The sequence below is a fragment of the Zea mays genome, chromosome 2, assembly GCF_902167145.1.
Source record: "Zea mays cultivar B73 chromosome 2, Zm-B73-REFERENCE-NAM-5.0, whole genome shotgun sequence".
Lineage (NCBI taxonomy): Eukaryota > Viridiplantae > Streptophyta > Magnoliopsida > Poales > Poaceae > Zea > Zea mays.
Genome location: NC_050097.1, coordinates 241043099 through 241114407, shown reverse-complemented (window position 1 = coordinate 241114407; position 71309 = coordinate 241043099). Strand labels below are relative to the sequence as shown.

At 47.4% G+C, this 71309-nt stretch overlaps 3 protein-coding genes across 3 annotated transcripts; all 3 read right to left on the bottom strand.

The window, feature by feature from the left end:
* Positions 1 to 31860: 31860 nt before the first annotated feature.
* LOC100277738 (uncharacterized) lies at positions 31861 to 35160 on the bottom strand. Its single transcript, NM_001361298.1, has 6 exons — positions 34667 to 35160; positions 34427 to 34554; positions 33129 to 34330; positions 32477 to 32821; positions 32345 to 32375; positions 31861 to 32226 (listed from the first exon to the last, which is right to left on the bottom strand). The coding sequence occupies exons 3-6, from the start codon at positions 33187 to 33189 to the stop codon at positions 32130 to 32132; spliced, it is 534 nt and encodes a 177-aa protein (NP_001348227.1). The 5' UTR covers positions 33190 to 34330; positions 34427 to 34554; positions 34667 to 35160; the 3' UTR covers positions 31861 to 32129.
* Positions 34863 to 36819, bottom strand: LOC112163536 (pentatricopeptide repeat-containing protein). The gene has a single exon (NM_001398890.1). It carries the CDS (start codon positions 36778 to 36780, stop codon positions 34996 to 34998), a length of 1785 nt encoding a protein of 594 aa, NP_001385819.1. The 5' UTR covers positions 36781 to 36819; the 3' UTR covers positions 34863 to 34995.
* A 746-nt stretch (positions 36820 to 37565) lies between these two features.
* LOC100136879 (uncharacterized) lies at positions 37566 to 42174 on the bottom strand. The gene is made up of 6 exons (NM_001114650.2): positions 41654 to 42174; positions 40551 to 40714; positions 39841 to 40116; positions 38850 to 39694; positions 38463 to 38718; positions 37566 to 38204 (listed from the first exon to the last, which is right to left on the bottom strand). The coding sequence occupies exons 1-6, from the start codon at positions 41925 to 41927 to the stop codon at positions 37821 to 37823; spliced, it is 2199 nt and encodes a 732-aa protein (NP_001108122.2). The 5' UTR covers positions 41928 to 42174; the 3' UTR covers positions 37566 to 37820.
* Between the last annotated feature and the right edge of the window lie 29135 nt (positions 42175 to 71309).

Genomic DNA, 71309 nt, shown 5'->3' with positions numbered 1-71309 from the left:
AAGTGATCTTAGAATAACCTTAACCACTTCGTGGTCATCTCATTTTTTGCTCCCGAGGTTGTGCACTTGGTTCACCAAGGTTTTGAGCCGGTTGTACATGTCTTGTGGCTCCTCCCCTTGGCGAAGACGGAAGCGACCGAGCTCCCCCCCGATCGTTTCCCGTTTGGTGATCTTGGTCACCTCATCTCCTTCGTGTGCGGTCTTTAGCACGTCCCAAATCTCCTTGGCGCTCTTCAACCCTTGCACCTTGTTATACTCCTCTCGACTTAGAGAGGTGAGGAGTATAGTGGTGGCTTGGGAGTTGAAGTGCTCGATTTGGGCCACTTCGTCCTCATCATAATCTTCATCCCCTATGGATGGTACCTGTACACCAAACTCAACAACATCCCATATACTTTTGTGGAGTGAGGTTAGGTGATATCGCATCATATCACTCCACCTAGCATAATCTTCACCATCAAATGTTGGTGGTTTGCCTAATGGGACGGAAAGTAAAGGTGTATGTTTAGGAGTGCGAGGGTAGCGTAGGGGGATCTTACTATACTTCTTGCGCTCTTGGCGCTTAGAAGTGACGGACGACGCATCGGAGCCGGAGGTCGACGTTGATGAAGTGTCGGTCTCGTAGTAGACCACTTTCCTCATCCTCTTGTGCTTGTCGCCTCTCCGATGCGACTTGTGGGAAGAGGATTTCTTCTCCTTCCCCTTCCCTTTGTTGGAGTTCTTCTCCTTCCTCTTGTTGTGGGACTCTTCCAATGAATTCGACCCGTGGCTTGTAGTGGGCTTGTCGCCGGTCTCCATCTCCTTCTTGGCGTGATCTCTCGACATCACTTCGAGCGGTTAGGCTCTAATGAAGCACCGTGCTCTGATACCAATTGAAAGTCGCCTAGAGGGGGGGGTGAATAGGGCGAAACTGAAATTTACAAAATTAATCACAACTACAAGCCGGGTTAGCGTTAGAAATAATAAAGAGTCTGAGAGAGAGGGCACAAAACAAATCGCAAGCGAATGAAGAGTGTGACACGCGGATTTGTTTTACCGAGGTTCGGTTCTTGCAAACCTACTCCCCGTTGAGGTGGTCACAAAGACCGGGTCTCTTTCAACCCTTTCCCTCTCCCAAACGGTCCCTCGGACCGAGTGAGCTTCTCTTCTCAAATCAAACCGGCTTGCCTCGGTTACAATGGAGTTTTGATCACAAGAACAAGTGAGAAAGAAAAGAAGCAATCCAAGCGCAAGAGCTCAAAAGAACACGACAAATCTCTCTCGCTAATCACTAAAGCCTTGTGTGGAATTGGAGAGGATTTGATCACTTGGTGTGTCTAGAATTGAATGCCTAGCTCTTGTAAGTGGTTGAGAAGTGGAAAACTTGGATAACTTGAATGTGGGGTGGTTGGGGGTATATATAGCCCCAACCACCAAACTAGCCGTTTGGTGGAGGCTGTCTGCCGTATGGTGCACCAGACAGTCCGGTGCACACCGGACACGTCCGGTGCGACAGCCACGTCACCAAGCCGTTAGGGTTCCGACCGTTGGAGCTCTGACTGCTGGGCCCGCCTGGATGTCCGGTGGCGCATCGGACATGCACTATAGAGTGTCTGGTGCGGCTCTTCGCGCGTGCTTGACTTCTGCGTGCTCTGGCGCGCATTTAATGCGCCTGCAGGTAACCGTTGGCGCCGAAGTAGCCGTGGCTCTGCTATCACACCGGACAGTCCGGTGTACACCGGACATGTCCGGTGAATTATAGCGGAGTAGCCGTTGCGAATTCCCGAAGCTGGCGAGTTCAGAGTTGCTTCATTTCTGGAGCACCGGACACTATCCGGTGTACACCGGACAGTCCGGTGAATTATAGCACGGTGCCTCTGAAAATTCCTGAAGGTGAAGAGTTCAGCTTGGAGTCCCCTGGTGCACCGAACACTGTCCGGTGGTGCACCGAACACTGTCCGGTGGCACACCGGACAGTCCGGTGCGCCCGACCAGGGTGCCTTCGGTTATCCCTTTGCTCCTTTGTTTGAACCCTTTCTCTTGATCTTTTTTATTGGCTTATGGTGAACCTTTGGTACCTGTAGAACTTATAAACTTGGGCAAACTAGTTAGTCCAAATATTTGTGTTGGGCAATTCAACCACCAAAATAAATTAGGAATATAGGTGTAAGCCTAATTCCCTTTCACTTGGGCTCCCACACCTTGAAGTGGTCGGTTGGGGTGGTATTTATAGCCACCAACCAAATTGTAGCCGTTGGAGAAGGCTGCTGGCGATGGTCGCACCAGACAGTCCGGTGCGCCAACGGACAGTGTCCGGTACGCCACCAAGTCAGCCTGCCATTAGGGCTTGGAGCTGGTCGACCGTTGGAGGCTTTGTCCTCATGCAGCACCGGACAGTCCGGTGCCCCTCTGACCGTCTGCTCTAACATCTGAATTGCACTGTTTACTTTGCAGAGTCGACCGTTGCGCGCAGGTAGCCGTTGCTCCGCTGGCACACCGGACAGTCCGGTGAATTATAGCGGAGTTGCGCCCGAGAAACCCGAAGGTGAAGAGTTTGAAGTCGATCCTCCCTGGTGCACCGGACAGTTCGGTGCGCCAGACCAGGGCACACTTCGGTTTCCTTTTGCTCCTTTGTTTTGAACCCTTTCTTTTAACTTTGTATTGGTTTGTTGTGAACCTTTTGCACCTGTGGAACATATAATCTAAAGCAAACTAGTTAGTCCAATTATTTGTGTTGGGCAATTCAACCACCAAAATCATATAGGAAAAGGTTTGACCCTATTTGCCTTTCAAATACCGCTAGAAAAGTTCCATCCATTGGATGCAAAAATCTGCATCATAGTCGTTTCAAGCAGATGACATCGTAACTTTACTCGTGGTTCGTCTTCTCCCTTTAGCAATATTGCACATTGCCTCATCCAGTACATTTCCTGAAGACTGCCTACAATGGAGTAGACGTTTTTGGATTGTTAAAAATAACACCATTTCTACTTAACCAGATAGCCCAAGGAAAGGCATGGGTTCCCGAACCAAACCTTGTTCCTAAGGTTCCTATCTACCCCTTCCATCCACATTCCAAACATACGATGAATGCTTTTAGGTGGTAAGATTTTAAAGGACACTTGAACACACCGACATACACACCTAGCAATATAGCAAGCGAAGAAAAGGTTTTGGATGGATTCATCTAAAATACAAGCAACATACTTTAAACTTCCTTTTCATTACTTTTTTAGCTAGGTTGTGTTTGGTAAGAGCTATGTTATTGATAAAATTCCATATAAAAACTTTATCTTTAGAGGTGACATAGTATTGTTGTTGTTGTTCTAACCCCCTCCCATACTACCGTATGTTGCTGCGAATGTTAAATAGCTCGGTGTTAGAATTTGGGAGCTCACTTTCACGCATCTAACAGCGAATAAGAGAAGGATATACCTAGCGCCGTCGGCGAACCGCAGGGCAACAACGGGGCTGAAGCTAGAGGCGCTCGACTCTGGCCTGCAGACGGGCGACCCCACCGGGTTCACCCTCGCCGACACGCTAGCCTGCGACACCGTCGACCACATCCTCGGCGTCGGCATCGTGCTCAGCCTCAAGAACATCGGCACCTCCACCAGATCATCAGCTAGCTAGCTAGGTGCCTAGGTTCCTGTTGGCGCCGATTCAGGCGCCAATCCCTGTGATGATAATTAGTGGCGGTGTCCTCTGCAGAGTCGCGGACGGTCCGCAGCCAGGGGCCGGACGGTCCGCGACCTGGTGCAGGGTTCGGGTTCCTGTCTGACGGACCAGACGGTCCGCACTTGATGGCTAGACGGTCCGCGCGTGCGTAGGGGTGGCGAGGTTCGCCGGCGGCACCTGGATCTCGCTCCCGGGAGGGACCCCGTCGGGGAGGAGAGATCCTAGGTGTTGTCTAGGCTCAGCAGGCTGACCTAGACACCTCTAATCGACGTAGAGCTGAAGAGAAGCGGAGAATTTGGGGATTGGAAGACTAAACTAGAACTACTCCTAAATGTACAAAATAAAATGCGAATTGTATTGATTGTAGGTTTGATTGATGATCCTTAATCGGTCGTATTCCTCTATATTTATAGAGGAGGGGGGTCTGGACCCGTTACAAACCAATCTCCCGATTTAATCCCGCGAATTTAGCTAACAACCGTAGTAAGAAACTTAGAACCCTAATTGGCTCTGCGCGCGTGGACTCTCCGACGTTGTATGCGGACCATTCGACTGGGTAGTTTAGGGCTTGTGTGGCATGTAGCGGCTCGTACGCATGTCTCGATAATTCATAAAAAATGGGACCAGGCGCCGCCACTGGCCTGGACGGTCCGCGCTCACGAGCGGACGGTCCGGACATGTGTAGATCGACAAATTTGTCGTCGATATGCGTAAGAGGCTATGACTGCCTAAGGTACATGTCTATCAGCATTCTATAAAGGAGTTGTGGCTGGTTGTGACAACCTATAGCCAATGAATCATGCATGTTTTTCCCTAACTCAACTTTGTTTGCAATGTTTGTCGGTGTTTTGGGTCCGACCGCACACCTGGGGTTGCCCCTCGAGGTGTTTTTAGGAGTAGGACGGTGTCGCCGACTGTAGCAAAATGGTTCGTGCCAGATGCACGTGGGACAATGGACGGTATTTGCAGGTTCGGGCCGCTTAGAGATGCGTAACACCCTACGTCCTGGTGAGGATGCTTTGTGCAATGGGTTACAAGTCAGTTCTCTGAAGTGAGAACGTAGAGGGTTGAGGTGGATGGCTGAGTAGTGAGATCGATCGTTCTGAAGGGGTGCCTCCCGGGCCTTATATATTCGACCGTGGGGCAATACATGTGGATATGATAACAACGTACACCTAAAGGATAGTGAACTGTTTGAGTCTATCTTCCTATGATTCTGCCGACCTATCCTCGCCTGGTTCCGCTGCATGGGGCTCCATCGCGGGAAAGTCGAATCTTCTGTTGTGGTTTCTCGCTCAACGCTGTGGGGCCATCCGGGCTTGCACCGATCCGGCCTTACGTCGATCTGCTTTACTGATTGTCCCTCCCCAGGCCCATGAAGGAATGACCTTACGATTTATTGGGCCCTTGGGCCTTTCATGAGGTCTTTTACCCTTCCAGCGGACCTGGGGGATATCTGTCCCCCACAAGCCCCTGATCTTTGGGTTGATTTTGAGGTAATCGGCCCAAAGATCCTAGGCCTAGCTTGTAGGTAATTTGGAGAAAAATGATTTCTTACTGTCTCCTTCTGCTGTGATCACTCGTACACTGGAGCTTTGTTTCGTGCTTGTGCCTTAAGAGTCGGCATTTCATATTGTAGGACCCTGAACTTCATTGGGTGCACCAGAGGTGCACCCAATGGGTGTAGCCTCCGAGCTTCGAGTAGATTTTAGAAGATAATCTACTCGAAGGTCTTCATCAGAAATTATTTTTATTTTCTTCTCATACTTTGGTTGAGGGCTAGCCTTGTCTTTTAATCTTGTCTTATGCCTTAGAAGTCGGCACTATCTTGGCTTGAAATGGTGATCCATGGGGTGCACCGAAGGTGCACCCAATGGGTGTAGCCCCCGAGCTTTGAGTGGATTTTTGAAAACAATCCTCTCAAAGGTCTTTACTTCATGCCCTTTTGCCGAGAGTCATATTTTCTCTTCTTCTTTTTGAATGCCTTAGAGGTCGGCATTGTGTCATCCATATTATGCTTTAGAGGTCAGCATTATGTCATCAATATTATGCATCCGAGGTCAGCACGTATTTTGTCTTTTGCAGCCGAGTTCATGATCCGCCCATATCTTGCTAGGTGGTGCAATTTATTTGCTCTGCGATCGATTGGACATTTGATGGACGTTCCCTGGCTAGTCTTCACGTCGCTTCGGTCGGTCAGATTTTGTACTTCACCGGCTATATTTGGCTTTCCTTTGATCCTTACTGATATCTCATTTTTGTCTTAAGGTGTTCATTGCACGCTCTGCACGGATGTGACAGTTTTTGAAAAATATACTGATAATTCCTGGGCGTCCCCCCCAATGGGTGTGGGCAAGGGACGGCTTGGTACGCTGAGCGTTTTAGCCAGCTGCTTCTGAGTAGTAATGTGATGTGACGGTGGGCGTAATCATATCCTCCGCGCTGTTGACTGGAGTCCCAATGGGTGTTGCATTGCGTGAAACGGCGTCAGCCGCGCGTCTTCAGACGGGTTGAAGTGTGTATTGAATGCCTCGCGACTGTTCAGTGACCGCGGTTGGAGGTGAGCGGTTGCCTTCTTCTTCTATAAATAGTGCCTTTGCCTCTCTGGTTTTTTCACATCCCTTGTTGTTCTCCACTGCTTGCCTTCTTCCTCTCCTTGCATTTCCGCCATGGGCAAGAAACGCAAGCGCGAGCCGACTCCTCCGTCCGAGGACTTTGGTGACTCGGAATACTCAGAGGAGGAGTTCTCCTCTGAGTCCGAGGGGTCTCTGGCTCCCATCCCTCTGCGTGAGTCGTCTGATGATTCAGACGACTCCCAGGGGCTCGCCGCCGAGGTCTGGACTTACATCCGGGCTGTCGAGCGCTCCGGGCTCATGGGCTCGGATGAGTCGGAGTACTCCTTGAACGAGGAGGACTCGTCCGAGGAGGACGGTGGCGGCGATGGCGAAGGCGACGACGGCGACGACGGCGACGACGACGGAGGCGACGGCGGCGGCGACGACGGTGATGGCGGCAACAGTGGCAGCAGGGGCGGCAACGGCAGCAGCAGCAGGGGCGACAGCGGCGGCAGCAGGGGCGGCGGCGACAGGGGCGACAACAAGGCCAGTGGCTAAATGCCACTGGTTTTTAAATATTAGTATAGATTAGAAGTAGTATAGTGAAATAATGTAGTAGTATTAGTAATGTAGAGTAGTATAGTGTAGCGTAGGTAGTAGTAGTGGTAGTAGTAGTAGAATGTAGTAAAGTAGTATCAATAGGGAAGTTATCAACTCTTAATGAGTTGATTTGTAAGTACTGTTACTTCCCTTAATGAAGAATGGCTTTGTCTCCTCTGGTACTAATTATTGTGCTTCACAGTAAGTCGATCTCTTATTTGTGGAGTTGATTCATTCGGAATAGTAACTGAATAACTCGGGCATCGTATCGCCGCTTCAGGGGTGATGGCCGAGCTTGCTACTGTTGATATTTACGCATTTGAATTAGAGTCCGAGTGATGATGAAACCGTGCCAGCATCGGAATAACTGTTGACCACGTCGGCGCTCTTAGATGCGACAGCCGAGTGACCTGTAACAACGTCAGCGTTTTTTAGAGATAACCGCCGAGCGACTGAGGATATCGTCGGCGCTTTAGAGATAGCTGCCGAGCGACTGAAGATATCGTCGGCGCTTTAGAGATAGCTGCCGAGCGACTGAAGGTATCGTCGGCACTTTAGAGATAAATGCCGAGCGACTGGTGGTAACGTCAGCGTTTTAGAAATAACAGCCGAGTTAAAACGGGTCGTGTCGGCCACTTTGAGGATAGTAGCTGAGTGACGATGTGGCACACCGGGGTTTTAGAAGTAGTCGCCGGGTGATGACGTGGCACGCCGGTGTTTTAGAAGTAACCGTCGGGTGCTGACTGGGCGCTTTTGGAGACGGTATCCGACTCGGGAATATCCCGCGTATACTGCGCTTTCAGCCGCCTTTGCTTTCCGTGCCCTAGTTCTTGCTTTTCTGCCTCCAAATCCTTTCTGCAATTCGGCTCTCGCTCTGTTCGCTAGTAAAGTTGAGATGGCACCCAAGAGAAAGGCCTCGAGTTCATCCGCTGCAGTAATTCCCCCCATCGACCCCAACAGCCAGTTGCCTTTCGCAGGTAACCACACGTCTATTGTCTCCGAGCCTGATCTCCTCCACCTCGTGTCCATCGGGGTTCTTCCCCCGAGGGAGCTTTGTTCTTGGCGGATTTGTCATGGGGTCACTGTCCCGACAGAGGATACCCATGAATCCGTGGTTTATGTTCCTTTTCTTCTCCGCGGTCTCGCTCTCCCCATTTCTCCCTTTTTCCGCGGCCTCCTTGATTTTTATCGCCTTAACTTGACCCACCTGAATCCCAATTCTATTCTTCAAATTTCTATTTACGTTCATTTGTACGAAGCTTTTCTTGGTGTGCTGCCACATTTTGGGTTGTGGAAGTACTTGTATCACTGCCGCCCTGGAATGGCCGGGGGTCAGCATCAGCTGGTTGGGGGTGCTAGTCTGGAGATGCGTCGTGGGAGGAAGACTGAGTATCTTGAAATCCCTCTCAAAGACAGTATCAAGGGATGGCGCTTGGAATGGTTTATTATTGAGAACAATGGAAATTCTCTCCCCCCTCGGTCGGGAAGACAGCCGGATGTTCGCACTCTGAGTTGGACTGAGTCTCCCATGGATCAGGAGGTAGCTGAAGCAAGGGCTTTGCTAGCTGAAGTTGGACTGCTGAAAGAAAGGGGCCTAACTGCTGAGGCTGTGGTTGCTGATTTTGTTTTCAAGAATATTCAGCCGTTGAAGGACAGGGCATACCCGGCTTATCTGTACCGAGGTCTAGCTGACTCAACTCGGGTCACCAACAGGAAGATTCCCTCTGTAGACTTGGTGAACCGGCTTGAGATGATTCTTAGAGGCAAGGTATCAAATATTGGTGCCCCAGTGGCATACTCAGCATGGAACCTGCCTCCTCCCAAGGCCTTCACTTTTTATGTGTCGAATCCGCCTGTTGTTGATAGCGGCTTGGGCCTTAGAGTGCGACCCTCTACCGAAGAGGTTAGCACTTTGGTTGCCTCGCTCGGGGAAATTCCTGATGACGAACGGCAAGTCCACTTTGAGGTGCCTTTGGATCCCAGTGACGCGGAAATAAGCGCTATGCTTGATTTGCTGGCTGAGGACTCTCCTGATGCTGCTCCTGTTAGGACATTGGTGGTGGCGCCTCTCCCAGAAGCTAGTACGACTTTGGATATTCAGAAGCCTGCCAGTGCTCGCCCGAGACACCCTTGCCGAGTCAATCAACTTGATCCTTCTGCTGATGAGCAGAAAAAGAAAAAGAGACGTCTTCGGCAAGTATCTAGTTTGGATCAGGGCGCTGGTCCTTCGGTTCCTGCTGCTGAGGAGGTTCCCGTGCCTGATTTTACTGACGCCGACCCCAATGGGTGTGCTCCATCTGCTGCTGATCCCAATGGGTGTGCCCCACCCGATGCTGATCCCAATGGGTGTGTTGCTTATGTTGTTGATGAAAACGACAGGGAGGAAGAAGATGAGGTCCCTCTGACTCGGAAGAACAGTCGACAGTATATTGCTAGTGGGGAGAGTAGTGGAGTTCCTTCTCCTGCTCTGTCAGCTCTCGTTGGTCTACAGGAGTTATCTCTGGCAAACTTTGATCAGACTCTAGAGGATATGGTTCCAGAGGACCTTTTATCAGAGCCAGCGGATGATGGTGTGATGGAGGTTTGTGCTGATGTGTTTGATGCTGGGTTGAGGTCATCCCATGCCTCATCGACCTTAGAGCGCGGTCTTAAGGGTCAGGAGACTGACTTGGATCATCTCGGTCCCATGGAAGTAACTGAGGGGCTTTCAGCCTTAGAGGCGGCCACTGCGGAGAACCTGGCCTTCAAGGATGGTGTTGACGCTTACCCAGCCCCCAAGGGTGTTGCCGAGGGTGACTCGGCTCGGGTGGGAAGTGCAAGCCATTGCCCAGCCCCCGAGGGTACTGCCGGAGATGATCCGGCTCACGTGGGTAGCACAAACTATGACCCAGCCCTCGAGGGTGTCCGAGCGGGGTCTCCCTCTTGTACTTCCATGGACGTTCATGCGGGATCGCCTCCGCACTCCGGCTGCATGGTGGTAGCCCAAGCTTTGGACCAGGGAGTCGCTTTAGAGGGCAGCGTCCCCGCTGGCCAAGTTTTGAGCTCTGTTGATGGCACTGAGTTGGTCCCTGCTGGTTTGTTGCAAGCTGCTTCGGGTGGCGACCTTACGCCTGGTCGTTAATTGATCTCTAATGATTTGGGAGTCCCTTCGTTCTTCTCCAATCTCCAGGTACTGTGATATACTCTGTCCTGACTTTTGTACCGTATGAACTGCTGTCATTACATTCGTCTGTTCTCCTTATCAGGCTCTGGTGGACGGGATGGCTAGCCAGCTGAGGTTGCAGGGTTCTTCTGTTCTAGAAGGAGCTTTGTCTCTTGCACGTTGGAATCCGGTGTTATTTCAACAACGTGTCTCTGACTTGGAGGTGACCAATGCTGGTTAGTGCTTTTCTGCTTCTTTTTGTCTTCATTATTGAACTGCCTTATATTCTGACCCTTTTTTGTTTGATTGTCTCCTGCTAGATATGACTCGACAAATTTCCACTTTTGAAGAAAAACATTCTCGAGATCAGGCTGAGCTGGTCCAACGGTGCTCTGATTTTGAAGAAAAGTATTCTCAAAGCCAGACTGAACTAGCCCAGGTCTCTGCTGCCTTAGATGACGCCAATGCACTGAGCTCTTCTCTTCGCACTCAGCTTGATTCTGAAAAGGTGACCGATGAAACTGTGCCTTGCATTGCTGTGTTCCTATTGCTTGTTTGATGTTTGAAAGGAGTTGATTCTTGTTTGCAGGAAGAAAAACGTGTCCTTGCTGCGTCTTGCGACAATCTTGACAGACTGTATCGCGACTCTAGCAATTCGTTGACCATCCTGGAGAGGAGTCATTGCTTCTCCATGGAGGAGTTCGCTGTAGGCTGCAGGAATCCACGGACGACGTGATCTGTCTCAGGCAGTTGATATCGGCTAAGGATGCTACTATCAAAGAACTCCGTGCTTCCAAGAAATCCATCGCCCAGGAGCTAGAAACTGCTCAATTGGCTGCCAAGGTTGCTGAAGAAACTTCCATTACTCTGAGAGCCCAGCGCGACAGAGCCATGGACAAGGCCATTCGGGCGGGACGAATCTTGATGAGGAGACCCGGTGTAGTTGTTCCTGAAGATATAAGGGCTGACGTGAATGCTGCTCCTGATTCCTCAAGTCGCCCTTCCTCGTCGGTTGCTCCTGAGAAAGACATCACGAAATAGAGAAATATTTTGCGTGCTTTGAGCGCGCGGTTAGCACGGTCATATATTTGGTAGAGGACACCAATTTAGCATTTGAATGATATTGCTATTCTCCTTATTGTTTTAGATTTCAACAGTACATAAATTTGTAGTAGTAAAAGGCTGTGTGATGGTTTTGAAGCTTGTTTATGGGATATAGAAGTCATCCCTATATGAGTAGTCGTAAGCGCGTCAGATCACCTTAAATCGCTGCTGACTTAAGTCGATTGCTTCTGTTTATAGGGCATAGTGGTCACCCCGAGTTAAGTAAGTGCGAGCATGTTGCACCGTCTTAAGTCTTTGCCGACTTAAGCCGATTGCTCCGTTAGTAGGGCATAGTGGTCACCCTGAGTTAAGTAAGCGTGAGCATGTTGCACCGTCTTAAGTCTTTGCCGACTTAAGCCGATTGCTCCGTTAGTAGGGCATAGTGGTCACCCAGAGTTAAGTAAGCGTGAGCATGTTGCACCGTCTTAAGTCTTTGCCGACTTATGCCGATTGCTCCGTTAGCAGGGCATAGTGGTCACCCTGAGTTAAGTAAGCGTGAGCATGTTGCACCGTCTTAAGTCTTGGCCGACTTAAGCCGATTGCTTCGTTAACAGGGCATAGTGGTCACCCTGAGTTAAGTAAGCGCGAGCATGTTGCACCGTCTTAAGTCTTTACCGACTTAAGCCGATTGCTCCGTTAGCAGGGCATAGTGGTCACCCTGAGTTAAGTAAGCGCGAGCATGTTGCACCGTCTTAAGTCTTTGCCGACTTAAGCCGATTGCTCCGTTAGCAGGGCATAGTGGTCACCCTGAGTTAAGTAAGCGCGAGCATGTTGCACCGTCTTAAGTCTTTGCCGACTTAAGCCGATTGCTCCGTTAGCAGGGCATAATGGTCACCCTGAGTTAAGTAAGAGTGCTAGTCAATCATGAACAAATTGAGTATCTTTGAAGCCTTCTTTATTGATGACATATCTCCCGTTTTATAGAGTACATTGTCGTCCCGATAGCTTTTGAAATTCAGCTAGGGGTAAAACTTCCTGAGGTGTTCTATATTCCAGGAGTTCCCAATTTCTGTGCCGTCCATCTGAGTTAGACGATATGATCCCGGGCGAGTGACTTCTGCTACTATGAATAGTCCCTCCCATAAGGGTGATAACTTGTGCCGTCCCTCCCCCGTTAGAATTCGGCGGAGGACGAGATCTCCCGCTGAGAAGGATCGTTGTCGCACGGCCTTGTCATGATAGCGTCTCAGAGTCTGCTGGTATCGTGCTGATTGAATTACTGCATTCAGCCGTTCTTCTTCGAGTACATCAATGTCCTCTAGCCTAGTAGCTTCGGCTTCTGCTATGTTTTCGAAGACCAACCTCGGCGCCCTGAATTTGAGATCGGCGGGTAACACTGCCTCTGACCCACAGACCATGAAGAAAGGAGTATTTCCATGTAGAGCTCGGCTAGGTTGGGTTCTTAGGCTCCAAACGACGTAGGGCAATTCCCTTATCCATTTTCCTGCGAACTTTTCATTTTTTCGAAGACCCTTTTCCTGAGTGCCTCCAGTATCATCCCGTTAGCTCGCTCAACCTGCCCGTTGGCCCTCGGGTGTGCTACCGAAGCATACTTGATCTGGATGCTCTTTTGCTCGCAGAAATCAAAGAATTCTGAACTTGTAAAGTTGGATCCTAAGTCAGTTATGATATTGTTTGGTATTCCAAATCTGAATATTATGTCTTGTATGAATTCCATGGCCTTAGCCGAGGTTAAAGAAGCAATGGGTTTGAACTCTATCCATTTAGTGAATTTGTCAATTGCTACCAGTACATGAGTGTATCCTCCTTGAGCTTTCTTGAAAGGTCCAATCATATCCAGTCCCCAGCATGCGAAGGGCCAAGTTACTGGTATGGTCTGCAATTGTTGTGCTGGTAGGTGTTGTTGCTTTGACAAGTACTGGCAAGCTTCACATCTCTGAACTAACTCGGCTGCATCGCTTTTCGCTGTTGGCCAATAGAATCCTGACCTGAAGACCTTCCCGACTAATGTCTTGGATGCTGCGTGTATTCCACATTGCCCAGCATGGACCTCATCCAGAAGTTGCTTCCCAGTAGATGAGAGAATGCACTTCATGAGGACGCCTGATGCACCTCTTCTGTATAATGTTTCCTCAATGAGTGTGTAGTGGGCTGACTGTCTGGTGATGCGCTCGGCTACATTTTTGTCATCTGGTTCCTCTTCATTCTTTATATATCTGATAATCGGCCTTCTCTAGTCATCAGAGTCTGACTCTGGTTGATTTACGATGTTACACTCTTCTGCCTGATCCATTGAGATGCTTGGTTATGGTATGTCTTGTACAAAGACTCCGGGTGGGACCTGAGTTCGACTGGATCCTAGCTTGGACAATACATCAGCCGTCGTGTTTCGATCTCTTTCTACATGATGAAATTCTAGGCCTTCAAACTTATCTTCTAGTTTCCGGACGACAGCGCAGTATTTTCCCATTGAATCTTTCGAACAGTCCCATTCTTTGTTTATCTGGCTTATGACCACCAGAGAATCTCCGTATACCATTAGTCTCTTGATGCCTAATGATATGGCGATGTTTAGTCCATGGATCAGAGCTTCATACTCGGCTGCATTGTTGGAGGCTGGAAATAACAACTGGAGGGCATATTTGAGGTGTTCGCCTCCAGGTGCGATGAAGAGAATTCCCGCGCCTGCTCCCTGCAGCTTCAGCGAGCCATCAAAATACATCCGCCATACTTCTGTCGTTTCCGGGTTCTCTGGTACTTGTTGTTCAGTCCACTCTGATACGAAGTCGACCAATGCTTGAGTTTTGATGGCAGTGCGAGGTCGAAACTCGATGTCATGAGATCCCAGTTCACAGGCCCACTTGGCTATTCGGCCAATGGCTTCTTTGTTGTGAAGAATATCCCCTATCGGAAAACCGGTGACTACTATATGACTTTGTGGTCATCAAAGTAGTGACGTAGCTTGCGGGCAGTTAGAAGTACTGCGTATAATAGCTTCTGAACTTGAGGATATTTTTTCTTCGAGGGACCCAGAACTTCACTGATGAAATAAACAGGGTGTTGTACTGGGTAGGTATGTCCTGCTCGCTCAACTACCAACGCGGTGCTTACCACGTGAGTCGTGCAAGAAATATACAGCAGCAGACCTTCAGCCGGTTGAGTCGGTGTGGCTCGCCGTGGTGGTTTCAGCACTGGTGGGGTTGTCAAGAATTTTTCAGTGCATCTAGGGCTTCCTGTGCTTCTGAAGTCCACTGAAACTTGTCCACCTTCTTGAGTAGCTTGTAAAATGGTAAACCTTTTTCTCCCAGCCTGGATATAAATCTACTCAGGGCTACCATACATCCGGTGAGTCGCTGAACCTTCTTTTGTGATCGTGGAGCTTCCATTTTCATGATAGCTTCAATCTTTTCCGGAGTAGCTTCAATTCCCCGGTGGCTGGCAATAAATTCAAGTAACTTTCCCGCTAGTACCCCAAAAACACATTTTTCGGGATTAAGCTTCCACCGATATCGCCGTAGACTGTCGAAAACCAACTGCAAGTCTTCGATGAAGTTTTCCGAGTTCTCTGTTTTGATTACCACGTCATTGTAATATCCAATTTGTAAACAATTTAGAGAGAGAAGATCTCATTATGTGTTTTTGCCCCATACTCACTGTAACTTGGTAATAACCATATACAAAGAGAACAAATAATTAATAACACCTAAAATAAACCTTTGCATCATATTGGATCTTTGTTTGCGCATTTAAAATCATAATACTACGAATAAAAATAAAATAATAATGGAGAGGATTTGAGGAGAAAGGAGAAGGAGAGAAAGGATATCACAATATAAATAAAATATGCATAGTTGTATTTCAAAAAAAATTATTAAATTAGTACTTCTAATTTCACAATTTAATGTAAGGATGATTTGTCACATGATTTGAGTTTAAATTTGAATTTAAATTGGAGTTTGGAAATAAAGAAAGAGAAAAGAAACTAGAAAATAAAAAAAAGAGAAAGATCATAACCCTGGTTGGGCCGACAGCCATCCTATCTGGCCCATCTCTGGAAGACGCGCCGCGCGGCCCAAACTCATCTACCGCGCGCGCGCTCCACGCTGACAACCGGGGCCCACTTGGTGGCTGTTGTGCTCTCTCAAAGCCTCGTGCGAGCCTCTTCCCTGCGGGCCCCCTGGTCAGCAGGGTCTTCCTCGCCGAGTCGGGCGTGCACCACAACAGAATCGCCGTCTTCCACGCGCCGCGAAGCGAACTCCGTGATGCGCGGTGCCGCGGAGTAATCGGGTCACCGTTGCGGGATTCTTCGGATCGACCTCCTGGGGTCTATATAGTTGATCCTCGGGACCATAGCCTCTCCTAGTATCTCGCAAGCCACCGTTGACCGAGCGATTGAGGGTGTCCGGGCGCCGCCGCGGGGAGGGAAGCCTTCGATTCGCTGTCCACCGTGCTAGCTTTCCAGCCTAGTGTGCCGCTCGGGGTTGTCGCCGGGGGCTGCTGTGACGTCGTCGGGCAGAGGGAGCTCCCTGCTCCGCCTAAGTTGGTTGCCGTCGTGCCGTCCCCGTCGTCGAGCCGCCTGGGTGCGTGGACAGAGTCGTCGCCGCATCAAACCAAGGTAATGCGCCCACCAGCTGATTCGCCTTGACCTCCTCTACGCGTAGCTCGATCTAATTTAGGTCTGGCGCTCGGGATCGGGCGATTGGCAGCCTCGCCGACGTGCTCCGCCGAGCGAGCGGGGCGGCGGCGCTGTGCGTGCTCCGTTGGGGTAGATGACGGCTTCTGTGCCGTGGGATTCGGATTGGGCGATCTAGATTAGATGAGGGGGTGGGTAAATCGGAACCGTAGGTTTCCACGTGGGCGGCCACGATTAGATTGGCGTACCCCTTCGGGATCGTGATATGGTGACCGTTGGATCTAAGTGGGCGGGCAGGATTAGAAGTCTGCTTACCGGTTCAATCTTTCGGATCCTGCCGTAGGTCCCGAGTTTGACGGCTGCGATTCAAAGACACGTAACGATTCGGTAGCTTAATCCGTGTCGTTGATCTTGGATCCAACGAACGAAATAGGAGCGGGTTATTAGCTGACATAGATCTAATCTGGCACGTCTGTTTCAGATCGGGCAGCCAGAAACCGTGCATACCTCTTCGTGGGGCAGATTCGCTATCGGGCCCCTCGGTTTCATTGAAATAAACCCGTCGTCCATTGTTACTATGCACTGAGTCTAAGATATCTTGCGCAGAGCCCCTGCTGTTCTCAGATTTTGAGGCCCAGTCCAGAGATCGTTTAAACTGTATAAATGAATTAGAAATTGAATATTTGATAGAAAAATAATTGCTAGAACTTCAATAATTCATAGAAAATTCATACTAACTCCAAATCACTTCATTCCAGTTTCTAAAATTTTGCAATTTTATTCTTTAGCACTTAGTGTCTCTGTTTTGTCATGACAACAGTAATAAAATTAATCCCACACTTAATCCTATTTTAAACACATAAAACCTTTGAAAATCCATAACTTAAATTCTATAACTCCAAAAATTATGATTCCTGTTCCAAGAATTTTATTTTAATGTGTAGATTATTACTGTGTATTTTGTATATATGTTTGGTGTAATATTAATTTCTCTATATGCACTGTGCTTGGTTGTATTGTGGCGAGTAGAAGAGCCCGTGACCGAGGATCCTGGTGAGCAGCAGGTTGAAGTAGCTGAGCAGGAGCTCATTGAAGGCAAGTTGTGCCCTTGATCACTTCTTTTACCCATTCATGTTCTTATTATTCATAATGATCCGCATAGGATAATTTTGCTGGGACCCAATAGGATACCCTAGATTTGACTATCTTTATACCTTGTCTCACCATTGGTTTTACTACTAAAGTTTTGGGTAGTTCATGCTATTGCTTTATGTGGATTTGGGTATAGAGATATTCATCACTCATTTTTATACTTGTTATTATCTGTTCATTATTTAATGTTCATGTTAAGATCATTATGTTAATGGGAACATGGAGAACCACCCGGGAAAACAGTGCTACCACAAGGGTTTAATGGGACGCCCTTGGCTGATTAACTAGGAAAGCTAGTGGAGGGCTACCTTACCCGAAAGGGGCAAGGGCAGTAGGGGAGTGGTTAGTGTAGGGAGGTCCTTGGGTTGATTTTGCTGCGATGGCAGTCAGACAAGAACCCTGCACTGGAGCTTCCTATAAACTGTAGCGGGTAGTCTGAAGCTAGTGGAACTTTGTAAAGGCCTCGTAGTGGTACCCTGCCTCGCTTCCTTGGTAGAGGTGTATGGAGTCTGATCAACTCCGTGGCAAATGGGTAACACGACTTGTGGGTAAAGATGCGCAACCTCTGCAGAGTGTAAAACTGGTATACTAGCCGTGCTCACGGTCATGAGCGGCTCGGACACTCACATGATTAACTTATGGAACTTAAACTTAACTTGTCATCTCATTGCATCTGGGATTATTTTACTATTACTTCTATTTATTATTACTATGGTTTGGTATTCACTTACACTTAGTAACTGCTAATAAAATTTTGACCAACTTATAAAAGCAATGCTCAGCTACAACCTTTATTTCATTGATCAGCCTTACACATCACATGAACTCACACCTTTGTGAGTTTATGTCCACTGGTTCCCCACGACTTGTTGAGCTATGATCATGTGTGAGCTGACCCTTGCTGTCTCACACCCCCCCCCCCCACACAGGAGAAGAACAGGTGGTCGAATAGGAGCCGCCTAACACCGAGGCTTTCGACTTGATCTAGGTGGCGTTTCTCAGTTGACATTGGCATCGACGATCCTTAGTTCGTTTTATATTTATCTTTATTTCGTAATAAGTCTTCCGCTATGTAATAAATACTCTGATGTTTTGTGACATTTATCTCTATACACTCTGTTATTATATATGTTGCCTTCTTGGCGCATGTATGAGATGCACCTGGCTTTGTTCTTTAAAACCGGGTGTGACAGAAGTGGTATCAGAGGAAATGTTGACCGTAGGACGAGACCTAGATAGAAATGGACAAACCCTTTCCTACTTACCTTACTCTGACTCATTCTATACTTATCTCATCTTGATCTTGTCTCACCTTCTGCTAATCTACTCTGGTTAATCTTATCTTTTCTCCTCTAAGACAAGATGGATTTCACACCTTGGAATCCTACCACTATGATCTTTTTAAGATATAGGGGACCTAAGACAAAATTCAAAACTACTTTCTTTAAAAATGTTGTTTGATTGTGCTGATGCTAAATGCCTGATTTGCTTCTTTGATTGATTGAATTATTATAGATGGACATCTTAGTATGTACCACCATAAGGTAATAAATTAGCTATGGTAGGTAAAATATTAATCCGCTTAGCTAATAAATTCCCCAAAGTAACCTGCTTTGTAAATACCTGCCTTGTCTACTATTTTCTTACCATATGTATCTAACTCAGATGGTCAATACCAGGCGGGGTGGCGGAATTGATTTGCCTCCTAACCAACACACTCGAAGGATATATAGACAACCTCAGCCACAGCCTGCAGGGATGAATCCTCCTAATCCTCCACCAGGCGGAGTTGACCCACTGGTTGCTGCTCAGATGGCGGTGATGCAGCAAATGGCAGACACCATGGCAGATATGCGTGCCCAGATGCAGCAAGAACGCCAGGAGAGGCGTCAGGAAAGAGAAGATATACGACAGGAGTTGCGTCAGGAGCGAGATGAGATACGCCAGGAAAGGAGGGCACAACAACAGCAGCTGCAACAACAAATGCAACAGCAACAACAGCAACAACAGCAGCAACAAGTGCCACTGCCTCCACCACCACCACCAGTTCCACCCCGAGACAAGCATAGAGAGTTCATGAGTCATAAGCCACCTACATTTGCAAGCTCACCTGATCCACTAGATGCGGATGATTGGCTGAAGTCCGTTGAAAAGATGCTGAATATTGCACAGTGCACGGACCGGGAGAAGGTTTTATATGCTTCTGGACGTCTGACAGGTCCTGCTGCTGACTGGTGGGATTCTTATACTGCTGCCCACGATGCTGCTGATACTATTACTTGGACAGAGTTCAGTACACAGTTCAGAAACTACCATATTCCAGCTGGCATGATAAAGATCAAGAAGAAGGAGTTTCTGTCATTGAAGCAAGGCAACATGTCAGTCAGCGAGTACAGTGACAAATTTATTCAGCTGTCGAGATATGCTCCGGAGGAAGTTGCTGAAGATGAGAGGAAGCAGGAGCATTTTATTGAAGGACTTAATGGACCACTACAGTATGCTCTAGTGGCACACACATTTCCATCATTTCAGAGGCTGCTTGATAAGGCTCTTGCTATTGAACACAAGCGTGTTCAATTGGGTGATTTGAAGAGAAAGGCAATATCTCAAGGACAAGGAAGTAGCAGTGTTCGTCCTCGCTACAGTTCACCACAGGGTACCCCGACTCGACCAGGAGGACCGCGCCCAGTTCAGCAATCACCATTGAGGACTCCACCTCCTCGGCAGGCTACCCCTATTGGCACCCCGACAAAGTTTTCAGGACAGAGTCCAGGCACTACTTGTTTCAAGTGTGGGAAGACTGGTCACTATGCAAATGTCTGCCCACAGAGGATTGCTACTACTCCAGTTCAGAACAGGCAGCAAACTCCAGGATCTGGCAAGGGATATTCTATTGCCAAAGTTAATCAAGTCAGCGTTGATGCTACCCCGGATGGTGGGGACCTCATAATTGGTATGTTTTATGTTAATGCAATTCCTGCAACCATATTATTTGATTCTGGTGCTACACATTCATTCATGTCTGCTAGATATGCCAACACAAATGAAATACCACTGCTAAATATGAGAAAACCCATGATAGTAATTACACCTAAAGGGCATGTTGAGGCGAATCAAATGACACGTAGATTGACATTGACCATTATGGGTAGAGAATTTGGAGCTACTGCTATAATATTAGAGTCAAGCAGTATAGATCTGATCCTTGGTATGTCATGGCTAAGAAAGGCAAAGGCCGTTATAGCATGTGGTAGAGGTACCGTAGAACTCACTACCACTAAAGGAGAAAGATTTCAAGTTAATATTGCAGTAACCTCCTCATCCATGCGTGCAATGTTCTTTATACCTGAGGAGTTTGTTGGTGACAACATCCGGGTGGTCAGAGATTTTCCGGATGTCTTTCCAGAGGAGTTACCAGGGATGCCACCTGATAGAGAAGTTGAGTTTGTTATTGATCTCTTACCTGGAACCGCCCCTATTTCTAAACGGCCATATAGGATGTCCGTAGAGGAGTTGAAGGAACTTAAGAAGCAGTTAACTGAGTTACAAGATGCTGGGTACATTCGTCCGAGTTCCTCACCTTGGGGAGCATCGGTTCTATTTGTACAGAAGAAGGATGGTTCGCAACGGATGTGTGTGGACTATAGATCTCTTAATGATGTTACTATGAAGAACAAGTATCCCTTACCCCGTATTGAGGATTTGTTTGACCAGATGCGAGGAGCCAGGGTATTCTCGAAGATTGACCTTCGATCGGGATACCATCAGATGAGGATTAGACCATCGGATATTCCTAAGACGGCTTTCTCGACTCGATATGGATTATATGAGTTTACTGTTATGTCGTTTGGATTAACCAATGCACCAGCTTATTTTATGAACTTAATGAACAAGGTGTTTATGGAGTATTTGGACAGATTCGTCGTGGTGTTCATCGACGATATTCTCATTTATTCTCAGAGTGATAACGATCATGAGGAACATCTGAGGTTGGTGCTATAGAAGCTACGAGATAACCAGCTATATGCCAAGTTCAGCAAGTGCGAGTTTTGGATTGACAAGGTACCATTCCTTGGACATATTATTTCTAATGGAGGAATAGCAGTGGATCCTGCTAAGGTTAAGGAGATAATGGAATGGAGAGTACCCACTACAGTTACTGAGATTCGGAGTTTCTTGGGATTAGCAGGATATTATCGGAGATTTATTGAAGGATTTACTAAGATTGCTAAGCCTATGACTTCGCTTCTGGAGAAAGGAAGAGAATTTAAGTGGGACGAGAAGTGCTAAGACAGCTTTGATCAATTGAAAAAGAGGTTGATGTCGCCACCAGTATTGGTTATGCCAGACCTACAGAAAGGATTCGATATCTATTGTGACGCATGTGGCCAAGGCTTAGGATGTGTGTTCATGCAAGAAGGACATGTGATTGCCTATGCTTCTCGTCAGTTGCGGAAACATGAATTGAACTACCCCACTCATGACTTGGAATTGGCAGCCGTTGTGCATGCACTTAAGATTTGGAGACATTACATTATGGGAACCAAGTGCCAAGTATATACGGATCATAAGAGTTTGAAGTACATATTCACTCAAAAGGATCTCAACCTTAGGCAACGTCGTTGGTTGGAGCTCATTAAGGATTATGATTTGGAGATTCACTATCACCCGGGCAAGGCGAATTTGGTTGCTGATGCCTTGAGTCGAAAGGAGCATGTTCACTCCGCTTTTGTTGTACAGCTACCCGATGAATTAGCAAAAGACTTTGAGAGACTCAATTTGGGAATTGTTACTCACACTGAAGGAGTTACCATTGAGTTGGAACCTACCTTGGAGCAAGAGATTCGTAAAGGTCAGGTTGGTGATGCTAAGATTCAAGAGATTAAGGATCTGATCACGGATGGTCGAGTTCCGGAATTCACGGAGGATGAGCAAGGTACTATATGGTTCAAAGATCGGATATGTGTTCCAGAGATCGATAGCCTCCGTGAGGCTATATTGAAAGAAGCTCATGATTCTGATTACTCCATCCACCCTGGTAGCACTAAGATGTATCAAGATTTGAAGCAAAAGTATTGGTGGTATGGACTGAAAAGGGATGTTGCTGCCCATGTGGCTAAGTGTGATGTGTGTCAAAGAGTCAAGGCCGAACATCAAAGACCCGCTGGACTATTACACCCATTGAAGATACCCGAGTGGAAATGGGAAGAAATTGGTATGGATTTCATTGTTGGACTACCCCGCACCCCTGCTGGGTATGACTCTATTTGGGTAATTGTGGACAGATTGACAAAAGTGGCTCATTTTATACCTGTGAGGACTAATTACACGGGAGCCAAGTTAGCAGAGTTGTATATGACTCGGATAGTTTGTCTACATGGAGTGCCTAAGAAGATCGTGTCTGATCGAGGATCGCAGTTTACTTCTCGATTTTGGAAGAAATTGCATGAGAGTTTGGATACAAAGTTGAATTTTAGCTCAACCTACCATCCCCAGACTGATGGACAGACAGAGAGGACTAACCAAGTGCTAGAAGATATGTTAAGAGCTTGTGCTCTCAAGCATGGTGGCAGTTGGGAGAAGAGCTTACCCTATGCTGAGTTTTCTTATAATAATAGCTACCAGGCCAGTTTGAAGATGTCACCCTTTGAGGCTTTGTATGGCAGGAAATGCAGGACTCCCCTATATTGGGATCAGACTGGAGAAAGACAGTTCTTTGGGCCTGAGTTTATTCAAGAGGCAGAAGAACAAGTTCGAATGATAAGAGAAAATTTGAGGGTTGCACAATCAAGGCAAAAGAGCTATGCTGATAATAGGAGAAGACTGCTGGAGTTTAAGGAGGGTGATCATGTCTATTTGAAGGTGTCACCACTCTGGGGTATGAGGAGATTTAAAGTTAAAGGAAAGTTGTCCCCTCGCTTCATTAGACCTTTCTTGATCTTAAAGCGAGTGGGAGAAGTTGCATATCAACTGGAGTTACCCGATCATCTGTCAGATGTACATGATGTGTTTCATGTGTCTCAGCTAAAGAAGTGCCTCAGGGTACCTGAGGAGCAGCTACCACTGGAGGACCTTAGTGTTCAAGAGGATTTGACTTATGCTGAGTACCCCATCAAGATTCTGGACACTTTGACTCGAGTTACCAGAAATAAGGTGATAAAGATGTGCAAAGTACAATGGAGTCACCACGGTGAAGATGAAGCAACGTGGGAAAGAGAAGAAGAGCTTCGTATAGACTTCCACCATCTTTTCCTTAGTTCTTCTTAAATCTCGAGGACGAGATTATTTTTAAGGGGGGTAGGATTTGTAATATCCAATTTGTAAACAATTTAGAGAGAGAAGATCTCATTATGTGTTTTTGCCCCATACTCACTGTAACTTGGTAATAACCATATACAAAGAGAACAAATAATTAATAACACCTAAAATAAACCTTTGCATCATATTGGATCTTTGTTTGTGCATTTAAAATCATAATACTACGAATAAAAATAAAATAATAATGGAGAGGATTTGAGGAGAAAGGAGAAGGAGAGAAAGGATATCACAATATAAATAAAATATGCATAGTTGTATTTCAAAAAAAAATTATTAAATTAGTACTTCTAATTTCACAATTTAATGTAAGGATGATTTGTCACATGATTTGAGTTTAAATTTGAATTTAAATTGGAGTTTGGAAATAAATAAAGAGAAAAGAAACTAGAAAATAAAAAAAAGAGAAAGATCATAACCCTGGTTGGGCCGACAGCCATCCTATCTGGCCCATCTCTGGAAGACGCGCCGCGCGGCCCAAACTCATCTACCGCGCGCGCGCTCCACGCTGATAACCGGGGCCCACTTGGTGGCTGTTGCGCTCTCTCAAAGCCTCGTGCGAGCCTCTTCCCTGCGGGCCCCCTGGTCAGCAGGGTCTTCCTCGCCGAGTCGGGCGCGCACCACAACAGAATCGCCGTCTTCCACGCGCCGCGAAGCGAACTCCGTGATGCGCGGTGCCGCGGAGTAATCGGGTCACCGTTGCGGGATTCTTTGGATCGACCTCCTGGGGTCTATATAGTTGATCCTCGGGACCATAGCCTCTCCTAGTATCTCGCAAGCCACCATTGACCGAGCGATTGAGGGTGTCCGGGCGCCGCCGCGGGGAGGGAAGCCTTCGATTCGTTGTCCACCGTGCTAGCTTTCCAGCCTAGTGTGCCGATCGGGGTTGTCGCCGGGGGCTGCTGTGACGTCGTCGGGCAGAGGGAGCTCCCTGCTCTGCCTAAGTTGGTTGCCGTCGTGCCATCCCCGCCGTCGAGCCGCCTGGGTGCGTGGACAGAGTCGTCGCCGCATCAAACCAAGGTAATGCGCCCACCAGCTGATTCGCCTTGACCTCCTCTACGCGTAGCTCGATCTAATTTAGGTCTGGCGCTCGGGATCGGGCGATTGGCAGCCTCGCCGGCGTGCTCCGCCGAGCGAGCGGGGCGGCGCCGCCGTGCGTGCTCCGTTGGGGTAGACGACGGCTTCTGTGCCGTGGGATTCGGATTGGGCGATCTGGATTAGATGAGGGGGTGGGTAAATCGGAACCGTAGGTTTCCACGTGGGCGGCCACGATTAGATTGGCATACCCCTTCGGGATCATGATATGGTGACCGTTGGATCTAAGTGGGCGGGCAGGATTAGAAGTCTGCTTACCGGTTCAATCTTTCGGATCCTGCCGTAGGTCCCGAGTTTGACGGCTGCGATTCAAAGACACGTAACGATTCGGTAGCTTAATCAGTGCCATTGATCTTGGATCCGACGAACGAATAGGTGAGGGTTATTAGCTGACATAGATCTAATCCGACACGTCTGTTTTAGATCGGGCGGCCAGAAACCGTGCATACCTCTTCATGGGGCAGATTCGCTATTAGGCCCCTCGGTTTGATTGAAATAAACCCGCCGTCCATTGTTACTATGCACTGAGTCTAAGATATCTTGCGCAGAGCCCCCTGCTGTTCTCAGATTTTGAGGCCCAGTCCAGAGATCGTTTAAACTATATAAATGAATTAGAAATTGAATATTTGATAGAAAAATAATTGCTAGAACTTCAATAATTCATAGAAAATTCATACTAACTCCAAATCACTTCATTCCAGTTCCTAAAATTTTGTAATTTTATTCTTTAGCACTTAGCGTCTCTGTTTTGTCATGACAACAGTAATAAAATTAATCCCACACTTAATCCTATTTTAAACACATAAAACCTTTGAAAATCCATAACTTAAATTCTATAACTCTAAAAATTATGATTCCTGTTCCTAGAATTTTATTTTAATGTGTAGATTATTACTGTGTATTTTGTATATATGTTTGGTGTAATGTTAATTTCTCTATATGCACTGTGCTTGGTTGTATTGTGGCGAGTAGAAGAGCCCGTGACCGAGGATCCTGGTGAGCAGCAGGTTGAAGTAGCTGAGCAGGAGCTCATTGAAGGCAAGTTGTGCCCTTGATCACTTCTTTTACCCATTCATGTTCTTATTATTCATAATGATCCGCATAGGATAATTTTGCTGGGACCCAATAGGATACCCTAGATTTGACTATCTTTATACCTTGTCTCACCATTGGTTTTACTACTAAAGTTTTGGGTAGTTCATGCTATTGCTTTATGTGGATTTGGGTATAGAGATATTCATCACTCATTTTTATACTTGTTATTATCTGTTCATTATTTAATGTTCATGTTAAGATCATTATGTTAATGGGAACATGGAGAACCACCCGGGAAAACAGTGCTACCACAAGGGTTTAATGGGACGCCCTTGGCTGATTAACTAGGAAAGCTAGTGGAGGGCTACCTTACCCGAAAGGGGCAAGGGCAGTAGGGGAGTGGTTAGTGTAGGGAGGTCCTTGGGTTGATTTTGCTGCGATGGCGGTCAGACAAGAACCCTGCACTGGAGCTTCCTATAAACTATAGCGGGTAGTCTGAAGCTAGTGGAACTTTGTAAAGGCCTCGTAGTGGTACCCTACCTCGCTTCCTTGGTAGAGGTGTATGGAGTCTGATCAACTCCGTGGCAAATGGGTAACACGACTTGTGGGTAAAGATGCGCAACCTCTGCAGAGTGTAAAACTGGTATACTAGCCGTGCTCACGGTCATGAGCGGCTCGGACACTCACATGATTAACTTATGGAACTTAAACTTAACTTGTCATCTCATTGCATCTGGGATTATTTTACTATTACTTCTATTTATTATTACTATGGTTTGGTATTCACTTACACTTAGTAACTGCTAATAAAATTTTGACCAACTTATAAAAGCAATGCTCAGCTACAGCCTTTATTTCATTGATCAGCCTTACACATCACATGAACTCACACCTTTGTGAGTTTATGTCCACTGGTTCCCCACGACTTGTTGAGCTATGATCATGTGTGAGCTCACCCTTGCTGTCTCACACCCCCCACAGGAGAAGAACATGTGGTCGAAGAGGAGCCGCCTAACACCGAGGCTTTCGACTTGATCTAGGTGGCGTTTCTCAGTTGACATTGGCGCCGACGATCCTTAGTTCGTTTTATATTTATCTTTATTTCGTAATAAGTCTTCCGCTATGTAATAAATACTCTGATGTTTTGTGACATTTATCTCTATACACTCTGTTATTATATATGTTGTCTTCTTGGCGCATGTATGAGATGCACCTGGCTTTGTTCTTTAAAACTGGGTGTGACAGTCATCCACGTAGGCTTCCACACGCTTGCCCCAGTGATCGGCTAAGCATGTTTGAATGGCTCTCTGATAAGTCGCTCCAGCGTTTTTGAGGCCGAACGACATGGAGGTATGAACGCCGTTTTTTCCTCGTCTTCCTTCGCCAAGCTGATCTGATGGTATCCGGAATAGCATTCCAGGAAAGACAGCACAGAACATCCAGCGGTGGAGTCTACCACCTGATCTATCCTTGGGAGCCCGAAGGGATCCTTCGGACAATGTTTGTTGAGATCAGTGTAGTCGACGCACATGCGCCAATCCACTTTATTCTTTTTGAGTACAAGAATAGGGTTGGCTAACCACTCGGGATGTAATACCTCTCTGATAAACCCAGCCGCGACTAAGCGGGCCAACTCAGCGCGAATGGCCTCTCTCTTGTCGGGCGTGAAACGACGCAGTTTTTGCCGGATCGGCCTTGCCTAGGGGTAGACCTTCAGTTTGTGCTCGGCCAGTTCTCTCGGGACTCCCGGCATATCCGCAGGTTGCCATGCGAATACGTCTCGGATGTCTTGCAGAAACCGGACGAGCGCGCCTTCATATTTATCATCCAGGCTGGAGCTGATGATGGCAGTCTTGCGTTCATCAGTGAACCCCAGATTGATCCTTTTAGTTTCTTCAGTCGGCCGCATAGAGGTCGCGGCTTGAGCTTCGTTCGCCGGTGCCGTAAGGTCTTCCTCAGGCTTAGAGTTTGCCTGGATCGAAGAAGTCGCCGACGGTTTGGTGGTGAGGGCTGCTTGGATGGCCACTCGGAAACATTCTGCGGCGCCTTGGAGGTCAGCACGCACAGTTATGATTCCTTGTGGTCCCGGCATCTTCAATATCATGTACGTGTAATGCGGAATGGCCATGAATTTTGCTAATCCTGGCCGCCCGATGATGGCGTTGTACCCGCAGTCGAAATTCGCCACTTCGAACCTCAGGAACTCGGTTCTGTAGTTCTCCAGAGTTCCGAAGGTGACAGGCATGTAGATGTGGCCTAGCGGGTATTCCCCTTCGGTTGGCACGATGCCGAAGAAAGGAGTATCTGACTCGCGGAGTTCTTTGAGGTGAACTCCTAAGCCTCGGAGTTTCCGGGGGAAGGTGACGTTGATGCTGCTCCCCACGTCCACTAGCACCTTCTTCACCCTGCTCTCTCGGATCACCGGATCGACGAGGAGCGGGTATTTGCCTGGGTGGTCGAAGTTGAGCCATTGATCCGCCCGAGTGAAGGTGATCGGGTGCTCCGACCATCGGTACGGAGCTGGAGGACCGGTGGTTGCCACTAGTATCTAGCGATCGTTGAGCTTTTGCTGTCTTTTGTTCTCCTACGACCCGTGTCCGCCGAAGATGACATTGACCTCCCTGTCAACGCGCGAGAAAGCTCCTCCTCCCTCCTCCTGCTGCTGGGGTTGTCATGGTTCTTCTGGTCCTCCCCGTGGCGGAGGAGGAGGTAGAAGTTGGAAGGGTCGGCCGTGCCCGACGGAGTGCTTGAAGTCCCGGCAGTTCCGAAGAGTGTGGCGCATGTCCTTGTGGTACGGGCACTGGGCGTCGAGGATGTCGTCCAGCGTGCGCTCGCCTCCGCGAGGTCCTCCCCGGGCGCGAGAAGCAGGTGGTCCGGCGGCGTGCACTTCTTCGTGAGGTCTCTTCTCCTAGCGTTTGTCAGGTTGCTGGTCCGCGTCGCGTCGTGGTGCCGCCGGTGCGGGCTTTGCTCCCCCGATGAGGTCCAGGGCTCGCTCGTCGGCGGTGATGTAGAGGTCGGCTTCCCGGAACAGCTCCTCGGAGGTAGTTGGCGCCTTCTGCAATATGGCTCGGACGAAGGCCGAGTCATTGGATCCTCTGTAGAAGTCCTCGATCACGGCCGCCTCCGTGACTTCGGGGATACGATTTCTCATGGTCTGGAACCTTTTGAGGTATGACCGGAGAGTTTCGTCCCCCCGGCGTTTGATGGATTTGAGGTCCCATGGTTGTGCCGGTTTGTCGGAGAGGGATTGAAAGTTGGCGGTGAAACGTCGGCTGAAATCGCTCCAGTCGTCGATGCAATGCCGGGGTAGATGTCGTAGCTATTGCAGTGCGTCTTGCCCGAGGACAATGGGTAAGTACGCAGTCATTACGTCCTCGGACGCTCCAGCGGCTCGAGCGGCGGTGGTGTAGACGGCCAGCCAGCCTCCTAGGTCCTGCTTAGGTTCATACTTATCGACATTGGATACCTTGAAGTTATGGGGCTATTGAATGGCCCTAAGGCGTGGAGTAAGGGCGGACACTCCACATGTGTCCTCCTGTCGTCGGGGATGATGCCTGTCCCGAGGAGGGGAGTAGTTGTCGTGGTTCTTCGACCGTCCCCAGGTAGTTCCGCCAGTCGAGGCTGTCATTGATTCGGCTCTGGTGGCTTGACTCCGAGTTGGGATGCCATGATCCCTGTCGTACTCTTCTCGGCGGCGGATCTCGTTCTCATGCCATCGTTCACACGAAGCGTTGATGGAGCTCCGCGTGTCTCGGCGACTGTTGATGGCGTGTCGCAAGTCGTTCGGCGGATGAGCGAGAGGTAGAAGATGGTTGGCTGCTTGGGTGAACAGGCGTCGATAGCCCTCGGCATCGGGAGTCCGAGAGAGTCCGTCAGCTATCCGAGCTAGTACTCCTCCGACTTCACTCGGCGTGTTCATGGCTCGGGTGAAGTCGGGGTTCAGGTTGCGACCGAAGAGTGGATTTTCCTGGCGCTGCCTTGCGTCTTGCTCGACTTGTTCCTGAGCTCGTCGACGATCACGTCGTCGGAGTTCCTTCATTCTCTGAAGACGCGTTCTTCTGGAGTTTCTCCCATCTCCGAGACCTCGTCTCGCGAGACAGGCTGCTCCAGATCCCATTCTCCGGCTTGGTGATGTCGTCGGATGTTTCGGCGCCGGTTTCTTCGTCGACGGGACTCCCGCTGAGGTGGTTCTTCCCCAGGCGCGGTCGGCTCGTCGTCGGAGACAGGAGGTGACTCCACTCTCCCGATGAAAAGAACGTCGGGGTAGAATGGCGTGGCTGTCGTGGCGATCTTCCTTCGGAGAGCTAGAGGTTGCGCTTTTCCGATATCTTCGGTGTTTGTTGGAGGAGACTTCTTTCTTGGCGGATCTGCAATGCGGTGTAGAGTTCCCTCTTCGTCTGCTACGAACGAGATCGTTCCAAAGCAGAACGTGGATCCGGGACAGAAGGTGATCTTGTCGTGGAAGGTGATGGCCATTGAGCTAGCTTAGATCGTCGACACACCCCCTACCTGGCGCGTCAGCTGTTGGTGTTTTGGGTCCGACCACACACCTGGGGTTGCCCCTCGAGGTGTTTTTAGGAGTAGGACGGTGTCGCCGACTGTAGCAAAATGGTTCATGCCAGATGCACGAGGGACAATGGACGGTATTTGCAGGTTCGGGCCGCTTAGAGATGCGTAACACCCTACGTCCTGGTGAGGATGCTTTGTGCAATGGGTTACAAGTCAGTTCTCTGAAGTGAGAACGTAGAGGGTTGAGGTGGATGGCTGAGTAGTGAGATCGATCGTTCTGAAGGGGTGCCTCCCGGGCCTTATATATTCGACCGTGGGGCAATACATGTGGATATGATAACAACGTACACCTAAAGGATAGTGAACTGTTTGAGTCTATCTTCCTATGATTCTGCCGACCTATCCTCGCCTGGTTCCGCTGCATGGGGCTCCATCGCGGGAAAGTCGGATCTTCTGTTGTGGTTTCTCGCTCAACGCTGTGGGGCCATCCGGGCTTGCACCGATCCGGACTTACGTCGATCTGCTTTACTGATTGTCCCTCCCCAGGCCCATGAAGGAATGACCTTACGATTTATTGGGCCCTTGGGCCTTTCGTGAGGTCTTTTACCCTTCCAGCGGACCTGGGGGATATCTGTCCCCCACAATGTTAGATTTCTCAAAAGCATGCACTAGCCTTTTATAATCTTTTTGTGTACCCCCTACGATATGTTACATTTGCTCTCGCTGTTCATTTATGTAAGCTTTAAGGGATTGTAGCTCATTGGTATTACTTACATTGGGAATATCCGTAGTAGGTTGGGGCGAAGCCAGGTCTGTCGTCCGTAGTCGAACGATTTTGTTGTTCCTATCCACCTTGAAGTCGGCCAAGAATTTCGCCTTTGCCTCCTGGATCAGCTGCTCCTGGCACTCCTCGAACAGGAGCTGTTCTTTAGCCGGCAAGGTTTCACGTGTCGGCTTGATGATATTGCTGGTGGAAACTTCAGAGCTATCCTTTGAACCGACCATTGAGGGCAGATATGGATAGGTCTATATGAAATATCCCCAGCGGAGTCGCCAAAAAGTGTGTTGGCGTCGATTCGGGCGCCAATCACTGCGATGATAACCTGCGGTGGTGTCCTCTGTAGAGGCGCGGACGGTCCGCGACCTGGTGCAGGGCTCGGGTTCCTGCCTGACGGGCCGAATGGTCCGCGCGTGTGCAGGGGCGGCGAGGTTTGTTGGCGGCGCTTAGATCTCGCTCCCGGAAGGGACCCCGTGGGAGAGGAGAGATCCTAGGTGTTGTCTAGGCTCGGCAGGCCGACCTAGACACGTCTAATCGACGTAGAGTCGAAGAGAAGCGGAGAATTTGGGGATTGGAAGACTAAACTGGAACTAGACTAGAACTACTCCTAAATGTACAATATAAAATGCGAATTGTATTGATTGTAGGTTTGATTGATGATCCTTAATCGGCTGTATTCCTCTATATTTATAGAGGAGGGGGCTGTTCCAGTTATAAACCAATCTCTCGAGTTAATCCCGCAAATTTAGGTAACAACCGTAGCAAAAATCTCGGAACCCTAATTGGCTATGCGCGCGCGAACCGTCCGCACCAACAGTGCGAACCGTCCAGTCCCAGGGCCAGTTTTGGTGCTCAACAGCCTCCATCGCGCCGCCGGCCGGAGCATACATGTAACGTGCGTGCTGCGTGTACCGGCCTGCCGGCGGCGATGCATCTGGTTGCAACTTCCAATGGACATAGCTTTCGTTGCTCCAAACTCAACTGGGCCGCCCTCGTTCGTGCTTTTCTCCCGTCCCTGGTTTCCAAACTCAACTGACCATCGGACGGGAAGAATCCCGCATTCCCGCTGCTGTCTGGGCCTGGCCTTCTTAGCGCTGCTTCGTATTGGGCCACGGGCCAGTTTCGACTGCGAGCTGTTTGGGCTTCGTCATGTTGTTTCGTACTGGGATATGGGTCATGTTTCTCCGTGGCCTTTATGTGAGGAAGTCTGGCCACTATGCCTTTTCTTTTTTTTTCTTTTTTTTTTTCAAAAATACTACATTAACGGCTTAACGCCCTGAGCCCCGACACTGTCTTCGACGTACTTTTGTAAGTTGAAGAAGTTGCACGGATGAATAACAAAAAACACTTTTCCAAATCTTAACAAACTCCTGTGGAAGCCATTTTGTCTAAACACGACTAGTTATTACTAGTAGTATATCCGTTCTTCAAGGAATTCTACACGAAAAAGGTAGTAGCACCGTTCCTTACATACAGAACCACAAGAAGAAACTACCATCGCACTCATTTCGCGTCACGTCACGTCACGTGTAGCATTCTCCGGCGGCACCCAGTGCTCGATGAGGCGAAGCATATGAGGAAGATGGAGGATTTCTAAAGTCTCCGCCAGAGGGCGATCAGAGATGCAGCGACCATGGCTATCCACGCCCTTCTGTCCAGCATCGCCGACGAAGCTGCTGCCGCGGATGTCCTGCACCGCACAAACAGAATTTACCACTCGCACAAACCATGGATCACCACAAGCGAGGAGGCATACGCATCGCATGCAAGGGACAAAGATTTGCAGTGGGTCTGGTGGTTTCACTTACTCAGACGCCAAGAACTTGCACGATCCGAAACCTGCCAAGAAAACGAAGAGCATCACATCACAGCACTGGACAATGCTGCCGGTGACCAAAACCAGCAGTGAACGATGGATGGGGGATGGAAACGGTCCGTACTTGGGTCCCGCTTGACGAGGGCTCCAGCGCCGCCGAAGTTGCAGGCGACGTCGGAGTTGCCGTTCTGCTGGTAGAAGATGTTGAAGGCGTAGGAGGCGTGGGTGAGGAGCGTGTCCGGCTGGTAGCACCGCCCGCCCGGCTGCAGCTGGGAGCAGTCGGCGCCGCCGGGCCCGCACGCCCAGTCCAGCGCGCTCTGGAGGTCCTCCTGGGTGGCGCCCGGCCGGGCCACGCACCACGTCACGCCGTCGATGAACGTCGTGTTGCCCTCCGGCGGCGACAGCGTCGGGATCGGCGTCACCGACTCCGCCTTCTCCTGTGGCGCCAAGCGTCCGGCGGCCGCAGAGGCTGGACATGACGCAAGGACGGGTCACAGTTATGGTGAAAAAACAAAACTCAGAGAACAGAGACAGTGGCTACGTGATCAAATCAAACGGTCTGGATATTTACAGCTAAACAGAATTTTTATGGATACCACCACTGGCCATTGACCATATAAAAAAATTCTAATGATCAGATCACGCAGGTATAGTTTGCATGCATTGTCAAATACTGGGCATGAACACTCTCTGAATCCTTAGCACATGATCGAGAAATATGGTTTGAAAAGATATGCAAGCAGAGAGCAGGACTGTAATGCCAGTATATTACCAACCTATGAACCAACCAAGAACCAAAACGCCGCCGTGCATGATCACCAGCTCCTTCCTCTTCATGGCTGAACCACAAGTTACAAAACCGCAAGACTGTCCCTGCTTTTCACTCGGCCCTCTTTCCTCTCCCGTGTGTGTGTGTGTGTGTGTGAGTGAGTGCCTAGGGAATATAACGAGAGTATGAGTGAGGAGCAGATGTACCGACAGTAAAGCAGTCACTGTTCATGAGAAAGTGCAGGATTACACTAGAGCCACTAAGCAAGACGTGCACACAGAAAGCACCCCAGCCCCCAGGGTGCTCGCTGTGGTGCATACTTATGGCCATGGAAAGTGGCACCAAGGACCATTGTACAGAGGGAGGTGCATTCTGCGTCTGACAGAGGACGAGCCGTCTATTAGAACATCAGCCTATTTGGTCTCAGTTTGACTAACATGACTATAATTACCACCATTTACTACTAGCATTTGATGCTTTTCCTATTGAACAGGATGAAATTAGAGAGCTTTACCATGCTTAAAAAGCATGCATGCAGATGGTTCACTAAGGTGGTAGGACTGCAGTCTTGCAGCATGCCTGAAGCAAGGTAGGCTATAAAGGATTACACCAGCATCTCATTTCTTAGATTGTGCAAGCAGTACAGCGGCCTTTATGAATACACTATAATATTGAGGGGAATGACTTGAAGGCCAGGAAACCATGAGATTCTCATCCTGGTATGCATGCATGGGCATGATTTCTGAGGGGACAAAAAGGAAACATAGGCAGCAGATTCCATGAGATGTGAAGGACCCAAGTGCATGTTCTCATTCCTTTTCTTGTTTCATGGTAGCATAGGTTGGGGATTAGTGAGGACGAGCTTTCCTTGTGTATTAAGGGAAGAACCTTCACTTTCCAAAGACTGAAGCCTAATGAAGGGGTTTCCGTGAACCAGATCGCGAGGACCCAAGGAAAAACCTAAGAATTTCCCCCCCTGTGCTAGTGCTACACTGGGAAGGAAACTGAAATTCCGAAATTGAATGATGAACGATGATGACCTGTCGGTGGTACTAACAAAATCCAAAAATAATATGAAGGGCAGGGAAGTAGTTCAGTAAGGGAAGAACCTTTACAAAGATTGAAGCCTAATGAAGGTGGTTCTGTGTCTGTGAACAGGATTACAAGTTTTTTTTTTGCCTGAGTCACACCTGGAATTAAACTGGCATCCTGAAAACATCAGCGGCAATCCCAATGAGCTGAAACGGCTGAAATAAAGCAACATCCATTAAACAAGGTTAAAGGGGGTGTATATACTAAGCTCACCTTTGGTGCATGGTGTCATCAAGAAAGCAGTTATATTCTAGCCTTGCTCTCTGGAAGTTCTGGAAGGTTGTAAGGGACCCAGCAGTCTTGCATTGATGTTGTAGGAACGAAAGTTGTGAAAGCATGGCCTGATCATTTCATGCAGACCTACTATCAGGAGTCAGATCTGTATCAAGCAGGTGGATACATGCAAACGTTTAAATATATTTACTCATCAAAGCAAGGGAAAGTAGTGAGTACCTCTTTCCAACCAGGTCGAACTTAATATGATTGGAGCATATAGTTTCCACATTAATTTGTTGTTTGAGAGGAATAAAACACAGATGTTAACCTGGAGTATCTGTTCTCAACCTAATTCTTGCTGTACTGAAAACATCTTTCATTTGAAAAATTAAGAGTAGGATGCGATAATACAACCTATAAAGTATGAGGCTGTCTCAACATTGCGCCTCCATTGCAGCAGTCAACAGAAGTTAGATGCCGAGGCTGAATCCATATATATGACTTTCAAATCCTGAGCTTACCACAACTTTTCTGATCATAGGACAGCCAATCCATGCACTGATCAACTACCAATAATCGTTACATGAACATGATCCACCTTTGAAATGGTGGAACCTACTGCGGTCCCTCACAATGATCTCCCGATCATAAATCTTCGATATTAGCTTAATTGCAGTATGGCAATCGCCACACACCCTCAAATTCTTCACTATCCTGATAGGAGTGCCAGAAAGAGACTTCAACAAGGCAAATGCAATGGCCAACCTCTCGCTATGGTAGTTCAAGGCAGTCTCTTTCTCTTCCTCCTCTATATCTGCCAACACATTGCTTGTGCGTGGGATGTAACCTTCACGTTTCAACCTATCAGCTATCTCAGCAAGCATCTGGTATATCTGTTCACTCTCAGGATGAGACCTATCACCCATAACAAACTCATACACAGAGTTGCGGAGCTCCACAAGGCTGCGCCCAGGGTTCTTCCTCACTCTATCCTTGGCCATTCTTTTCCTAAGCACATGAACGTCGGCCCATCTCCCAACAGCAGCATAAAGGTTCGAGAGGAGAACGTAGCCTCCGCTATGCCCTGGATCAAGCTCAACCAGCCGTGCCCAAGCAGCCTCCCCAAGCTCCAACTTCTTGTGCATTGCACAAGCACCCAACAAGGTCCTCCACACGACAGCATTGGGCTCCAGTGGCATGGTGAGGATATAATCATATGCTTCCTCGACTTTGCCCGCTCTCCCCAACAGATCCACCATGCATCCCAAATGCTCAACCCTTGGTGCAATGCCGTACTCCTCTTTCATCCTGTTAAAATACGTAAACCCATCATCGACCAGTCCACAGTGGCTGCAAGCATACAGCACTCCTACCATAGTGATTTCAGTTGGCACAAGCTTCTCCCTCTCCATCACACCGAACAGCTCGAGTGCTACCTTCCCAAAACCATTCACCGCTAAGCCCACGATCAGTGACGTCCAGGAGACAACGGTCCGCCCTGTCCCCATTTCCTCAAACACCCTCCTCGCATCCTCTACGCCGCCACACTTGGCATACAAATCAATCAGCGCGTTACCAACATGTGAGTTCCCTACCAGCCCAACCTTCGTCAGATAAACATGCACCCTCCTCCCTAGAGCGAGTGCGCCAATCTCAGCAGACGCTGTCAGCACGCTCACCATAGTGAATCCATCCGGCGTGAAGTCCACGTCCAGCATCTCCCGGAAGACGGTGAGAACCTCGTTGGGGCGTCCGTTGGCCGCGAACCCATTGAGCATCGAGTTCCAGGACACGGGGTTGCGTTCGCGGACGGGGATTTCGTCGAACACCCTGTGCGCGCTCTCGAAGAGGCCACACGCGCCGTAGAGGTGGACCAGCGAGTTCTTGACGAAGACGAGCGCGGCGAGCCCGTTCTTGGCGGCCTCGGCGTGGATGCGCTCCCCGTCACGGAGCGACAGGAGGCGCGCGCACGCCTGGAGGAGCGGAGGGTAGGTGTGCGTGTCCGGCGGCGCGAGGCGGCGGGCGTGGAGCGCGAGTGCGAGGGACGGGCGCGGAGAGGACGCGGCGATGCGGAGCACGGTGTTGAGGGCGAAGGGGTCCGGGTCGGGCAGGACGCGGGTGAGGATGGCGACGGCGTAGCGGACGGGAGGGGCGCGGAGGGAGGCGAGGTGGAAGAGCAGGTGCTTGGCGAGGAGCGGGTGCGCGGGCGGCACGCCCGCGCGGAGGGCGCGCGCGTGCAGCTGCTTGGCGGTGGCATGGGAGGGCGCGGCGAGGTGGAGGCGGAGCAGCGCGACGCAGTGGCGCAGCGCCGGGTGCGTCGACGGCGTCCGGTCACCGGACGCGTCATGCATGAGGCGCGCACGTCTTCAGTGCGGTTTTGGCGAGGGTAAAGGCGCGATGAGCTCCTGCCGCGGACAACGTATAGATGGCCAAACGGGCCGGCACGGCCCGGCTAGCGAAGCGTGCCGTGCCCAGATGGGCCGGCGTGCCGCTGCCGCGGCCTAGGCACGGCCCGTGAGCCTGTTAGTCGTGCCGGGCCGGCCCGGTGGCACTATGGTCAATCTGAGTATATTGTAGAATTTAGCACGGCCTAGGCACGGCCCGTGAGCCTGTTAGTCGTGCCGGGCCGGCCCGGTGGCACTATGGCCAATCTGAGTATATTGTAGAATTTAGCAAAAAATGTGTAGTTGTGGGGGCTAGAACTCAGAACCTAGTGCATAAGAGGCTTAAACGCATCCATCTAACCAGTGCAGCTGCAGTTTTATTGTATTATATGTTGAATTCTTATACTAAATATATGTAAACTATTATTTTTAAAATAAAAAATGTAACCGTGTCATGCCCGTGCCAGCACTACGGGTCGAGATAGTGGCCCAGGCACGGCACTATAGCCGTGCCGTGCCAGGCACTGGCACTATACTAACCGGACCGGGTCGTGTCTGGACCGTGCTTTTTGCCTGGGCCGGCCCATCGTGTTAGTGCCAAATGGCCATCTATAGGACAACCCCCAATTGGTTCATTAATTTTTCAAATCAGACTATATTTATTTCGATTGACTTTAAGGTTTGGCTCTGGAACGACCGTCCGACAACACAGCAACACGGCTGACAGTCTGCAGTAAACACACGCGCATGGATGGATGGAAATGAAGACAACTTAGAACCCTCCAATATCCACAGCATCTACCTACCTACAGCAGTCCACATCCACACACGCTCAGCAGACACACAGATCGAGCATATGTACATTCTTCACATCAGATTCCTATCCTGAAACAAGTCCAGAGGGTTCAACGTGGAAGCATTGAAATCCATCAGAAATCCCACACGAATGTAATGACAAGTGAACAGAATTTCTTCAAGTCTTCCGCGGAAGTCAACGATGTGCACAGCTAAATAGACGGGACTCTGGAGGTGGCGCGCGACTGGGCGTCCTCGAAAGCGTCCAGATCTTCGAGCTTATCAGGCTTCAAGCACGGCGGTATGTACGCGGTGTAGATGGCCTCCATGTTCGGAGTCTCCTTCAGGTCGTGCCGCACCACCACCTCCAGGGGAGTCTTGGCGAACGCCGGGTAGAAGCGCATGTGGCAGACGTAGGCGAAGATTATGCTGGCTGGAAGCAGGGGCACGAGAACGGACGCGTAGGCGAACTTCTTCAGGGAGATGAAGCCGATCATGGTGGTCTGGTAAACCATCAGAGCCGCGATGATCCTCGTGTGCATGTGTGGCCACATTCGTCCGTAGCTCTCGTAGCTAGGAACGTAAACTCTCAGGATCTGCATCGAGAAAAAGGTGGAGAAATCGGTCACCAACTTCACCAAACAACCAATTAACAGAACAAGACCCTCTACAGAAGAAACAATTCCCCTAAAATAGCATAAAAACGTATACTATTAGCAAACTGGGTACCAAAGTGTGCAACACCGAAATGATGTACTAGTTGCACTGTTGTTCTACCCAGTCTGTTTTTAAAATATAATCGGAAGCTCTTATGCCTGGTTGTTTCACAAAAAAAAGAAAGACACCTGGCTCACCTGATTTCTTGCTATAAGCCATCCGAGGGCAAAGTATGCGACACCGAACGGAATAATCAAAGGCGCAATGACTGAGTAGCACAGAACAACTGTTGCGATGAGCATGTCATTTGGTATCCTGGTGTTATATCCCAGATCCACTGGAGCCCATGCCGCTCTCACTTCTTCCTCCGTCTTGCATAGGTACTTCCTTTTCAGGTGGAAAATGATGAGAGGAACCAGGCGAGAGAGCTCAAGGCCATAGCCAACCAAGAACCTGTCAATGAAAACAGCCAAAGAGTTAAATGTCGTGAAGTTGTCGTCAAACTCAAAGATGTTAAGATTGAGTGATTGACTGACGATTCGGTAGTAGGTAACTGAAAAAAATAAGTGAGACAGTGGAATTACTTCAGCGCGACAAACGTGAGGAAGAACGTTGCGCTTCCAGGCAGGCTCTTGGCAAGCATATTCACAATCTCAGCAGGGTGATTGATAATGGTCGTCAAAGATTTGAACAATGTGCTTCCAAGCGTATAGCAAAGGAAGACGTTGAAAACGATGAAATAGAAATATTTTCCCGATGCCGCCCTGACTGCATGGCCCTGCGAAGGGATCCCCTCTTGTTTCGAGAGAAACATAAGAAGAGTAGGTAGCAATGCGAGGAACACAATGAGTGCAATCTGGGGAAGGTAGGCCTCCAAGACCGTCTTGATTGCTGGTTGCTCCACCACTGGCTTCAGGAAGGGCAGCTTCGCCTCCAGGTTTTCCAGGGTTGTAACAGCAGCGATAGCAGTGAGAGGAACTATATAGAACACAACTATGAGAAAGACAATGCCATAAACCACACATTGTCTGATTTGCCTATCATATAGTTTCCTTGGAAGGTTGGACCATATTATCTGGCGTGGTTCAGGAGCTTCCATAACTGTCCATTTATCATACACTTGAGCATGGAGAGTCTGAGATGCGAAAGCTGCGGCAGACCTACTATTGAAGACGACAATGGCAGCCCGCTGCTGTTTCTCATGAAGGGTAGTCTTCTGTTCAGCCTCCAGTTTGGGCAGTAATTCCTTAATCTGCTCACTACAGTATTCAATGGTGTCAACCTTTGTACCAATAAGACCAAGGAATCCAGTCCTATGAGTAGGCCTTGTGCCCTCAGTATTACTTTCAGTTTTCGAGTTTGCATATACGACTTCGGCGCGAGCAATTTTCTGCTTGTGACCTTCGATCTCTTGGTATATCTTATCAGCCTGCAATGCAATGTGATCAGAATAGAATAGAGTTTCTGATTCTTTTGGGGCTATTTTTAGACATATCTTACAAGCAGACAGGAAAAACATAACAAAAGGACAAGGGAGAAGCGATCCCTCTCTCTATAAATCAAGAGTAGAAGTACCTTTGTGTGATCTGTCACAACCATTGATCTGTAGAAAGTATTTGGGTGAAGGGCTCGAAAATATGAGTCTACAGAGTCCTTTATAGTTTCATCTGGAGACGGTCTAGGGATATCTCTCACCAACACCGCAAACTCCTCTGGTTTAACATCTGGTGCTGATCTTGCAGTAGCTCTCAAATTCGACACGTGCTTGTAGGATTTCCATAGGACGAAATAGGTGACGAAGGAAACCCAATAGACTGACAACAGAAATGCCCACAGCCTCATACTTTTCTCCTGCAGGAGGTTGTAAAGACACGCAGAGTTCAGTTGTGTTGTGAATAACTGAATATACAGCATTCGGGGCACTGGACACCTAATGATAGGCATAACTAGATCGTAGGAAAACTTTAAACTGGTGGGCCTGATAAAAGAGTAAGTGGCAAGGAGGTTCTGTTGCAAGTTGCATTTTTCTTTCCTTGAAAACGAAGTAACAACCACAATTAGGACAATTATTAAAGTGATGCATTTCAGACTATGTGATTGTTAGCCTAGTAATTGTATGGAGATCATGCTGCGGATTGAATTGAACAAAATGTTTGCAGACGCGGTTCGGTGAAGTACCATCTCGAGAGGCTATAATACTAATGTTGTGTAATTGAACCATAAACTAAGACAAACCATTGGATAAATCATTAAACACTTGTAAAAACCATTATATGATTACTTACAGGAACATTGCCCATTCCGAGCCTTTCTATTGACGAGAAGTTCTGAGCCGATTGGGCTGATTTGTTGGTAGGGATAGGGATGGTACTTAGGGCACCACCCGTTGCAGCAACTGGGAGGAGGACCGGAAGCAGCACGATCCCAGAGTACACCAAGATGGACAGCACTGGAACATCAAGGACAAGATTAAAAAAAGATCAGATCTTGTTAACAATTAAAGAAAATCCGTCCATAAAGAACTACGAAATCCCAACCACCAAACCGAATCCTAAATGTATATTTTCAACAGCCTCTCACTCTGCTGCAAAATTGATCTTTTCCAGGACAATTCGCCCCAAAAAAAAAACGTGCAACCCATATTAGTTCATCCATCCTTCCTTTTTTTGTTGTTGTTGTGGCAAGAATAAGACAGCCATTTGTAGCTACTATGAGAGAAAGCAACAAAGCATGATTGGGGAAAAAACAGAGGAATGACTATAGGGGCACTATTGTATCACCAGAAATCACATGAGATCAAAGAACTAAAAAAAAATCTTCCGAATAGGTTTGTTTCTCGTGCGCAGCCGACAAAATTAAAAAGAAGATGACCAGATTTAGTTAATAGTTGAAGAAAAATCGTCCAAAAAATTGTACCAAACCCCAACAACCACACCGAATCCTAACGATATCTTTTCAACAGCCTCCGTCTCGGTGTATCCTGCAAAATCAATCTTTTCAAGGACAACGCGTAGAATAACTTACTTGCCCAAAACGTGCAACCCACATCAGTTCACGAGTCCTACCTTTCTTTTTTTTTTTGTTGTAGTACATACTATACGAGGGAAAGCAACAAAGCGCGATTGGGGGGAAAACAGAGGGAAATGACATAGGAACGCTATTCGAACACCACAAATCACATGAGAACAAAGAACTCGAAAAAAAGAAGAAATCTTGCGAATAAGTTTTATTCCTGGTGCGCAGCCGACAAAATTTCAACGAAACGCGGAAGCAAATGAGATGATGGTCGCTACCAACCACCATCCTTTCTTTTAGGAAAGCAAAAGGGAAAAAAAAAAGAGAAGCAAGGAAGGGGGTGAGCTCGAGCCCGAGCGGGTCGGGACGGTACCAGAGGAGAGGAAGACGAGGTAGACGGCGGCGTCGACCCCGCCGGCGGCGACGACGTCCGGCTCCGAGGCGGAGATGGCGTCGCGGAGCCAGCCCACGGGGCTGCGCGTGCCGCGGCCGCGGCCCGCCCACGGGTCGAGCCCGCGCAGGAGGAGGTTGGGGTAGTAGACCGGCGCGTTCCCCGGGCGGCGCGACAGCCACGTGAACAGCAGCACCAGCGCCACGAAGATGACGAACGACGTGAGCACGGACGTGATGAACGACGTGAGGTCCATCCCGGCGCCCGCCCCCGCGCGCGCGCGCGGTTCTGGTGCTGTTCGTTTTCCTTGAGGCAGGCGGGCGGGCGGGCAGGCACTCTGGGCTCTTGACAAGACCCGGAGGCTGGTGGTTACCGGCGGGGTTTAGTGGTGGCGGGAGCGGTTAGTGGTGGGAATCGGGGTTAAGAAGGGAGGCGGGAGGGGGAGGGGGAGGGGAAGCATTGGATGCTTGGTGGTGCCGTGGCGGTGACTGGTGACTGGTGAGCGAGCCGTTGTCCGTGGAGGGTTGCCGCCACTTGGGCACAGAGAGAAAGGAGACGCGACGGACCCAAAATGGCCATTTTGTCCCTGGAGATGTGTTGTTCATATCTTTTCTTTTTTGTTTGAGTTGTGCTTTGGTGGCTGTTGCCTTTGCTTAGGAGTACGTACTACTCAAAAGGGCACGGGGGTTCTGCCCTTCTTTTGACCTGCTGCCAGTTTCACTGATCCAGTGACTATTTTGCCCCTACCGCCATTGACCCCTTTTGTAAAAACAGCTCGGCAAACTCAGGCGTTCCATCTTTTACAGTACACATTTACTTACTTATTACCTATTATTAGTCAAAAACAAAAGACCATAATCTACTAGTTTTAGTTGTATTAGAATATTGTTACCGCGCACGCGGTCCAATATTGGCGTGAGAAAAGAAATGTGACGAGTTCGGGGGGGTCCGTCCGGGTGTGCAGGGGCACCGGCCCACGCCGGGGTGGCGTGCAGGGGCACTTTGACCACACCGACCGAGTGGCCGGCCGACACCGGAGGCCGGGGCCCCGCGTTCTCTGGCCGCGTGGGCCCGGACCTATCCCCTAGTCTCGCTCGCTCCAGGTGCAGGGTAAGCTTTCGCTGTCGCGGGACGCCACGTGGAGGGGCCGCTGCCCACGTGCCTGCCGACGAGGGCGAAGCGGTTTCTACGCTGCGTGGGGACTGGGGGTTGCCTGTGGCAGCGGCAGCGGGCAAGGGGGAGTGGAGGGAGAGCTCTCTCGGTCGGACGCGCCGTCGCCGCGTGGCGGGCCGCGTACCGGTACCGGACGAACGCTGCCGTCGCCGTCATCGCCGTTGGCTTCCTGGCCGCTGCCTCGACGTGCTCCACAGATTTCCGCTTGTCCAGAGACCTGTGCTCACGTCGTTTTCGTTTCATTGATTGATCGATTGATGGGGTTTCCCGGATCGCTTTGATATCGCACACAACGGGGGGAAAAGATCTTTCGCAACCCATGCGTCGTTATAGGCAGAGGATATATTTGTTTCATCTTTATAATCTTGGCTATATTATATAATCATCTAGCTTCAAATCGAACAAATATACAGATTATTAGGCTAGATTATACGATATGACGGTCGAATTATCATAATATCATAAACTGTTCATTACATGTTTATTTTAGCTTATATAGTATCCACTATCCAGGGCAAACTTCTTAAGAGGTGATTGGAAGCAAAGTATTATTTTTATAGTTTTGAGTTAAAACCATTGTATTGAACAATATCATAGTATTTTTTTTTCAAGAGGTGTTTAGCTACATTATAAAGTAACTCTATTTTGAATACCATAATTTGGAGATACCATGCTCCATTTCAACCCAAAGTTTTAGTCTATAGCTAGCCTTTCACATATATACTATTTCAACCCAAAGTTTAGTTTAGCTGTGAGCTATGAAAAAAATTGTTGTGAGCTTTCTTCCGTGCAAAAAACTGGTGTGAGAAAAAAAAACTGAAAGTTGTCTGGTTCAAACTGTTGTAAGTTGTCCACTTTAAACAAATTGTATATTGTTTATATTCACTCCATATCCCCTATTCATTATATCTAACTTCAAAAATGATTTCATTTTTTACAAATAAATAAAATTTTTCTTTCCATTTGTAATATTTTTATTAAAACATTGTTATTTTATTTATTATATCAATTAATTATTTTAATCATATTTTAGTTTTAATGTATTGTGTCTGTTTATTAATACAACGAAGTTTGATAAACAGGGAATGCATGCAGGGTCCAAGCTACTTTCAAATATGTACTACAGAAAAGCTGCTTTTTCATAATAGCTATGAAAAAGGCTAAACTTCTTTGGTTTAGCTTCTGCTTTTCTAAAGCAAAAGCAGGTTTAAAGAGCAGAACCAAATACACCCTAAATACTATGGTTTGAAATATTTTATCCCTAAACACATATTGTTAAGAGTGATTAAAACACAGTATTCTAAAATCATGGTAATTAAATCAGAGTTTTTTACAATGTAACCAAATACCTCTTGGCAAAAAAAAATACTATGAGATTCTCTATGTATACATAGGAAGATGTACACTCCAAAAAGTTACGTGCAAGTTGTAAAGGATTCTTGGAAGGGGACGTATCTGATGCAAACCAACCCCTCCGTGCAACTGTACAAACTTGTATTCTGGGCCACATGATGTTGATCCAAGGGACACATGAGCGTAGATAATTTTACACTTAATCACCCGCTGCTAATCACATTTTTTTTTCAAATCCCCCCTCCCACTCCCCCCGCACGCCCCATTGGATCAACATCATGTGCTTCAGATTAAAAGTCTGCACGGTTGCACGGAAGGGTGAGTTTGCACCAGATACGTATAGAATTCCAAGGCTTATCAAGTTTTTAATTAAATTAATTACATGAACCTTAGTGCTCTTGTTGACATTTAAGTTGGGATTAGGCCAATTATAAGGGGTATGTACAATCCTATTTAATATAAGATCTCTTGTGTTGTCTCTAAGTGGCTAAGTGAAAAAAAAATACAAGAAAAAGGCTCTTCAAGATCGTCTATACATGTTGTTAACTGTATTTATGATTCAGGGTATTAGTATTATGTCTTGGATTATATCTTAATTGTCTCTTGTATTTTGAAAACCGAATCAAAGTGTCGACTTACATGCCGAGTCTCGTACTGGTTTTTGGCTTAATATAAGAAGAAGAAAAACTTTATAAAACGGTATAAATAATATAATTTGAGCCACGAATTTGACTAGCGTGTAAAACAATGTAGAATTGTTCTCCAATTGACCAAATTACGTAAAGGTCGTTCCCAGCAGCACAAAATCATCAACAAAGATGGGAAGTTACTTGGTACATAATCTGGGAGACGAAACAACATAACATATACAATTTGCCACGACAAACCCAGTCATCACTCGCTGCCTAAGAATTATCTCTTCTCATGTGCGTGTTCATGGTTCCTAAGCTCTTCCGGCAAAATGCAGCAAGACCATCATATCTCACAAAAACAGCAAGACAAAAATTTCACCAGCTCAGGTTAGGCCCTGGAGAAGACAGCTTTTCTACGAGCATTTTCAGGATCTTGGTCCTGCTGTGAAGCTCCAGAGATCAACTCTTGCTGCGGTTTGCCCATTTCAGCAGCTTCCGGCTAGGCGGGGCGCCATCATCCTGCAAACATACGACACAGGAGAAGGTAGCTTCGGATTGCGCTAGAGATTTTATATGCTCACAACCTTTTTTCTCCAAAACAGTAGCGATTCCTCTAGCACCTGAAAAAGCACATATGTCTCCGCGGCTATTCAGGATTTCTTCGAAGGCCTCAGCTTCGTGACTGATCCATTCCATCGGACCTTCGGGATTGCCTCTTGAGAAATTCTATTCGCTAGAGAATGCGCCAACGTTGGCGAAACTAGATTTTATCTTCTTGACACACACTATGGATTTATCATAGCATCTTCTCTGGGATGCACGAAGCTCTTTAACATTTATTTCTAAATGATTGGCCCATTGATCACTAAGCTCTCGTTTTGTTTCTTCAAGAATACGCTCTTCCTTAGCTCTGGCTAGCTGTTTCTGAAGATCTTTAATTTCGTGTTTTTGGGCTTCAGCTTGAGCCTTAGAGGTAGCTTCGTTCTCTTTTATCTTGTCCACCAATGTAAGCAAAATTTTATCTTTTTCCAGAGCTTCGTTTCTCAGCTTAATAACCTCTGATCGTAGGTTGTTGAAAGCAATATCATAGCTCTCGTCTTCAGCATTCTTTTGCGCTCTCAACGCGTTGCTTAGTATTAAACCCTATATGTAAAAAGAGTTGGTATAAGAATAAAAGAATGATTTGCAAATTATAAAATTTCCAAACACGCAGTTCTCATACCTTCATGCTATTATATGCAAGACTATCTGCAAGATCGTCCTTCGTCATAGCACAGAGTCCAGCTTCAAGCTTCGGAAACCCCATACTTCTAGCCATCTCCCGGCAGACGGATAATTCTTTGTTGTCCGGGAGGCAGTATAGGAAGTCATCTTCGTTTCTCCCATTAAACACTAGTGCCCCCTTCGGATATTTTAATTCCCTGGCATAGTGATCAGCTTCATAAATTTCTTCTTCAGATAATTTCTTCCCCGAAGCATGTCGCACAATGTAATCGCGTTTGGAGGAAGGTGCTTCGGGGGCAGCAGTGTCAGTTTCTTCAACCAAAATTGGCTCTGCCATTTTTTCGGCTTCCAAAGCTGCCTTTGTAGCTTTTTCTTTGGTTTCCAAAGGTTGCTTCTTGGTGGGCTCTGAAGGTCCAGCCTCAGCTTCAGCTCCAGGCTGTTGCTTTGAAGCTTCAGCAACAAAGGCTTCAGTAGACACTCCAGAAGTTTCAAGAGTTTTCTTTGGAGTTATGCTTGAAGATTTAATTGTCTCCAGAACATTTAACACATTAACCATCCTCTTCCTTTTCGGGGTCACTGTTGGACCCATCTGGCTTTTTCCTGTTTCAACCTTTGCCGAAGGACCTGAGACTTCTAATGTTTTTGCTTTTTCAGCCCTTGGTTCTTCCATCTTTTCTGTTGCTGGCACTTCGGCCAATTCTTTACTGGCAGCAGAGTTAAATCTTTAGTTTCGGTGGCCGAAGAGGTTTCACTGGCGAACTCAGGCACTGTGGCTGGTTCAATATAGCGTGGCCGGTGTGTGAGAACCTTTACCCTTCGTCTCTTCGGCGCTGGCTCACTAGGAGCGGCTGAAGCAGTTTCTTTTGCAGAAGTTGCACTTTTTCTTTTTTGACCCCGCGCTGGATAGCGGTAGTCGGGGTAGACAAACCCAATTGCGTCAAATACTCGGTTGAGTCTTTTCTTCTTTCGGCCTCCGAAGGCCGCTGATAGTGCAGTGTCTTCGGCCTTTGAATATACCCCAAGAAATTCATCACTTACAGTCTCAATGCTCTTTAACCAATCATCATCTGGCTCAACGAATTTGTCTCCGTACTTGAATGTGTACTTCAGCCTGACTAGTCCACCTTCGTCAGTTTCTTTAACAGTTTCTTTCGGCATTTCCCAGTTATCTGCAAGCGGCCACACTCTGAAGGCAATGTGTTCTTGTATTAAATCCCTTATCCCAATAAAAGAGCAGACTACGCCGAAGGCCCGTTGGCATTCTTCGGCTACTTCATCCATTTCTACCTTCGGTTTCCGGAGTCCGAAGCGCTGCCAGATAGGGCACATGATGATATCCTTAATATCTTCTCGAGCCTTCAAATCATTTTTTACATAGAACCATTCCTTCATCCATTCCCCGGGCCATCTCTTCCGAAAGGTTGACACAGGACAGCTTGATCCAGAGCGAGCACCGAAGCTGTAACAACCAAAGTTGTTATGATATTGCTCTTTACCCCAGGGCTTCGTCTCATATAATAACTCATGTATATTGCAAAAGCTTTTCGCACTTGGCTCTAGGCCCTGGCTCTTCACGGCCCAGACGAAGACTCTCATTCTTATTATTGCTTCAGGGGTAAGTTGATGAAGGTAAACCTAATATATTTTCAGAACTTCTACCACAAACCTGCTTATAGGGAATCGTAGCCCAGCTTTAAAAAAGCTTCGGAAGATCACGACTTCATTATCTTCGGGAGTCGGCACAGTCCTCTCTCCGTCATCTGCCCTCACGATGGACATATCTCGAAAATATCTTCCCCTCATGTTTTCAAGGTGACTTTGCCCAATAGTTGATTTTCCGAAGACTGAATGGCTTGGTCGCCATGGTCGATCTTCGGAATCTTCACCCCCGCTGTCTGCATCATAACTATCACTTTCACCAGTATCTTCAGATAAGCCTTCCAAAATCTCCCTAGTAATTTTCTCTGTATTTGTTTTTGCTATTGATTCAATGAAGCCCAGATTTTCTCCTCAGAAAGGCTCAGCTTCACTCCGGCAGCAATCTTCTTTTCCTCAGACATCCCTTCGGAAATCCTGCCTCTTGGCTCCGAAGCTTAAAACTAGGGAGGCAGTCAAATATTTGTGGGCAGAAAGCTATTTGAGCAGGTAAAGCAGATGGCAAGAAAGCGTGCCAAATAACTTGTGGTGAGCCCTTATTTATACACCCAGTATGTCGAAAACTGGAGGGTCCCGCTTGTCAATGACTGTTGCTATTCTAGCAAAAGGAAGGTATTTTTTCGGACCTTCGGCCCATATCCTTCGTCCATATCGCAATATAAACTTATCTTTACAGCAAATTAATATTGCGAGGGGCTACTGTTGGGGGCCTTCGGCTTTCGAAGGTCCTCAAAAACGTAATTTGACTATGTTTTCCAAGAGAAATATGTGAACAGGTACCTTCGAAGTCAGATTGCGAGTATACAAGAACATGGTTAAGACGAAGCTTGACTGGGACGGCGATCACGACGAAGGATAAGACGATCACAAAGCTATGTGCAGAAGAGCTTCGGCATAACGGCGGAAAAGGAAACCGACTTAAAGATGAAAAGCCAAATTAGACCTCGAAGAATTACTATAGAGTTATTGATAAATGTGAAGGGCATTGATGTAATTTTGCATGGGCTGCGACCCGTGCCTATAAATAGGTGAACAGTATTCTCGTACTGTTCACGCTGACTTGGCATTCACTTTTGTGTCACGCATGTATTCTCATTCCTTCAAGCTGAAGGTACATTTGTAATTTAATATTGTTTAGACAAGTAATATAAATGAAAATGAAAATAAATTAATAATAATGTTTGCAGAAATTATGTTATCTTCTGTACTTTGCATGAATGTTCTCCATTTTTTATCATGATCATGAAGGTATGTCCTTCATGACCTTCGTCCTATATTCATTATATCCAAAGGGAAATAATGATCCGAAGGACGAAGGGCTTTGATATTTAATATTTTATGTTGTCTTGTTCTTGATTCATAGCATTTGAGAACAAGTTCCCAACAGGCGTCAAACCAATTGAATTCCAGCAAGCCTTCGCGAAGTTACATTTGAGGAAGAGATGATAAAGGATTTCCTCCTTTTGCCAGATGCAGTTCTCACAGGTGTAAGACTCAAGAGTCATGTTTTTCCTCCTCAGCATATCCATTGTATTGAGTCTGTTCTTTAACCAAAGCCAAAAAAAGACCTTATGTTTTGGTTGACACTTATTTTTCCAAAGCGATCTGAAGATCTGATGAACTTGAGCCTGACCCATCAAATGTCTATAAGTCTTCTTTGTAGAGAAATTATCAGATCCCCAAATGAGTTTCCAAACATCCTTTGTGTTGGTCACCGTGATTTGCCCAGGCATGTCGATGTTATTCAGACTAAAATGAGAAGGGCTTGGCACAGATCGGAAGTCCCAGATTCTCACTGTAGCTCCACATAGGTTGCAATCCAGCGAAGGTGATCTCATGCTGCATCCAGAATCTTTGACACGCTAAATTGGGAATGGAATCGGCCATCTGGTTATCAGCTGAGCCTGCATTTCTGGCAGAGCGTGCTGAATTCTCTCTTCCCAATCTTGATCGTTAGCAAGCCATCTAGGCTCCCATCCACAAACGCTAATAAGCTTCTGTGCCTATATCAAATAAAGCTCCATGTTCTGAAAATGATACAACAATGAAAATGGCAACAATGCATCAACGCAAGAGATAAAGAGATATGCTTGAGAGTAGCAGCAGGTTTCATCTTGTTGTCCCGTTGTACTGTCTGTTCTGTAGCCCCGCTCCCCAGACAAAACTGCAACCGACTGGGATAAGACTCGATCAACTTGAACGCTCCTAGCGAGCTTCATACTCTCAATTGCGGACAAGGCAATAGCAGGCAGAGACTTAAACTGCGATAATCCATCACAGCGATCTTTAAAACCACCAACAAGAGCTGATGGGGTAAGGTGGAACTGGACCAAGCTATCAGCACAACTATTTGCTCTCCAGCGACAATCATCCTGGTGTGATGCGTCAAGCTGCTCAGCAAAAGCTTCCCCAGCACTTGCAACTACAACATAACATAAAGGTCGAAACAAGTTAGTTATGTCTCCCAGAAGACCCAGATGAACATGTTACATTTTGTGGTAAGATACTCGCAACATTCCAGCTTACCCAAGTGACAAAAAAACATAAGTAAAACCAGACAAAGTTTAGATATCGTAGACCCATTGTTGACACCTTTTCGGAGGCGCCAATCACTCAAAAGAACCAGCGGCAGTGCTCTCTGGTCAGGCGCGGACGGTCCGCGGCTGGGGCCGGACGGTCCGCGACCTGGCGCGAGGCGGCGGTGCTCTCTGGTCAGACGCGGACGGTCCGCGGCACAGGGCCGGACGGTCCGCGACCTGGTGCAGGAGCTCGGGTTCCCTGCCTGACGGTTGGACGGTCCGCGCTCTAGGGCCGGACGGTCCGCGTGTGCGCAGGGGCGGCGGAAGATCGCCGGCGGCGCCTGGATCTCGCTCCCGGGAGGGACCCCGTCGGGGAGGAGAGATCCTAGGAGTTGTCTAGGCTCGGACAGACCAACCTAGACTCCTCTAATCGACGTAGAGTCGAGGAGAGGCAGAGAATTTGGGGATTGGAATACTAAACTAGGGCTAAACTAGAACTAGACTAGAACTACTCCTAATTGTGCTGAAAATAAATGCGAGATAGAAGTGGTATTGGTTCGATTGTTGGGGGTTGAATCGGCCGTAGCCCTTCATCTATATAAAGGGGGAGGTCTGGATCCGTTTCCAACTGTTTCCCGAGTTAATCCCGCGGTTTTAGGTAACAAATCCCGCGAGAAACTAGGAACCCTAACTGACTCTGCGCGCGCGGACCGTCCGCGTCACCACCGCGGACAGTCCGGACCGCGGACCGTCCGGCCTCGGGGCCGGACTGTCCGCACTGCTCTTTTTAGAGCTCAACATATGCCCCCCTGCCTTTTGGTGAAGGTTGACAAACCAAAAGCATATGAACTAAACCTGATGTAGGTCACCGGCTTTTCGATATGGAGATTATTCAATAAAGCACCGATATAAAGGCCGTTTCGGATTGTATCTTTCTCGGCCATGACCATTTGATCAATGGATCAAAAGGAATATAATGGAGGTGCCCCCCAGTCTGGATAGACGAAGGGACTATACATGTACCATGGATTCATCATTGTGCCATTCCATGTTTGAACAGGATAATATACCGACGATGAGTAAATAGGTGGAAAGTACCCTGGTCTCATAGAATGAATAGGCGATGCTTGTTGTGTCGCCTTTCGGGTCGTTTTGTTTGACCGTTTTGTTTTAGCAGGTGACCGGGGTTTCTTTGTTGACCGATCACGTGGAACAGTCTTTTTGCTAGTATTTTTGGAGAGCAACTGATCGAAAGTTGGATCGGCTTTGATCAGCCGATTATATGTGCTTTGACCTTGCGTCTTTTTCCTTGCTTTGTGTAGAGGTTGACGCCTTTGGTCATAGGTGGACTGTCCGGCTGAGTTAGCTGGACCGTTTGTCTGAGCACCGGATTGTCCGCACGTAGGTGCCGGACCATCTATGATGCTGGGGCTAGGCTGATGTGTTTGGTTTATTAACTGTGCCTGCCCCCCGGCGTCTTCGGGCCTTTTAGCCTTCTCGTCCGAAGCCTTTCGAGCAATCTCCTTTTGTGATATATCTGACTTGCGAGGATTGTTGATGACGATGCCCTTGCCTTTGCCTTTATCGGCCATTTCGGGCCGAACCAAGACCTTTTTGCATGTGAGTTCTATTGTATTAACAGGAAAGGATTGTGTGTCTACTTGCATCTCCTGAAAAGCCAATCGACCCTCATTTATGGCCGATTGTATCTGTCGACGAAAAACATTACAATCATTGGTGGCATGAGAAAAGGAATTATGCCACTTACAATAAGCACGCCTCTTTAATTCATCAGGAGGAGGAATAGTATGAGTTAATTTAATGTTGCCGTTTTTCAGTAACTCGTCAAATATTTTATCGCATTTGGCAACATTAAAAGTAAACTTAACTTCTTCTTGTCGATTCTTTCGAATCGACTGTAAAGCAGAACACGCTGAAGGTTTAGCCTGTCCTGGCCAAACCAGTTCGGCGGTGTATACATCCGTGGATTCATCGTCCGAATTATCGTATCCCACTAGATGCATCTTATGGCTAGCCGATTTTGATGTTTCCTTACTTCGGCTTTCACAGGTCATAGCCCGCTGGTGTAAGTGCACTAGTGAAAAGAATTGGGTGCCATCTAATTTTTCTTTTAAGTAGGGTCGCAACCCATTGAAAGCTAGCCCTGTCAGTTGTTTTTCTGCGACATGAATCTGAAAGCATCGGTTTCTAGTGTCCCGGAATCTCCGGATATAGTCATTAACCGATTCTTCAGGCCCCTGTCGGACTGAAGCTAAGTCAGCCAATTCTAACTCATGTTCTCCTGAGAAGAAGTGTTCATGAAATTTCTGCTCTAATTCTTCCCAAGAATTAATAGAATTTGGTGGCGAAGCTGCGTACCATGCAAATGCAGTATCAGTAAGGGACAACGAGAATAAACGAACGCGGTAGGCTTCCCCATCAGCCAATTCTCCTAAGTGTGCTATGAATTGGCTTATATGTTCGTGTGTGCTTTTCCCACTTTCACCAGAAAACTTAGAGAAGTCTGGTATTCTAGTTCCCTGTGGGTATGGCACGGTGTCGAATCGGTGGCTATAAGGCTTCCGATACGATTGCCCTGTACCTGACACACTAACACCGAGTTTGTCCCTGAACATCCCGGCTACCTCGTCTCTGACCCTCTCTGCCATGTCTGGCGACCATCCATTGAGTTTGTGGGTGGAGATTTCAGGTTGCCTGACATTACTCTGTCGGCTTTCCTCCCAGGTATGTTTGAGGTGTGTGTTAGGTGTCCTATTAATGTCACCAGCTCCTGCCCTATACCCCTCAGGCTCTCTTGTGGTCGAATAGTATTCAGCCCTATGTCCATGAGGTGGTATGGCATGATTATAATGTGTTGCTGGTGGGGCACCATAATGTTGCTGCGATGAATGTGGGAACTGTGCGTATTGCGCAGCTCTCGGCTCTGCGTATGCATATCCGGACGGTCCGGCGTAAGAGGCCGAATGGTCCGCGACCTGGCCAAATGGTCTGAAGGTATATCCGGATTGTCCAGCCGTATATGGTGCTACGTGGGTAGTCTCGTACCCAGACCGTCTGTCGTAAAGAACTGGACGGTCCGCGATCGGGCCGAATGGTCCAGGGCTGTACCCGGATGGATCGACCATATATGGCGTGACTTGGGCAGTCTGCGCATGGACTCGTGTAGAGTCGGATGGTCCAGCGTAATACGTCGGCCGGTTCATGCCATATCCGGACGGTCCGGTGTAAGATGGCGGATGGTCCGCAACATATCCGGACGGTCCGACGTGATGCACCGGACGGTCCGTGATGGGGCCGAAGTGTTCAGGGTTGTACCCTGATGGTCCGGCCATGTACGGTGCGACCTGAGTGTTTTGTGTGCGGGGCTGCATCTGGTCGGACGGTCCGGCGAAATACGCCGGACGGTCCGCGGTATAACCGGTTACGTCCAGTACCTGCCGCGTGCCTAGTGGTTGCGGCTGTGATGGTGACACGAAAGCATGCATCGGCATACCATATGATGGCTGGGTCAAAGGTGACCCGTTTATAGCCGATGTGTTTGACGTGGGTGGCACTGTATTAGACTCTCGCGATGGAAAATTAGGAGCAACTGATTTCTCGTATGCACGTAAATGCATTTTAATAGATTCATCTACATATTGCTTTAACTGATCTCCTCGTTGATCCATGAAAGTCGTAAGAGATAGATCTGGAGTACTTACAGCGGGACCCTGCAGTGGAGGTAGGAGAGATTCCATATCGATCTCCCCTTGACGGACGATCTTCTGGTGGCGATCCACCGTGAAGTGTGACAAGTACTTGTTCGCCGCCTCCTTGCGCCGTTCGGAGAGTTTATGCAGCAGTTCCGCCTCTTCCTTGTCGCGTTGTTCGTTCCATTGCCGCATCACCTCCTTCTCATCGCGCATTACGAGGTCTTCAAAGGGCCTTTGGTCATCAGCCGGAAACGCCTCCATGGCCGGCTTGATGATGTTGGTAGTGGAGATCTTGGTGTGATCCTTAGAACCGACCATTTATGGGCCGATTTTTAGCAGATCTAGACACCTAGTCCCCAGCGGAGTCGCCAAAAAGTATGTTGACACCTTTTCGGATGCGCCAATCACTCAAAAGAACCAGCGGCAGTGCTCTCTGGTCAGGCGCGGACGGTCCGCGGCTGGGGCCGGACGGTCCGCGACCTGGCGCGAGGCGGCGGTGCTCTCTGGTCAGACGCGGACGGTCCGCGGCACAGGGCCGGACGGTCCGCGACCTGGTGCAGGAGCTCGGGTTCCCTGCCTGACGGCCGGACGGTCCGCGCTCTAGGGCCGGACGGTCCGCGTGTGCGCAGGGGCGGCGGAAGATCGCCGGCGGCGCCTGGATCTCGCTCCCGGGAGGGACCCCGTCGGGGAGGAGAGATCCTAGGAGTTGTCTAGGCTCGGGCAGACCAACCTAGACTCCTCTAATCGACGTAGAGTCGAGGAGAGGCAGAGAATTTGGGGATTGGAATACTAAACTAGGGCTAAACTAGAACTAGACTAGAACTACTCCTAATTGTGCTGAAAATAAATGCGAGATAGAAGTGGTATTGGTTCGATTGTTGGGGGTTCAATCGGCCGTAGCCCTTCATCTATATAAAGGGGGAGGTCTGGATCCGTTTCCAACTGTTTCCCGAGTTAATCCCGCGGTTTTAGGTAACAAATCCCGCGAGAAACTAGGAACCCTAACTGACTCTGCGCGCGCGGACCGTCCGCGCCACCACCGCGGACAGTCCGGACCGCGGACCGTCCGGCCTCGGGGCCGGACTGTCCGCACTGCTCCTTTTAGAGCTCAACACCCATGAATTACTTAAAACATAGTTCATATGTAGGAAAACATTCACAACAAAGCAAATAGATACGCCTCCTCTGTTGCACAATTTTCACAAAGTAATACCCCCAGCCCATGCATTAGGGCGTGAGTATCATCAAAATTAAGCAGTCAGTGGTCAGTATATTTTCAGTTGCATTGATGCAAATTATTTGACCTGATGACTGAGTGAGACAACTCTCACCTCTGCTCCAGGTATGCCCTTTGATAAACAAAAAATAGCAAGAGCTGTAAAAATTCTAGTCACTAGTAAACAAGCTTAGTTTAGTTTCTCAGAACCCATTGCACAAATCTGTAAACGAGTTGTTGCCACTTAAATGAGGTATAAAACCTAAGATTGTAACGAAAACCAAGAGTTCCAATATGGAAAAAAAAACTAAAGAAAAAACTTGTCGACTTCAAGCATACCTTCAGCAGGGGACCAGGATGTCAATGCAGTAAATATAAGATGTGCACCACATGTCAATGTTCACCCAGCCTCTTCGAGCACAAGCCAGTGAACTAGCAGCCTGTAAAAATTAAGTCAATACTTTCTTTTTCAAATAAACTATTATGGTCAACTTTATTTTCTAGATTATTTACTTTTAAAAAGAAGTCAACAATGATACTATATGGGGTCAAACATCTTGGCACTTTAAAGGGAGCATATAAAAACATCAACGTAGACATAATTTTAGCTAGTCAGATGCTTAAGAATGATAATATGTTCAGGCTCAATAGCATCACAATGAAGATGAATTAAGGCATAAAAAACAGAATTCCAAGTCACAACATATGCTGCACAAAAAACACTCCCTCCGTTCTTTTGCAGTTTCCTTTTTAGGAGTGAAAAAAGGTTTATTTTTATTTGATTTTGTTGGATTTCAGAAAGAGATGTATCCATATCTTCCTGAAGTGTCCCTAATTGATTATGTGTTACAAGCAAAAATAATCAATTCTCTGTGTTTAAAACATCATATAAGGTTGGGAAGGAATAATATTGTAAGTTGTAACTGATATTTGGCATGCCTAGGTCTGATATTGACAGCCAAATCAGCCATAAGAAAGTTTGCCAGAGTTCTGATTATTCAGTTATTCCAAACCATTATTTAGGGATGAGAACTGAGAAGGGTCCTAAACAGATGCACATAAAAAATACAAGACAAACACCTCACTAGAAAATTTCAACAGTTGATGAATGGTTAATCACAAAAAAAAAAAAATACCACAGGTCAGCAAGAGTCAAATACGAGAAGAAACGACCTTCGGTTTAGAACCCCAAGTTGGAGGCTTAAACGTAGCCGGCCGACGAAGCAAGTCGCCTCGTTCCCACTGTCTGCATGATGACTGAGAGAAATCTGTAGCAGCTCCATTAGCATTAGTGCTAAGCGCAGGCTGAGATATCAGCGGAGCAATGTGAGAGGATCCCGCTTTGGACACTTGGTCACTGCCTAGCCAGTCTACGGTAGCTACATTTAGTTTGTGGAACTGCAAAGAACAAAACGGAGGAAAGCTTCAGTACAGCCCTGGTGCCCGATTTTTGATCACGAAAGCGCATACGGGGTTGTTGAGGAGGAGGATAAGTCTGACGAGTGGGCCCCATGTGGCAGCGACAGCGCAAGGAACGCAGGTGCGCGCGGACATCGTCCAGAATCGCTGACATGCGGGCCCACCGTGCTGGTGTCATGAGATGGAGGTGGGCTGGCTGGGCGCATGGGAGACAGGAGATGGGCCGACGTGCTAGATTTCCAGCCCAAGTAGGTTTTTTCCGTTTTCTCTATTTCCCTTTTTTATTTCCAAATTTCAAACTGAATTTTAAACTCTAATTTTTGAACTTCAAATGTTCAAGTGGCAGAAATAATCCAAATGTGAATATAAACTCTACTGTTTACTATACTATTCTTTATTCTACTCTCTATTATTTATTTATGGAAGGAATAAATGATTTTTATTAAATTTCATTTCTCATTTTCTGTTTTCTTTTCTATTTGTTTGCTTTTCAGTATTCAAATTCACATAAAAGCAATCAAACTCTGAATTTTATGTTCAGATGCTACAATATGAATTTACAGTACTTATTTTCATATATTTATATTAATTCCTTTGTGTTAGGCCAAAGTCCAAAATGTGCTATGCACACATTCATTTTATTTCAGAAAAGAAATATTACTTTCAAAAAAAAATGAGTATCCAGTACCTTAATCTTTATCAAGGAACATTTTGCTTAATATGTTTTTAAGGAGTGCAAAACAATTAATATGTAATTCTTACCTCTAGTTATTGTCCTTCCATCTAAACTTGTATTCTTACTAATTTGAATACTAACGTGAAAATACAAGAATCTCAACATGAGGTTCATTTTCTTTTATGTATTTATTTATTTTATTATTTTTTATTTTCTCTTATACAAAAATTTGGGCTTTACACAATACATGAGTAAGAGCAAGTATAATAGGATAGTGTAGGAGGGCAATGAGAGATGCCACATCAGATTTGTGGTGATGTGGAAGAAAGAGAATTATAGAGAGAAGGAAAGTAGACTACTCGGTAGTAGCCAACTAAAAGTGGGTTGCTCACGGACCACAAAAGTCTTTATGAGAGAAAGAAGGTGTTAGGCATCTAGGAATGGGGTGCCCAAAGAAAGCCCAAGAAGACTCTTAGAAAACAGCCCAAGTCCCTACCAAGCAGACTCTCGAGGCGAAACGACGACCAAGTCCCTACCGAGCACCCTTGCGAGGCGGAGCAGGCGACCAAGTCCCTACTGAGCAACCTTGCGAGACAGCGGGCGACCAAGTCTCTGTCGAGCAACCTTGCGAGGCGGGACGGGCGACCAAATCCCTACTGAGCAACCTTGCAAGGTGAAGCGGGCGACCAAGTCCCTGTCGAGCAACCTTGTGAGGCAGGGCGGATGACCAAGTCCCTACCAAGCAACCTTGCGAGGCAAAGCGTGCGACCAAGTCCCTGCCGAGCAACCTTACAAGGAGGAGCGAGTGACCAAGTCCCAATCAAGCAACCTTGCGAGGTGAAATGAACGACCAAGTCCACGGCGATCAACCCCGCCATGAGGGGCGAGCAAGCAAATCCCGCGCTAGTCTGACTAGCGTAAGAGAAAGGCCAGTCCAATGATGCGAGCCCACGTTAGCAAGACAAAGGAGGTCACCACCAAACTATGTCTGGGCCTCGGGTACGACATCAGAAGGTCCTCGATAGACGTCAGACGACACCCCACCATGTATTTTCCCATGCAAAACCCCACTGATGAGTTAGGCCACTTAGCCCGGGTCGAAGGGATCTTAATATCAGAGTCTCTATAGTGACCTGTATACCGGAAAAGGATGTGACGAATACCCTATATCGGCGTATGCCTACACATGCTGGTAAGTGACGTAGGTCCATGACGACGGGTGAAGTCGCGCTACGCACGACCACACCGTAGGGCTGACCCACGGGACCCGCTACAGGGACCCGCACGACAAACGAGGAAGGCGATACGCTGTACCAGGAGTATGGCTACACACGACCCCACAGGTTGCATCAGGAGCACTACGTCAAACCAAGGGACAGATGGCTCTCATACCTATAGAGAATAGACCTCCTCTGTAAGGTCCTACCCTTGAGATATAAAAGGGCAGGGATCCCTCCTTTTCAAGCACATAAGCACACAAGTTATAAAACGTTCAAAACAATACTACTATTAACACTACACTTGAGTAGAGTGCGAGCTCGAACCAGTATAACCAGATTTCTGGTTCAAATCCCAGCGATTCACCATTCAGAGTGAGTCTACGATAGCATCCTCACCGAACACAAAACTTATTGTCCCCCAGTTTCTGAAACTACGACAGAAGGTGGACCAAGTATTAAAGGTAGAGCATATCATAAAAGTCTTAAAAAGACTTATCATATGAGAATACTTTTAGTTGGCTATATGTGACATGTTAACACCATAAAAACCTATTATGGTTATATAATCAAACCGACTCTAAGAGCATCTCTAGGGGGGACCTTAAATAAGGTTGTATTTTGAAATATAGGGATTGGGACTATAGGTGTACGTTTAGGCCGGGCCTGATGGGTTGGCCCGAAGCACGGAAAAAAGCACGGCTCAGGCACGACACGACCCAAAATATTTTAGTGTTGGGCCGGCACGACCCGATATAATGAGCCGGGTTTGGGTCGAGGTCGCGGCCCATGGGCCAGCACGAGCACGACCCGTTGAAGGCAGGCACGAAATAGCCCATATAGAGGCACAAAAAGGCTCATATATTTATTAAAATCACACTTCATTCCACACTTTCATGTACTTGATAAAGAACACAAAGCTAGAGATAATGCTATTTAGATATTTTTTGTAACTTTGAATTAGAGTTGAAAGGGAAATGTGCCCTTGGGCCATTTCTAAGTATTTTGGTGATTGAGTGCCAACACAAGTACTGAAATGTGAATCTATGCCCATGGATGAACAAAGTGCAAATCAAGAGCTAAGGTATGTTTCTAAGTCTTAGTACATTGGTTTTATGTACTAATATACTTGTCTAAGTATCAGAAACAGGAAGAAGAAGAAAAGAGGAGAGTTGGCTGTGTACAACCAAGAGGCTGTTTCGGTCTGGGGCACCGGACTGTCCGGTGGTGCACCGGACAGTGTCCGGTGCGCCAGGCTTCCTCGGCCGAAGAGGCCGCTCTCGGGAATTTGCTGACGGCGTACGGCTAAAATTCACCGGACTGTCCGGTGTGCACCGGACTGTCCGGTGAGCCAACGGTCGGCCGGGCCAACGGTCGGCCGCGCGATCTGCGGGACACGTGGCCAAGCCAACGGTCGGAAGGGGGCACCGGACTGTCCGGTGTGCACCGGACATGTCCGGTGCGCCAACGGCTCCCGCATCTGCAACGGTCGGCTTCGCCATTTAAGGAAAGGAATCGGGCACCGGACACTGTCCGGTGTGCACCGGACTGTCCGGTGCGCCCGACGACAGAAGGCAAAGATGGCCTTCCAGATTTGTTCTCAACGGCTCCTAGCTGCCTTGGGGCTATAAAAGGGACCCCTAGGCGCATGGAGGAGAACACCAAGCAACTCTTGAGCATTCTTGATCATCCACACTCAGTCTTTGCGCATCCGTTTGTGATTCTAAGTGATTCGAGCTCTGTTCTTGTGAGAAACTGTGAGATAGTCTTTGAGCTCGATTCTTGGCCGTGTGTGTGCGCATTTCGCTGTGGATTTGTGTGTGTTGCTTCCCTCCCTTACTCCGTGCTTCTTTGTGAATCTTAAGTGTAAGGGCGAGAGACTCCAATTTGTGGAGATTCCTCGCAAGTGGGATAAAGATAAGCAAGGCAAAATACTGTGGTATTCAAGTGGGTCTTTGGACCGCTTGAGAGGGGTTGATTGCAACCCTCGTTCGTTGGGACGCCACAACGTGGAGTAGGCAAGTTTTGTACTTGGCCGAACCACGGGATAAATCACCGTGTCTCCTCTGTGTTGAATTCTCTGTGATTGTCGTATTGTGCAAGATCTTCTCTTCAGCCACTTGGCAATTATTGTGCTAACCCCTAACAAGTTTTTGTGGCTATAAGTTAAGTTTTTACAGGATCACCTATTCACCCCCCCCTCTAGGTGCTCTCAATTGGTATCGGAGCCGTTCTCTTCACAAAAGGACTTACCGCCCGAAGAGATGGATCCTAAGGGGAAGGGAATCGTGATCAACGACAAAGAGAAGGAATCCTTCGTCAACGAGCCGAAGGACGACAAGCCTACCGACTCCGGCTCGGGGCATAGACGGAAGGAAGGGAAGAAGAAGAAGACAAGGCGCATCAAGGAGATCATCTACTACGACGATAGTGATGAGTCTACTTCTTCCCAAAAGGACGATGACAACGACTACAGGAAGACGGTCAATTCGAACTTTTCATTTGATTATTCTCGTATTCCACATAGTTCGAATTCACATTTGCTTTCCATTCCTCTCGGCAAACCTCCACACTTTGATGGGGAGAACTACGGATTTTGGAGTCACAAAATGCGTAGTCATTTATTCTCTCTCCATCCAAGCATATGGGAGATTGTAGAGAATGGAATGAAATTTGATAGCTCGGATAGCCCGATGTTTATTAACGAACAAATTCATAAAAATGCACAAGCTACTACTGTGTTGCTAGCCTCTTTGTGCAGGGACGAGTACAATAAGGTGAGCGGCTTGGACAATGCCAAGCAGATATGGGACACCCTCAAGATTTCTCACGAGGGGAACGACATCACCATGCTCACTAAAATGGAGTTGGTGGAGGGCGAGATTGGAAGGTTTGCAATGATAAGGGGCGAGGAGCCAACCCAAACATACAATCGGCTCAAGACCCTTATCAACAAAATAAGGAGTTATGGAAGCACGCGATGGACGGACCATGACGTCGTCCGACTATTACTAAGGTCATTTACCATTCTTGATCCTCATCTCGTGAACAATATTCGTGAGAATCCCAGGTACACGAAGATGACGCCCGAGGAGGTACTCGGAAAATTCGTAAGCGGGCGGATGATGATCAAGGAGGCAAGATACGTGGACGACGCCTTGAATGGACCAATCAACGAGCCGCAACCTCTTGCTCTCAAAGCAACAAGAAGCAAGGAGGCGCTACCTAGCAAGGTGGCACAAATTGAGGCGGCCGGACTTAATGATGAAGAGATGGCTCTCATCATCAAACGCTTCAAGACGGTACTAAAAGGTCACAAGGGGCAGCCAAGCAAGACCAAGACAAAGGGGAAGCGCTCATGCTTCAAGTGCGGTAAGATCGGTCATTTTATCGCTAACTGCCCCGATAACGATAGTGACCAGGAACAGGGGAACAAGAGGGAAAAGAAGAAGAATTACAAGAAGGCCAAGGGCGAGGCACACATCGGAAAGGAGTGGGATTCGGATTGCTCCTCCGACTCCGACAATGAAGGACTCGCCGCCACCGCCTTCAACAAGTCATCCCTCTTCCCCAACGAGCGTCACACATGCCTTATGGCAAGGGAGAAGAAGGTGAGTACTCGAGACTCCACTTATGCTTCTTCTAGTGATAATGAGTCTAGTGATGATGATGACATAGACTATTCATGCTTATTCAAGGGTTTAGATAAATCTAAGATAGACAAAATTAATCAATTGATTGATGCCTTGAATGATAAGAATGTGCTTTTAGAAAAGCAAGAGGATTTGTTGTATGAAGAACATGACAAATTTATAGAAGCACAAAAATCACTTGCATTAGAGATTAAGAGAAATGAAATGCTTTCTTGTGAGTTGTCTACATGTCATGATTCAATTGCTAGTTTAAAGAGCATAAATGATGATTTAAATGCTAAACTAGAAAAATCTAGTAAATCAACATCTTGTGTAGAACATGTTGAGATTTGCACTAGGTGTAAGGATTTCGATGTTGATGCCTGTAGTAATCATTTAGTTTCAATTTCCAAACTAACTGAGGAATTGGCTAGTCTTAATGCCCAACTTAAGACTAGCAAGAATGATTTCGATAAACTAAAATTTGCAAGGGATGCCTACACGATTGGTAGACACCCCTCAATTAAGGATGGACTTGGCTTCAAAAGGGAAGCCAAGAATTTAACAAGCCATAAGGCTCCCATTCCCGCTAAGGAGAAAGGGAAGGCCCCTATGGCTACTAGTGCTAAAAAGAACCATGCCTTTCTGTATAATGATAGGAAAAATTCTAGAAATGCTTTTAGAAGTTATGATGCTTTTAATTCACATGCTTATGATTCTTATGCCATGACTGCTTCTAGTTCTTCCTATATGCATGGTAGAAATGTGACTAGGAGAAATGCTATTCATCATGTGCCGAGAAAGAATATTATTCATGCTCCTAGAAAAGTAGTAAATGAACCTTCTACAATTTATTGTGCTTTAAATGCTTCCTTTGCTATTTGTAGAAAGGATAGGAAGATAATTGCTAGGAAGTTAGGGGCAAAATGCAAGGGAGACAAAACTTGCATTTGGGTCCCTAAGGATATTTGCACTAACCTTGTAGGACCCAACAAGAGTTGGGTACCTAAGTCCCAAGCCTAAATTTGCCTTGCAGGTTTATGCATCCGGGGGTTCAAGCTGGATTATTGATAGCGGATGCACAAACCATATGACGGGGGAGAAGAAGATGTTCACCTCCTACGTCAAGAATAAGGATTCCCAAGATTCAATTATATTCGGTGATGGGAATCAAGGCAAGGTAAAAGGGTTAGGTAAAATTGCAATTTCTAATGAGCACTCAATCTCTAATGTGTTTTTAGTTGAGTCCTTGGGATATAATTTACTATCTGTTAGTCAATTATGCAACATGGGGTATAACTGTCTATTTACAAATGTAGATGTGTCTGTCTTTAGAAGAAGTGATGGTTCACTAGCTTTTAAGGGTGTATTAGACGGCAAACTTTATTTAGTTGATTTTGCAAAAGAGGAGGCCGGTCTAGATGCATGCTTAATAGCTAAGACTAGCATGGGCTGGCTGTGGCATCGCCGCTTAGCACATGTGGGGATGAAGAACCTTCACAAGCTTCTAAAGGGAGAACACGTGATAGGGTTGACTAACGTACAATTCGAAAAAGATAGACCTTGTGCAGCTTGTCAAGCAGGTTAACAAGTGGGAGGAGCACATCACACCAAGAATGTGATGACCACTTCAAGACCCCTGGAGCTGCTGCATATGGACCTCTTCGGACCCGTCGCCTATTTGAGTATAGGAGGAAGTAAGTATGGTCTAGTTATTATTGATGACTTTTCCCGCTTCACTTGGGTGTTCTTTTTGCAGGATAAGTCTGAAACCCAAGGGACCCTCAAGCGCTTCCTCAGGAGAGCTCAAAATGAGTTTGAGCTCAAGGTGAAGAAGATAAGGAGCGACAACGGGTCCGAGTTCAAGAACCTTCAAGTGGAGGAGTTCCTTGAGGAGGAAGGGATCAAGCATGAGTTCTCCGCTCCCTACACACCACAGCAAAATGGTGTGGTAGAGAGGAAGAACAGGACGCTAATCGACACGGCGAGGACTATGCTTGGAGAGTTCAAGACCCCCGAGCGTTTTTGGTCGGAAGCCGTGAACACGGCTTGCCACGCCATCAACGGGGTCTACCTTCACCGCCTCCTCAAGAAGACGTCGTATGAGCTTCTAACCGGTAACAAACCCAATGTATCTTACTTTCGTGTATTTGGGAGCAAGTGCTACATTCTAGTGAAGAAGGGTAGAAATTCCAAGTTTGCTCCCAAAGCTGTAGAAGGGTTTTTATTAGGTTATGACTCAAATACAAAGGCGTATAGAGTCTTCAACAAATCATCGGGTTTGGTTGAAGTCTCTAGCGACGTTGTATTTGATGAGACTAATGGCTCTTCAAGAGAGCAAGTTGTTGATTGTAATGATGTAGATGAAGAAGATGTTCCGACGGCCGCTATACGAACCATGGCGATTGGAGAAGTACGGCCACAGGAACAAGATGAACGAGATCAACCTTCTTCCTCAACTATGGTGAATCCCCCAACCAAAGACGACGAACAGGTACCTCAAGTGGAGGCGCTTGATCAAGGGGGAGCACAAGATGATCAAGTGATGGAGGAAGAAGCGCAACCGGCACCTCCAACCCAAGTTCGAGCGATGATTCAAAGGGATCATCCCGTCGATCAAATTCTGGGTGACATTAGCAAGGGAGTAACTACTCGATCTCGATTAGTTAATTTTTGTGAGCATTACTCCTTTGTCTCTTCTATTGAGCCTTTCAGGGTAGAGGAGGCCTTGCTAGATCCGGATTGGGTATTGGCCATGCAGGAGGAGCTCAACAACTTCAAGCGCAATGAAGTTTGGACACTGGTGCCTCGTCCGAAGCAAAATGTTGTGGGAACCAAGTGGGTGTTCCACAACAAACAGGACGAGCATGGGGTGGTGACGAGGAACAAGGCTCGACTTGTGGCAAAAGGTTATGCCCAAGTCGCAGGTTTGGACTTTAAGGAGACTTTTGCTCCTGTGGCTAGGCTAGAGTCAATTCGTATCTTGCTAGCATATGCCGCTCATCATTCTTTCAGGTTGTACCAAATGGATGTGAAGAGCGCTTTCCTCAACGGGCCAATCAAGGAGGAGGTGTACGTGGAGCAACCCCCTGGCTTCGAGGATGAACGGTACCCCGACCATGTGTGTAAGCTCTCTAAGGCGCTCTATGGACTTAAGCAAGCCCCAAGAGCATGGTATGAATGCCTTAGAGACTTTTTAATTGCTAATGCTTTCAATGTCGGGAAAGCCGATCCAACTCTCTTTACAAAGACATGTGATGGTGATTTGTTTGTGTGCCAAATTTATGTCGATGACATAATATTTGGTTCTACTAACCAAAAGTCATGTGAAGAGTTTAGCAGGGTGATGACGCAGAAATTCGAGATGTCGATGATGGGCGAGTTGAACTACTTCCTTGGGTTCCAAGTGAAGCAACTCAAGGATGGCACCTTCATCTCACAAACAAAGTACACGCAAGACTTGCTAAAGAGGTTTGGGATGAAGGACGCCAAGCCCGCAAAGACGCCGATGGGAACCGACGGACACACAGACCTCAACAAAGGAGGTAAGTCCGTTGATTAAAAAGCATACCGGTCAATGATAGGGTCTTTACTTTACTTATGTGCTAGTAGACCGGATATTATGCTTAGTGTATGCATGTGTGCTAGATTTCAATCCGATCCTAAGGAGTGTCACTTAGTGGCGGTGAAGCGAATTCTGAGATATTTAGTTGCTACGCCTTGCTTCGGACTCTGGTATCCAAAGGGGTCTACCTTTGACTTGGTTGGATACTCAGACTCCGACTATGCTGGATGTAAGGTCGATAGGAAGAGTACATCGGGGACGTGCCAATTCTTAGGAAGGTCCCTGGTGTCATGGAATTCTAAGAAACAAACCTCCGTTGCCCTATCCACCGCTGAGGCCGAGTACGTTGCCGCAGGACAGTGTTGCGCGCAACTACTTTGGATGAGGCAAACCCTCCGGGACTTTGGCTACAATCTGAGCAAAGTCCCACTCCTATGTGATAATGAGAGTGCTATCCGCATGGCGGAAAATCCTGTTGAGCACAGCCGCACAAAGCACATAGACATCCGGCATCACTTTTTGAGAGACCACCAGCAAAAGGGAGATATCGAAGTGTTTCATGTTAGCACCGAGAACCAGCTAGCCGATATCTTTACCAAGCCTCTAGATGAGAAGACCTTTTGCAGGTTGCGTAGTGAGCTTAATGTCTTAGATTCGCGGAACTTGGATTGAATTATAGCATACATGTGTTTATGCCTTTGATCATGTTCATTCTGCATTTTGTTGCTTATTGTGGTGCTCAAGTTGTACAAACACTCCCTGGACCTAACAAGTCCGTTGCAAAGTGATGCACATGTTTAGGGGGAGATGTGTTACAACTTGACCCTTTGAGACTAACCATGTGTTTGAGTTTGATGATTTAGTCTCAAAGAAGGATTGAAAGGGAAAAGGTGAACTTGGACCATGAAAGACTTCCACTGCACTCCGATGAGAGGGTAACTAATTCCAAGTTCATCTCATGAAATCTTATTGCCATTTGCTCTTAATTGAAGACTTTGGTGAGGCAATGGGGTTAAAAGGCCAAGATTGATCCCGTTTTGGTGCTTGATGCCAAAGGGGGAGAAAATAAAGGCCAAAGCGATAAATGGATCAGCTACCACTTGAGAGATTTTGAAAATAGTAGAATAGAGTTTTTGTATTGTCAAACTCTTTTATTGTCTCTTATTGTCTCTCTTGTCAAAAGTTGGCTTCTTGTGGGGAGAAGTATTGATTATGGGAAATAGGGGGAGTTTTTGAAATCTTTGATCAATCTCTTTTGGAATGACTCTCTTTATGCTTCAACATGTGTGCTTGACTTAGAGATAGAGATTTGAGTTTGATTTGCAAAAACAAACCAAGTGGTGGCAAAGGATGATCCATATATGCCAAAATTGAATAAAACTCAAATTTATTTTTATTTGAAGTGATATTGCACTTGTTCTAGTTGCTTTATGTTGTGTTGGCATTAATCACCAAAAAGGGGGAGATTGAAAGGGAAATGTGCCCTTGGGCCATTTCTAAGTATTTTGGTGATTGAGTGCCAACACAAGTACTGAAATGTGAATCTATGCCCATGGATGAACAAAGTGCAAATCAAGAGCTAAGGTATGTTTCTAAGTCTTAGTACATTGGTTTTATGTACTAATATACTTGTCTAAGTATCAGAAACAGGAAGAAGAAGAAAAGATGAGAGTTGGCTGTGTACAGCCAAGAGGCTGTTTCGGTCTGGGGCACCGGACTGTCCGGTGGTGCACCGGACAGTGTCCGGTGCGCCAGGCTTCCTCGACCGAAGAGGCCGCTCTCGGGAATTTGCTGACGGCGTACGGCTAAAATTCACCGGACTGTCCGGTGAGCCAACGGTCGGCCGGGCCAACGGTCGGCCGCGCGATCTGCGCGGGACACGTGGCCAAGCCAACGGTCGGAAGGGGGCACCGGACTGTCCGGTGTGCACCGGACATGTCCGGTGCGCCAACGGCTCCCGCATCTGCAACGGTCGGCTTCGCCATTTAAGGAAAGGAATCGGGCACCGGACACTGTCCGGTGTGCACCGGACTGTCCGGTGCGCCCGACGACAGAAGGCAAAGATGGCCTTCCAGATTTGTTCTCAACGGCTCCTAGCTGCCTTGGGGCTATAAAAGGGACCCCTAGGCGCATGGAGGAGAACACCAAGCAACTCTTGAGCATTCTTGATCATCCACACTCAGTCTTTGCGCATCCGTTTGTGATTCTAAGTGATTCGAGCTCTGTTCTTGTGAGAAACTGTGAGATAGTCTTTGAGCTCGATTCTTGGCCGTGTGTGTGCGCATTTCGCTGTGGATTTGTGTGTGTTGCTTCCCTCCCTTACTCCGTGCTTCTTTGTGAATCTTAAGTGTAAGGGCGAGAGACTCCAATTTGTGGAGATTCCTCGCAAGTGGGATAAAGATAAGCAAGGCAAAATACTGTGGTATTCAAGTGGGTCTTTGGACCGCTTGAGAGGGGTTGATTGCAACCCTCGTTCGTTGGGACGCCACAACGTGGAGTAGGCAAGTTTTGTACTTGGCCGAACCACGGGATAAATCACCGTGTCTCCTCTGTGTTGAATTCTCTGTGATTGTCGTATTGTGCAAGATCTTCTCTTCAGCCACTTGACAATTATTGTGCTAACCCCTAACAAGTTTTTGTGGCTATAAGTTAAGTTTTTACAGGATCACCTATTCACCCCCCCTCTAGGTGCTCTCAAGAGTATGTGATGTAATTTTACTTTTGTTATGAACATTAGATAATAAACTGAACTTACGAACTTTATATAGAGCTGATTATACTTCTTTTTCCTACTAACAAAATGATTTGTAAACGAGGTAGTCATTGCATAGCTCTGATAACTTTAATATAAATATTAAGTTTGCTTTTGTTCAAATTTATTTGTCTTATCTTTTATTTGTTTTATTAAATTTGTTTTGAATTTAGGGCTCCGATGTGAATTTCGGAACCTGATGTGAATTTCCGGCAAAAAACTGTATTTAAGGCCAAAAATGAATTTCGAGCCCTAATGTGAATTTCAGGTCAAAAATGAATTTCGGGCCACTCGAAATGAGTCCGACATGTTTAAGCAATTACTTGTCAGGTCGTGGACCAAGGGCTAGGCCCGTGGACCGGCCCAAAATTCAAACGAGCCGGCCCGACCCGAAATTCAAACAATATGGGCCTTTTCGAGCTTGAAACGGACGGCCCGAATGTACACCTATAATTGGGACCATAAAATACCCTCCAACAGCCCATTTCATTAAAATTCATCAAACGATCGATTATAGGGTTTGGTCTCTTAGATTCTAAATATAGTGCCTCGTATATTCGAGCTTCATCCTCGTGTCCTCTTAATCTACAACTATTTATTTTATAATAACAAAATTTATTTCCTAAACCGTATTATTTGAAGCCTAACTATTGGAGTAAAAAATTCTTTTGAGGCTCTAAGAGCAACTCTAAGAGATTAACTAAAAAGGCTAGTCAAATTTACTGATTTAGCTACTCTCTAAAATCTATTTTACAGAAAAAGTGTAGGTTAATCTAACAGTCTTGATAAACCTACAGATTAAACAGAGAGTGAAGCAAGCTATCCAAAAATAGAGAGAGAAGGTGGATGGATAGAACCACTAAATTTGAAGAGTCATTTACAGAGTTTATTGGATACGCTTTTCTTTTTCTAATATTAGCTAAATTTACCTTTATAAAATCATATACCTAGTCTATTGAAGTTGCTCTAAACACTTTAAATGTGGTTCGATTCTAATTTTAGGTCTCTATTTTAGATCTCCTTGTTGGAGATGCCTCCCGTTTTAAACTCCCGGCACCCAGCAGAGAGGCAGCCACTAGCTGCCCGAAACGTGTCCCCGCGCAGCCAACCGGAGCTGGACAAGTGGCGCGCGGCCACCAGGAGACGGTACACGGCCCACTTGTCACATTACTCCTTAACGCAGCTACTACACGGTTACACAGACGATTAGACTAATGGAGCGTGCATGTCTGGTGGAGCCGGATCTGCCCACGGATTAAACAACATTATTACTCATGATGCCACTCAGGGTGTGCACGGGATCTAATAAATAAAACTAGGCGCACGCAGGCTTTCGAGCCCAACCTTTTTCCTATCTTCTCTTTCCCCAACTATGAAGCTAGCCCTTGTTGTTTACGCCTCCTCTACCCTACCCTGGTGGCCTCTTCTTCTCCGGCAAGGTCACGGCGCCGTTCGGCCACGCGTCGCCGGGGCACCGTCAGGTTAGCTGGGCGTGCTCCCTGCTCCGACGACGGCGGCGGCGCTGCATGCATGCATGCGCCGTGGATTTGCATTAGGAGACAGGCCACGGCGACGCGCGCGAGAAGAAGGATTAGTAGTAATAGTAATGCTCAGGTCCTAGTCGATTAGTATAGTATTAGTGTACTCTAGATAGTCGTCATTGATTAGCTAGGTGCTGCTAGCTAGGGTTTATCAGTTTATGCCCTAATGGCGTCGGCCCCAACGCCATGCATGCCATGCTACCGCTGCATGCATTGCACACAACCTCGTGGCCATGGGTAAAGGGAGAGAGAGAGAGAGAGAGAGAGAGAGAGAGAGAGAGAGAGAGAGAGAGAGAGAGAGAGAGAGAGAGAGAGAGAGAGAGAGAGAGAGAGAGAGAGAGAGAGAGAGAGAGAGAGAGAGAGAGAGAGAGAGAGAGAGAGAGAGAGAGAGAGAGAGAGAGAGAGAGAGAGAGAGAGAGAGAGAGAGAGAGAGAGAGAGAGAGAGAGAGAGAGAGAGAGAGAGAGAGAGAGAGAGAGAGAGAGAGAGAGAGAGAGAGAGAGAGAGAGAGAGAGAGAGAGAGAGAGAGAGAGAGAGAGAGAGAGAGAGAGAGAGAGAGAGAGAGAGAGAGAGAGAGAGAGAGAGAGAGAGAGAGAGAGAGAGAGAGAGAGAGAGAGAGAGAGAGAGAGAGAGAGAGAGAGAGAGAGAGAGAGAGAGAGAGAGAGAGAGAGAGAGAGAGAGAGAGAGAGAGAGAGAGAGAGAGAGAGAGAGAGAGAGAGAGAGAGAGAGAGAGAGAGAGAGAGAGAGAGAGAGAGAGAGAGAGAGAGAGAGAGAGAGAGAGAGAGAGAGAGAGAGAGAGAGAGAGAGAGAGAGAGAGAGAGAGAGAGAGAGAATCCACATCTCCAGCTTTTGGATAGTGTTCCTTTTCATGAGTGCTGCTGGCGACTATCTTTACGATGCACATCTCGGATGGACAAATGTCACTTGTCATACTAGTTTCCCACACTCTCTCCCTTCAAGGTTTCGTTCATCATGATCCATCCATTGGAGGGGGTAGGGTTATTGGATTGGAGATATTGTCCAGCATCGTGATTTCTTGTCGTTTTGGCTTTTCAATAGATTTTTTTATTATCTGCAGTGGTAAGAAAGTCACACCACTGTTATTTTTCCCCGTACCAATTCATTTAGGACTAGTTGGGAAACTTTATTTTCCTAATGGATTTTTATTTTGCTAAGGGAAAATAAACTAATTTTTTTTTTGAAAAATATAAATCCTTTAGAAAAATAAGGTTCCCAAACTAGCCCATAGGGCTAGTTAATTTCCCTTGGTAAAATGGAAATTCCTTGGGAAACTGGAGTTTCCAAACTAGCTAGCCCTTAGAGGGATTCGAACCGAAACCAACAATGAAAGA

Coding starts and splice junctions, on each gene's coding strand:
- LOC100277738 (NM_001361298.1), bottom strand. CDS start 33,189: ATGAAGAGGAAGGAGCTGGTGATCATGCACGGCGGCGTTTTGGTTCTT. Junction 32,822..33,128: donor GGTTCTTGGTTGGTTCATAG/GTTGGTAATATA, acceptor CGTCATGTCCAG/CCTCTGCGGCCGCCGGACGC. Junction 32,376..32,476: donor CCTCGTCAAGCGGGACCCAA/GTACGGACCGTT, acceptor TTTTCTTGGCAG/GTTTCGGATCGTGCAAGTTC.
- LOC112163536 (NM_001398890.1), bottom strand. CDS start 36,780: ATGCATGACGCGTCCGGTGACCGGACGCCGTCGACGCACCCGGCGCTG.
- LOC100136879 (NM_001114650.2), bottom strand. CDS start 41,927: ATGGACCTCACGTCGTTCATCACGTCCGTGCTCACGTCGTTCGTCATC. Junction 39,695..39,840: donor TTGTGACAGATCACACAAAG/GTACTTCTACTC, acceptor ATTGCATTGCAG/GCTGATAAGATATACCAAGA. Junction 38,719..38,849: donor CTCACGTTTGTCGCGCTGAA/GTAATTCCACTG, acceptor TTTCATTGACAG/GTTCTTGGTTGGCTATGGCC.